This window comes from Peromyscus eremicus, chromosome 5 (assembly GCF_949786415.1).
Source record: "Peromyscus eremicus chromosome 5, PerEre_H2_v1, whole genome shotgun sequence".
Classification (NCBI taxonomy): domain Eukaryota; kingdom Metazoa; phylum Chordata; class Mammalia; order Rodentia; family Cricetidae; genus Peromyscus; species Peromyscus eremicus.
This window is the reverse complement of record NC_081420.1, coordinates 40580850-40651861: the sequence shown is the minus strand read 5'-3', so window position 1 is coordinate 40651861 and position 71012 is coordinate 40580850. Positions and strand designations below refer to the sequence as shown.

Genomic DNA, 71012 nt, shown 5'->3' with positions numbered 1-71012 from the left:
ACTATTTTTAATCTGTTTATTACGGGGAAAAGATAATGGGAATCTTGGTGGTTAATGAAACTAAGACACAATTTCTGCTAACTGCTCAGCTTAATGCACGTCTAGTCTTACCCTGCAGAAACTTAGAGAACCAGCAAGAACCTTCATGGATGGGCAGATACTGTGTACTGAGTTTTCCCCCATTGGTCATCTAGGGAGCATTTAAAATTAACTCTGAAAGGAATCTGATGATACCTGTGGTGGTTTGAGTGAGGATGTTCCCTACAGGCTCATGTATTTGAATGTTTGGTTCCAGTTAGTGGACTCTTTAGGAAGGATTAAGAGGTGTAGCCTTGCTGGGGAAAGTGTGCCACTAGGGGTGGGCTTTGAGGTGGCCAGGCCCAGTCTCTCTTTGTGCTTCCATCTTGCCAATAAGATGTAAGCTTTTAGCTATTTCTCCAGCACTATGCCTGCCTGCCTGCCTGCCTGCCTGACACCATGCTTCCTGCCATGATGATTGTGGAATATGGGCCCTTGGCGGGCTGTCTACTTTTACTAAAAGAAAAAATTCTCACAGGAGAGAAACAGCTACTGAAAGTTGTCTGGCCTCCACCCAAACATCCTGATATGAATACCACAATATATGTAAACAAAATATACACAGTAAAAGTAAAACTCAAAACAGGAATCGAAGAAGGGGACAGGACACTGAGCAGTTATAGATATAGGGATGGAATAGCAAAAGAGATTAGTTGGAGGGAGGAATATTCGTCTTTTCTAGAAGTAGGAACTCCTCTGGCACTTGTCTCACTTCCCTCATGGCTTTGTGTTTCCAGTCATGATGACTACCAGTGAGTGCTGAGGAGTAATCCTAAGCAAGTCTAGGTAAGATAACCTTGTATTATAGTTTTGGACAAAAAAAAATTGCTCAATGATCAGTTTACCAAGGCACAGAATGTTGTAGAATATGACCCAACAGTTAAAGCAGAAAGTGGGAATAGATACAATGAAGACAGAGATATGAAACCTTTTGGATCTGTTCCAATGAACCACCAAACATGGAGGCATCTTATGGTATCACCAGGATCTTATTCTGGATCCTTTTGGGTTCTCCATCCTTGGATTTCCATCAAAATAAAGCAAACGAGCCAGGCAGTGGTGACGTACACCTTTAATCCCAGTACTCAGGAGGCAGAGCCAGGTGGAGCTCTGTGAGTTTGAGGCCAGCCTGGGCTACAAAGTGAGTTCCAGGATAAGCTCCAAAAGTTACGCAGAGAAACCCTGTCTCGAAGAAAAAACAAAACAAAACAAAACCAACAAAAAAGCAAAAACAAAACAAAACAAAACAAAAAAGAAAGAATTCCAACGAGACACAGAGAAGCGCAGCAGACAGACGAGTTTACTGTAGTAGATAGACTAGAGGCTAGCACAGTCTTAAGAGGTGAGAGTGGACAATGCTAAAGAGACCACCATGCACTGTAGGAAGGCTATTCACAAAGATTCTAGAACTGACTCCCCTTTTCTGAGGGGTGCTTTCCCATTCAGGTGATCGACAGGCTCATTTGGATTAAGTTTTATGAAGGGACAATGTCCTATCTTCTTTACCAGAAAGCCTCTGGCTAGTTATCTTGTAAAGTTTACATAGTCTACTAGCAACCTTCCGGGTAGGTCCACCCAGCCTCAGAAATGTGACTTAGGATACTATTCTTTTGACTAGTCCTGCAGTTTCAATTCTTGATTATAAGGGAGGGGTCCATCCCTAATGACATCCAGGCCTGCTAGTATCTAACTAGTGTGAACAGATATTCCCAGGGGGAAAAGTAGCCAGTTTGTGTTATCTACAAGACTGATTGAATGATTAGAACTTAGGTGGTTATGGAGAATTTCAATGTTTCAGAGTTCAGAGACAAATTATCTTGTGCTACATTTAGCTCTCTTTATAACCATTCATTGCCCGCCTCTGTGTCTGACTTAACGTCCTTGGTCTTATTAGGTAAATCCCTTTGAAATGTACTAACATGTCACCTGGTTCCACCAATCCAAGGCTGTTTCAGAGAGCTATAACCTACCTCACATTTCCACCAATTATCTGTTAAAGTTGCCTTGATTTATTTTGTTCTGGTAACCTAAATCCAAGTTCCTGAGCCACGGTCCACACATATTTTGCTTCATAATAAACTCATACCGTCTTTGAGAGCTTACATTTTTTTTGGGGGGGGGTCACCTTTCCCATGTGCTAGTATTAGCTCCCTAAGAATGTAATGAGATTCCCCCCCCCATAACAGAATGTTCTAGTACGTGATAAGACCATTAATCATTATTCTTTTTCAGAGGGTTCTTGATTCTTCTCCATTTTAATTTTAAAATTTTTTGTTTTTGTTTTTGTTTTTCGAGACAGGGTTTCTCTGTGTAGCTTTGCGCCTTTCCTGGAACTCACAGAGATCCGCCTGGCCCTGCCTCCCGAGTGCTGGGATTAAAGGCGTGCGCCACCACCGCCTGGCTAAAATATTTTTTAGTTCTAGAAAAATATGTGTTTATTGAGATATCATATTTAAGGAATATTCAATACTTTGTTGAGTTTTCCTACCCAAGAAAAGCAAATTGCTATTTGTATTCATATTTGGCCTTTTTAAAGAGTGTTTTAAAGTTCCTCCAAAGAAAATGTGGCACATTTCTTGGTCTTGAGTATTTTTTGTTTTTGTAGCTGTGGCTTTTTCATTCACGATCGTATATATGAAGGCCGATTTTAGTGTTGTTTATATCCTAACTTACTAAGTTATCCTTTTAGTATATTTTCCCCACTGGCCATCGTGGCTTTTCAAATTTATGATCATATTACCAGTATAAAAAAGGACACCAGAGAAGAATCATTGAAAAGGCCATCAAAACCCCACAGGTTGGGTTTGAGGAGACCATCCACACTGGGGAAGTATAGCTGAGTCGGGAAGGGTCCGGGAGAACGTCTCACTGAAGTATCACCCATTTCAGAGATAACGAAACACAAATGCGAAAACCGGCAAGGATGGGAATTCTCCTCTTCCCGAACGGTTCAGTAAGCTCAGATAGAAAAATCCCAGCCTTCCCGCGCAGGCGCAGTGGGAGCGCGGGGGGGGGGGGGGGCGACGACCATAGAGTAGAACGCCGCGGCTCGGCAGAGTGGCCCTGGGAGTGCGCACGCCTAGTGCCCCGGCTCCACCATTCCGGCCTTCGTGGCGGTCCGGGATAGCTTCCGCTTCCTGCGCTGTCTGGATTCCCCATCTTTGCGCAGGAGCGCCGTGGTGAGCGAGCCGCTGCTCCCGGCTGGCGGGAGGGCGCGGGTTGCCGCGTGATCCTAAAAAGATGGCTGGAGCTGGGGGGAAGGCCCCCCGGACCGCAGGGTGGCCGCCCGTGGTACGCCTGGGGCGCAGAGCCGGCCGGGACCTAGGAGCGCTGCAGAGCTTAGATTTACAGTCATAGAGCTGGAGGGGCAGAAGGACAGAATCACCTCCGACCTTCAACCTTTATGAATAATCCAGTTCGCGTGACTGATCTGTATATGATTTTATTCCACTAGGCGTGAGGTATTCTAAAAAATTTCAAAAGCCGAAAGTCGTGGTAATTGTCTACTCCTCGACTGGTTCAGTTATTTTTGTGATACTGGTATTGAACCTCGCGCATGGTAGGCAGCACTTGCTCTTCCCCAACACCGTCCACTCGTTCCGAAGTTTTTATTTCAGTTTGTTGTATTTTACTTTAGGAATAAATGGAGATAAGTTTCTTACCAAGCCTTACTCTCACAAGTCCTGAAACAGCTTGACATCGTTTCCACTTTGGTCTATTTTTGTGAAAGTACTTATATTTCCACCGAGAACAGGAAATTAACTGGAGGGCAGGCTTTCAACTATCACACTTAAATTCTTAAAATATGCAGTATTTGCCGGGCGGTGGTGGCGCACGCCTTTAATCCCAGCACTCGGGAGGCAGAGGCAGGCGGATCTCTGTGAGTTCAAGGCCAGCCTGGGCTACCAAGTGAGTTCCAGGAAAGGCGCAAAGCTACACAGAGAAACCCTGTCTCCAAAAAAAAAAAAAATGCAGTATTTACTTATGATAGTTTGTGTTAATAATGATGGCTTATTCCTTAGGTTCACTCCATAAAGGAGTTATTACTTGAGACACTTGTAAATCTTTTGTATAAGCTATGATGGCATCTACTGGTGATACGGAGATCTGTAAGAACCAGGAGGGAGTTTTGAATACGAAGATGGAAGAAGAGTGTAAATATAGCACCAGACAAGATTGGAGCCTACAAAAGAACATTTACAACAGAGAAGTCTTCCGAAAGTGCTTCAGACAGTTTTGCTACCAGGAAACATCTGGACCCCGGGAGGCTCTGGGCCGACTCCGAGAACTTTGCTGTCAGTGGCTGAGACCCGAGACCCACACCAAAGAACAGATCCTGGAGTTGCTGGTGCTGGAGCAGTTCTTGACCATCCTGCCTAGGGAGCTGCAGGCTTGGGTACAGGAGCAGAACCTGGAGAATGGGGAGGAGGTAGTGACTGTGCTGGAGGATTTAGAGAGAGAGCTTGATGAACTAGGATACCGGGTAAGAAAAAAAATATATGGTTTCTGTTTCCTAAAATTAATTGTGGATTTGTAGGCCGTAGAGAATTATACCATTATTTCACAAAGCGTATTGAGACTTAGGTGGATCCAAAAGGGGCTGAATTGAATTTACAGTCCCTTTGAGTTTGTATGTTACAAGCCTTGAGCTTGTAATCTTCACATCTCACCTCCTTACAGGTATGCACCACCACTCCTGTCCGATCTTAGCATATTTATTTATGCCTTTTTGTCAGAGAAATTGTATGGTTCTGTGCTAAGCTACAAAATTCTGTCTGAATATGCTGCTTGGTTCAGAAACACAAGATTTATACTACAGAGAGAAGGTCTTAGAAGATAGTAGAAGGACACAGTATTAGAGAGGTGGTGGTAATAAGGTGGAAAGCAGCCTCTTATAAAGGGTATTGTGTAATATAAAACAAACCATTAAGAAATAAGGTTTTTGCTGGACAGGAGCACATGCTTGTCAACTAGCACTCAGATGGTGTGGAAGCAGGTGAGCTGAGAGTTTGAGACAATCTGGGCTACATAGCAAGACCCTGTCTCAAAAATACCAGGACCTGGAGATGTAACTCAGTGCTAGAGGACTTGCTTAGTGTGTGCAAGGTCCTGTGCCTCAGCCCGGGTCCTGTGCACATGGTGATGGGGCTGTTAATATTCCCTAGTAGAAATACTGGGGAGGATACCACCTGTTAATCCCCCCCAGCTGTAAGTGAGCAGCAGGACTCCAGTGTTGCAAATTTGATGAATTCCTCACCAGTGCTAGGGTGGGACTTTCACCCTGGTGTGTGTAAGAAACCCCTCACCTGGACTGTAAGCAAGCTCAAGAAACTCATTGATTGGCTTAGATAGGCTCTTTATTTGGTCTGTTATCAATGCCCTCTCTAGAGTGAATAGAAACTTACTCACCTCTCCCCAGGAAAAGTCATACAACATAAATCCACTACCCTGATTCTGCATTAAACAGTTAAAAAATGGGAAAATCAAAGTCACTGTCTTGAATGAATGAGATGTGGGCGCAGAGTGGAAAGTTAGATGGGAGGGCCAGGTTGGGCAATGCGTAGTTGAGGCATAGAAAACCCATTTGTGTTGGAAAGGTGAAGTTTGTGTAGAGAAGTTGAGACACAGAGTTCATGACCTTGACCATCAACTTCTCGGTTTAAATTTTCTTCTAGTACAAAGACTTTTTGAAAAATCTTTTCTCCACAGTCTAAGCGAGCTATAACAATCATGTAAAGGAGGCAGAAGAGAGAATCACACCTTTGTTATTTTTGTCTTAACTGTGACAAGACTGGTTTTCACCCAGTGGTGATTTCTAGCCAAAGAGGATATTTGGCAATTTCTTACAAAAATTTTGGCTGTTATAACTGAGGAGGGCAGATATGATTCTACACATCTTATAGCATACAAGCCAGCTTCACATAGCAATAAATGACCTTACTGAGAGTGTGTCAGAGAGCTAAACTTATGAGATCTCAGTATAAAGAGTATGGACCTGTGAAATAAAAGAAATGTTAAGCTGACGTTTGGTTATAAAATAGATGGGAGAGAGAAAAGGAGTTTGTGCCAAAAAGTTTGAAACAGCATCATGAAATCCTGGCTACAAAGTACAGGGTGTGACTGGGATAGGAATTGAGTGGAAATGATGATAGATAGGATCTATAAGGAAGGTTCTGGGGCCAGATATTGTGGCTCATGGCTGTAGTCCCGGGTCAGTCAGTATAGTCTTTGCCTTTTAAGCACAAAGATAAGAGTTGGATCCCCCAAATCCACATAGAAACTGCTGGGCATGGTGGCACACGTCTTCAATCCCAGTGCTGGCAAGGTGGAGAAAGGCCGTTCCCTGGGGTTCGTTGGCCGGTCAACCAACCCATCCTACTTCCATTTCAGGCCAGTGACACACCTTGTCTCAAACAGTAAGGAGACTGTTCCAGAGGGCTCACTGACAAGCCAGTCTAGTCCCCTTGGTGAGTTGTAGGCCAGTGAGAGACACTGTTTTAAAAAAAAGTGGATAACACCTTGAAAGCGACACCTGAGGTTGTCCTCTGAGACAGACAGACAGACAGACACACACACACACACACACACACACACACACACACACACACACACACACACGAAGAAAGGGAAATTAATCTCAGTAGTCAGGTAGAGGAGGCCAGAAGGTCAGCAGATTAAAGGCAGCCTAGGCTACATTCTGACAGGGGAGGTTCTGTGTCAGTGGAGATGTCCTTACTGAGGACTCTGTCGTGGGCTGTGCACTAAGGTTTTGAAGCTTGTAAGAGAACTGTGGTAAAGACACTCCTAGCAGTTAAGACTGTAGGTGGCCATTCTGCAGTTATGGAGTACCAGTTCTGTGTCACACACCATCAGAAGTAGTTGGGATGCAGCAGTGAACATCGTATACAAGTTACTGTTCTTATGTAGATTCTAGTCTTCTGAGAAGAGATAGAGGGAAAAAAGGTTCAGTGTATGTGACAAGGTGTTCGATGTTGATAAATCTACTCAAATGATAGAGAAAAAGAGAAGTGAAGGAATCGAGGGTTGTACCTTCAGTAGACAGGCCACAGAACGTGCAAGCAGAGGAAATGCTACCTGCAGAGACCTTAAGTGTTGCTAGTAGGGCAGAGGCGACTTTTTGAGAAGATGAAAGAATTGAAGAAATTATGTCATATGGAGACTTGCAGACCATTATAAAGAATTTAGGTTTTATGGATGGAAAGTCAGTGCCTAGCTTTGAGAAGAGGAGAAATGTAGAGTAGATTTTAAAATAATGACTCTGGTCGCTGTATTTGGTGATTCTGTAGTGGTGGCAGCAAGGCCCATAGGTCAAAGTAGAACTAGTGGAAATCATCTTAGGAAGCTGAACCTATTAACTAGACAGTTGGAAGTCACGTGATGTAGATCCTTGGACCCCCAAATCCCAGTCCTCTGAAGAGCAGCAGATGTTCTAACATTGAGCATTTCTCCAGCCCCTTCCTCTTAAATCCTTTTCTCCTCCTTTCTGCCTTCTTTTAATCTCTCCTTTCACCTCTTTCCACTTCATTCTGTGAGCATTAGACGAAGATGTAAAAATAGCAGAAAATCAACACAATTTAGCTCTAGTGGGGAAAGGAAGGTCCCCGGAGAGGGTGACGTTTTAAAATGACCTTGACAAATGAGTGGGATAGAGGCAGGCTGATTGCTGTGAAAAAGGTCATTTCAGGTTTGAGCAGGCCAAGTGCCAGCGCTGGGAACACTGTAGTCTTGTTTGCTGTTATTAGAGTACTTCTCTCATTTCCCTCAGGCTTCAACACAAACTGAAGAACAGAAAATATTTTTGCAGGAGCTGAAGCCTTTAGGGGCAGAGCTAGAACCCAGCGCGTCCCTTGGACTTGTGAAAGCCAAGCTGAGGTGTGAACCTGCAGAATGTGAAGCCCGAGAGGAGCAAGGTAAAGGGGAAGGGAGCAGGAGGGAGAGCAGGGCTGAGGCAGGACCTGAGGGCTGGTTTGTGCTTCCCACCATTTTTCTCATTAAAGTCAGGAGGGCCTATCCAGAAACCTGATGCTCGTGTGTGGACGTCCAGGTATCACAGTTTGTCACTTTAGTTAATTTCCTTCCCTTCCTTCCTCCCTCCCTCCCTCCCTCCCTCCCTCCCTCCTTCAAACCCAGAACCTCATGCGTGCCAGACAAGCACTGGGTCTCTCTAAGGTGTATCCACAGCCCCCTTTCTTCTTACAAAATTAGTACTTTTCCAAATTCTGTCTATTTGTTTAGGTTTACTTAATTTCATTCTTCTGATAGTTGTAATTCTTTATTCTGACCTCTGCTATTTGTAGCCTTGGCCTACTAAAAAGTATTTTTGTCTTCTCCCTGGACTGTATCCTCAGTCCTGTCAGTAACTAAGTTTTTGCTGCCTGCTGTCTGCAGCTCCCTAGCGGTCTGAGAGGAAAGAAGTATTTACCTATGAGTAAAGGAACAGTAAAGAGAACATGGCAGAAATGTTAAAGGTGGTGAAGAGATGGACACTTGCTACCTTCCTCATCTCTGCTTCCTCTGATCTTTAGCTTTTTCATAGGTAAACTGTCCAATGGTTTTAAAAGAAGGATTTATAAAAATTATCCAATGAAAAGTTTCTGTGCCATTAATTCATCTCATCTCCTCCCCTAACTCTATCACTGTTTTTGGTTCCTTAGGTGTCTTTCAGAGACTTTTTAGTAAACATTTTCTTCTCCTTAGGCTATAACGGTAGACTCTTGCATTTTCTATTTCTTAACAGCTGCTTAGTATTAAGAACTATAGACAAGCCATGAAGCCAGTTAGCCGGCTGCTACTGATGACATTGTCTTTGGTGTTTTGTTATAACAAATAGTGCTGTAATAAATAACATAGCATTGATTTCTATTTGTAGTACTGTGTGTCAAAAGTTATGTACTGTTATAATTTCAGTAGATATTATGAAATTGCTTTCCATAACAATTTGGATAAATTCACACCAGCAATTTGTATGCCCATTTTGTGAGTACAGTGTACTACCAAACTAATGAGGCAAATCCAGTGAGTGAAAAATCATGCCTTGGGCTGACAGGATGGCTCCGCAGGTAAAAGTGCTGCTGTGCAAGGCTGACCACCTGAGTTTATCCCAGAGTCCACAGTAGGTGAGAACCACCTTCCAAAAGTTGTCCTTTGACCTCCACACATGTGGCATGGCATGTGCACACTCACACATAAAATAAGAAAACGTTTTAAAAACTTGTATCTGTGCTGTTTAACTCATTTTTGCCTGATTATGGAGTAGTGTCTCTCCCTGGGGGAGCTGTCTGTCTCCTCTTTGGGAAACTGTAGTTTCCCTTTGCCTAGTTTCTGGTGAGTTATTATCTCCTTACTCATTTTTGGAGTGCTTTATATACATTTGATTCGTCTTACATCTTGGTTATGTGACTTGTATTTGAATAGTTTCTGTTGCTGATTTCATAAGCTGTCACTTCCTTCGCTGGAGAGTAGATGACATGCAGGCTCCTTTTTGTAGTTTCAGGTGTGGAGACTGGAAATGAGTCCAGGAATGGAACTCTGAAGCAAGACCTTTCGGAAGGAGTGGAAGCAGAACAGAATACTTCAAGCAGATTAGCAAAAGATGCACTCCAGTGTGAGGAATCCCATGACCCTGGAGAAGAGCCTTCTGGAGCTCCTAGTAAGGATAACTGGCTTCTGCGTAATAAAAATGGGGGACATTTGCCTGAGAACTCAGACCGTGCTGAACACCAGAACATCTGTCCAGGGAGGAAATTGCATAGATGTGATGACTGCGGAAAATCTTTCAGTCAGCACTCACGCCTCGTAGAACATAAAAGGGTCCACACTGGAGACCGGCCCTACAAATGTGAGCAGTGTGGCAAAACTTTCCGATGGAGGACTGTGCTTGCCCGACACAAGGTGGTACACACCGGAGAGAAACCGTACAAGTGTAATGAGTGTGGCAGGGCCTTCGGCCAGTGGTCAGCTCTTAACCAACATCAGAGGCTTCACTCAGGAGAGAAGCACTACCACTGTAATGAATGTGGCAAGGCCTTTTGCCAGAAAGCAGGCCTCTTTCACCATCTCAAGAGCCACAAAAGAAACAGACCTTGTTAGTGTCTTCAGTGTAATAAAAGTTTTAATTGCCAAGTTTTAATTGCCATTCCACACTTACTCAGTTCACACTGGTACAAACCCCTGTGAGTGCAGTGAGTGTGGGAAAGCTTTTGTTTATAACTCATCTCTTGTTACCCATCAGGAAATGCACCACAAGGAAAAACCCTTCACTCAAAGTGGTCTTACTCAGCATCAGAGAAACCGCACCAGGGAGAAGCCTTACATGTGTGATATCTGTGGGAAAGCTTTTGTTCAAAACTGAAGTCTTACAGAACATGAGCAAATTCATACTGGAGAGAGAGCCTATAAATGTGCTGAGTGTGGGAAGGCCTTTACTTGGAGGTCAGTCCTCACGAAACATCAGGGAATGCACGCTGGGCAGAAACCCCACAGATGTGATGAGTGCAAGAATGCCTTCCCAGGAAGCACTGGCTTCATTCAGCATCAGGGAATCCACCCTGGGGAGAAACCCTACAAATGAGATGAGTGTGGGAGGACCTTCAGACAGAGGTCAGACCTGAGGAAGCACCAGAGAATTCATAATAGAAATGCTCCCTGTAAGTGTAAGGAGTGTGGGGAATTGTCCAGGCAGAACTCCACTCTTCTCATTGTCGGACTACCCACAAAGGAGCAAAAACTATTTCTGTATGAGGACTGCAGGGAAGCCATCTCAGAGTGCAGGACGATGAGAGATACTATATTTGTAATGCTTTGTGGCAACCCTTCAGCTGTTGGTACTATAAGAAGACCATAAATATTTGATGAGCACCCCCTGTGTACTGTTCATTGTATTGGGGCAATGAAGGAAAGAGTCTATTACCAGACTTCTTAGAGCATTTACAGCCCAGCCTGGGATGTGAAAATCTGCCATAGTTAATTGAAAAGACTAGTAAAAAGGACAGTGGAATTGATGCTCAGGGTGTTTAGAGTTAAAATAGGAGAGAGTAAGTATTAGAAATTCTGAAGAACAGATTATTTGTACACCTGGTCAGGGAAGAGTTCCTGAAAGATTTGATTGAAAATAAGGGTATGATGGATGGATTTGGAAGGCAGAAGGGAGAAACACATGTAGGTAAAACAGGTAAGTAGAAGCAAGAATGTGGGAAGTTTGGAAGCGTCAGTGATGAAACTAGCCATCCTACTAGAGGGTTGATTTAAGTGCTCAACTGATGGGTATTAGTTGGAAATAGCTTGGGGATGGAGCAGGAGAGCTGTAATGCTGGCCATGCTAGCCAACACTCATAGTGCTTTGACCCCGAGCACTCCTCTCACCTGTCTCTAAAACACCTCTAAGTATATTTTAGGAGTAATGTGGTTGTACATGCTTGTCTATCCCAGCACTTGTGATGCTGAGGCAGGAGGATTAGGAGTTCAGTGCTATCTTTGGTTACTTAGGGAGTTCAAGGCCAGACTGAGCTACATGAGACCTCAAGAAAAAGAAAATAGGATTCTAGGGGCTGGAGAGGTGGCTCAGCAGTTAAGAGCACTTGTTGCTCTTGCAGAGGACCCAGGTTTGATTCCCATCACCCACATGGTGACTCAAAACCACCCATAACTCCAGTTCTAGGGTATCTAGTGCCATCTTCTGACCTCTGGGCACAAGGCACACAGGTAGTACACACACACACACACACACACACACACACACACACACACACACACGTAGGCAAAACACTCCTACACAGAGAAACCAAGTTTTTGTGTCTGGCTTCTAAACATGTCTATTAACGCCTGTGATACCGCAACATGGGTGGACATCAACATCACCTGTGGTGCCATTTATTTAAAATGCCTGTGTGCTCTGAATGAGGCCCTGGGTTCAATCCCTAAAGCTTTGAAGGTTTACCTGGGCATGGTAATACAGTCCCAGCCTCTCAGAAGGCTGAGGCAGGATGGCTTGAGCCTAAAGTTTGAGGCCATCCTTGACAACATAGTAAGAACCTGTTTCTAACTAGTAAGTGCTTGTGCTTGAGTCCTACAAAATGCTCATTACGCCTAGGGTGTTACTATGAATCATAATGAACTATAGATTCTCAGAACATTTGTCCCCAGCTCTGGAGTGAACACCATCAGGGCCTAAAACTATGGTTTTGGTGTGGTCCTTCCATCATTTCACATTTAAATGTATTAAGGAGGGGGAGGGCTAGAGAGATGGCTCAGCGGTAGTTAAGAGAACCGGCTGCTTTTCTGGAGGATACAGGCTGGATTTCCAGCACCACTTGGCAGCTCACAGCCACTGTCACTCCAGGTACTGGGGATCTGATGTACCCCTCCAACCTCCACAAGTACCAGGCACACAGAGATGCATAGACATGCATGCAGACAAAATACTGTACACATAATAAAAGTAAAGACATTTAAAGGCTCCCAGGGGTCCCCTGAATATAAGGCCTGTGCCTGTAAAACAACAAAATGTTAAGCCTTTTTGTTTACTAGTCCTGCCATTATCGTGTTGTATTTATATTCTTGAGAACTAGTTTAGCCTTTTGGTTTGCATACCTTACCGAGTGCCTAGAAGATGGTACTGCTGTACCACCAGGAGGCTGCCACTACCCTTGTGTTCTGAGCCTAGATAACTGCTTTGGTTGAGAACTTATGGTGATTATATTAGGGAGCAGTCAAGCCACATGGAGCTTATGGCTCCTGTATCATTTTTAATAACTATTAATGTAGTTGGAAGTTTTCCTGTGTCCTGGCCTGCCGGTGTTGGGACAAATCTCTCCCACTCGTGCCCCCCCCAAGTAAACACACAGAGGCTTATAGTAATAAAAACTGCCTGGCCATTAGCTCAAGCTTCCTACTGACTAGCTCTTACACTTAAACTCAGCCCATTTCTGTTCATCTATATGTCTCCACGTGTTCCATGCTTTACCTGTGTGCCATTACATACTGCTCCCTGGACGGCGGGCTGGTGTCTCCTGACTCAGCCTTCCTCTTCCCAAAATTCTCCTTGTCTGCTTATCCCCCCCTATACTTCCTACCTGGCTACTGGCCAATCACCGTTTTATTAAACCAGTGTACAAAAGCATTATCCCACAGAATATTAAGGTAGCCCATTATTTTCTTCTCTTCTACCTTACTACAGCAAACTTGATATTTCTCTATATCCCAGCACATCTCCAGTCCCTCTTCCCTTCTGTCCAGCTGTCAGTGGATTTCATGCATAGGCATAAAAGCGAAAGGAGAAAGAATAATAATCCCACTCCTTAGTAAGTCTCCCTCCTGATGAAAATAAGACTTCATTCCCCAGTGCCTCTTAGCATCGCCAGGTTGTGAGTTGAGCCCCTAGTCATGGGAACACACTCTCTTGTGCATCAGATTGGCTTTTGGTGTTGGAGCTAGCATAACATTTTTAAAGTTAACATTTGTTTGTTTTGTGTGTTTGGGTGACATGCTATGGCATATGTGTGGAAAGAGAGGACAACTTGGAAGAGTCGGTTCTTCCACCTTGGCATCAAGCTTAGGCTGTCAGGCTTGGCAGCTAATGTCTTTACCAGCTGAGACACCCATCTCGCCAGCTTTTTCATGACTGAAAAGACGTTCTGTTCACAACAGAAAAGCAGATGAGCTGTTGAGAAATAACTCATTCAGCTGGGCCTGATGGGAACTACTGAGGAGGCTGATTCAGGAAGGTGGAAAGTTTAAAGCCAGCCTGGGTGACTTAGACCTTGTCTCAAAAAGGAAAAAGTTGAAAAGAAAGAAAAGGGCTGAGGATAGCTCAGTGTTGGAGCCCTTTCTAAGTGAGTATAAGGCTCCACATTGAATCTCCAGTACTGAAAGCTAAAACTAACTGGTTACTGCACGAGCTTTCCCCATAACCGTTAGAGCTGCAGAGGAAGGCAGAAGCAAGTGAGTTTAGCAAAGCCTGCTTCTTCATCAGCACACACAATCCCAGATTAAGCCAGAGAACTGTGTATCTGTAGTTATTCTCTATTGAGCTTACCCCACCTCCTGCTAATGTCATGGAAACTCTTTTGAGGATACCTCCTTACCAGGTTAATGCTGTTGGTACTTCTCATCTACTCAGAATTCACAGATGTGCTATCCCAATGAAAGTTAACTGCATGGTAACCAGAGCTGCCTTGCTTGCTGGAATGCATCCCGAGTTAACTGCTAACCAGAGCTGCCTTGCTTGCTGGAATGCATCCCGAGTTAACTGCTAACCAGAGCTGCCTTGCTTGCTGGAATGCATCTCAAGTTAACTGCATGGTAACCAGAGCTGCCTTGCTTGCTAGAATGTATCTCGAGTTAACTGCATGGTAACCAGAGCTTCCTTGCTTGCTGGAATGCATCCCGAGTTAACTGCATGGTAACCAGAGCTGCCTTGCTTGCTGGAATGCAGCCTGTGGAACTGCATGGTAACCAGAGCTGCCTTGCTTGCTGGAATGCAGCCTGTGGAACTGCTTTCCATTCCTGAGTCTTCACCATTTCCTGCTTTGCTTACCATGTGCCATCATTACACAAATGTCCTCCCACTTGCTTTTCTGCACACACTATTCAGTATAAATCCTGAATACTTTGTATAAACAGACCATGACCAAAGACCAGAACAATGGGACATGTTGGTTATAGACATATAATTGGTAACTTGTTTAAATGTGGGAGCTTTGTTCTGACTTCTTGTGCTTAAGAATCCACAGTACCACAAAGGAGGGGCATGAAATTTCCACATATTTATCAAAAGAGATCAGACTCAAAAATAGAGTAGAATGTGGCTAGCTAGAGCCAGATTGGCACGCCAGAAACTGAGGGCCAAACAGGACATGGCAGATGTGAAGTGTGTGATGGGGTACAGCAGTACACGACACAGTGGGCAGAAAGTGCCTCGCGATGGCCACAAGGACACTTGGTTGTAGTTCTGTAGCCCAGGGTGGTCTCAGATTTCTGACAGCCCTCCTGCCTCAGCCTTCTAAGTGCTAGGATTACAGCTATGAGCTGTGGACCTGATTCCCTTTGCGTCTTGGTGTAGGTTTTGAAATGCACACTAGGAAGCAGGGAGGAATGGGACAACTAAGTGGGTCCAGGGTTTCAGTAATGCAGTCAGTAATTCAACAGTAATTCCAAGCCCAAGTAACTGCTCAGGTTGTCTGGCTGCTGCTTTTACAATGAATTCACATTAAGAGATTTCATGGTAAAACAGAGCACATGAGTGGATGGGCAGAGCTGAGTCACTGAAGCAGGGGGAAGACTGGATTCTGCTTGCTCAAAGTCACACAGTACACGGTCGGGTCAGGTTGGAACACAAGCAGCCATGTTCCAAAGCATATACTTTGAAGTTCTTACACACGGTGCTTATTTCAGTTGGACAAACCATGCATTGCAGTGGTATGCGGGACCTTGCATAATTTTCTGCAGAAAGTTTTCATCTCCTTTTAGTCTAAGTAGGAAAGCCCAGACCTTGGTCCAAACACCTCAGTATTATAGTATCATTGTCTTTCTATAGTAAGTCTTGTGTGATTTGGCCAGTGTCCCATAACCCAGTGGTAATCTGGACAGTGAAGATTTGCAGAGGACGTTCTGTCTCAAAAGTAAGCTCTCATTTAAGAATCAACCTTCCTCCTAAAACCACAATCCAGACTCTGCCTGTCTATCAAGAAACAATGGATGTCTGACTGTCTTCTCAATACAAACCATGTTTAGAGAGATGTCCCAAATGGTGTTGACTCAGCACATCTGTTGTTAGCAAGGGTCCTTTTTCAAGTTATTTTATATTGTAGCACTCACTGGAAAAGGGACATGGTGGTGGTGCATAACTGTTACCCCAGCACTCAGGAGGCTGAGGTATGAGGATCATTTGACCTCAGCAGTGTGAGACTAGTTTGGGCAGCAAGTTCCATCCCAAAGCAGGAAGGTAGAAAGTGTATGTTCTATAAAATGGCCCTGGGAAGCAGAGATTCTAGAACTGCTTGCTTAATCTTGGCTTTGTTCCTTGGCACTGAAAAGAACATTTTCATTTGCTCCAGTTTTACCTCTCAGAGGTCAGAAGGTGCTCTGTGAATTCTGGAGGCCACAAGTTCTAGAGTAATAAGTGTCTCTCCACCCTGGGAATAATCATTTGCTAACTTTTAGTTAAATCTCTTTCCAGCTTTTATCCCTGGAAAGTTGGAAAGTTCTCATACTACAACCTCTCCAAAAACCCATTTTACTAGTTTTTTTTGTATCTCTTCCAAATTTTTTTGTTCCTCAGAATGATTGGTAAGTCATCCTTGCATATTTTTGTAGATGTATAGTGTTTCTGTATATCTTATATAAACAGTTCATATTTGTGAATGTTCATAGCATTCCATTGTATGTGAGCACTTTGACTCCTCACCTTACTTCTTAAGAGCATCATTGAGAACCTTTAGGTTTCCTTTGATTGCAGAGGGACTCTTCATACGCACTATGACTTTGTGTATCTGAAGCTGTGGAGTCCAGCCTCTCAGAACTGTCATTATGATTCTGTCACTTTAGCCATCCTAAGTAGAGGGTTCCTTAGGAGAGCCTGTTTTTGTTTAAGTCTTTATTACTCCACTCTAAACTTAGTATACATCTGCTGTGGGATGTATGGCAAATGTGTTGCTAATTAATCAATAAAACACTGATTGGCCGTTGGCTAGGCAGGAAGTATAGGCGGGGCAAGGAGGAGAATAAAGCTGGGAAGTGGAAGGCTGAGTCAGAGAGACACTGCCAGCCGCCACGATGAGAAACAGCTTGTGAAGATGCCGGTAAGCCACGAGCCATGTGGCAAGGTATAGATTAAAGGAAATGGATTAATTTAAGCTATAAGAACAGTTAGCAAGACGCCTGCCACGGCCATACAGTTTGTAACCAATATAAGTCTCTGTGTTTACTTGGTCGGGTCTGAGAGGCTGTGGGACTGGCAGGTGAGAGAGATATATCCTGACTGTGGGCCAGGCAGGAAAACTTAAGCTACAAATGGCGTCCAACGTGGTGGCAAGAGTTTCCACCTAAAAACTGAGAAAAAAGATTCTAAAACGGAGCTAAAAACAGTTCCTAATTGTCTCTCTCAAATGAACGGCAGCTGCTGGTTTGAGCTACTGGTGGGTTCCTAGTGTGCGTGCTCAACCTGCCGCCATATGGTGGGAATGAGGCCTCTGCAAGTGGCACATTAAGCTGCATGGTGGATTTAGACTTTGCTAATACAAAACAAAACAAAACAAAACAAAACAAAAAAGAGGTTTTTGGGCTACACGCTGCTTGGCTAAAAGCATAGACCCACGATAGCTCCCAGAGCTGGTGGTAAACGTAGCCATGTTGGGAAGCTGAGGTGGGCGGAGCCAGCAGCCACAGCTGCTAAAGTTTAAGGCAAGAGATTCACAATAAGACAGATTCAGATGTAATAGTTTACAATGTGTGTAAAAGATACGTAGGCTTGAAAGAGACAAAAAAGGTGATATATAGAGTTATAGAAACAAATACATAGTTTTAAAATATAAAGTCATTAAAGAGACAGTAAAGGTAGTATAAAAATAAGCCACGTAAAGATGAATATTACACAGAGAATCTGGATTGTGTTGTCTTTGGGATTCTTAACTGCAGAGAGATATTTGATTGTAAAGGAAGCTGAGTTAAACCAATATGCATATTTTAAAGATATCTTGACTTCAAAATTTCGATGTAAGGATATGTTACTTTGGAAAAGAGTTTCTGCTTTTGTTCCCACAGAAAGCCAGAGGCTATAGATTTGTTCAAGATTAAGATACATCAGGTTTGACCAGCCAAGACCCCCTGAAGGTCTCCGATGACACCATGGCCCAGATGATCCAACATCCAGAATGGTTTGAAGGCATCTGGCTCAGACGATAGATACAGCCTCATGGACTATTCCATAATTCTAAAATTTTCTTTGTTTCCCCATAAGATACAGCGCCCCCCTCCAGCAGGAAGTAGTAAGAGAAGCTACGCCCAAATTCCCAAATTATATGTAATTTTACTTTGTTAAGGTTAAAACCTTCCTTTTTGAAAAAAAAAAAAGGGGGAAGTGCTGTGGGATGTATGGCAAATGTGTTGCTAATTAATCAATAAAACACTGATTGGCCGTTGGCTAGGCAGGAAGTATAGGCGGGGCAAGGAGGAGAATAAAGCTGGGAAGTGGAAGGCTGAGTCAGAGAGACACTGCCAGCCGCCACGATGAGAAACAGCTTGTGAAGATGCCGGTAAGCCACGAGCCATGTGGCAAGGTATAGATTAAAGGAAATGGATTAATTTAAGCTATAAGAACAGTTAGCAAGACGCCTGCCACGGCCATACAGTTTGTAACCAATATAAGTCTCTGTGTTTACTTGGTCGGGTCTGAGAGGCTGTGGGACTGGCAGGTGAGAGAGATATATCCTGACTGTGGGCCAGGCAGGAAAACTTAAGCTACATACATCTCCTTAATTAAAAGGGAAAACTTATTTTAGGGACAATTTCTTTGTGTAGCCCTGGCTGTCCTGAAATTCACTATGTAGACCAGGCTGGCCTTGAATCCAGAGATCAAGCTACTTCTGCCTCCCAAGTGCTGGGATTAAAGGTGTGTACCACCAATGCCCAGCAAGAAAAACTAGTGTATGTGTGTGTGTGTGTGTGTGTGTGTGTGTGTGTGTGTGTGTGTGTGTGTATGTGTGTGTGTATGTGTGTGTGTGTAAGTGTACTTGTGCATTTGGGTACCCATGGAGGCCAGAGGAGTGTGTTAGATCCCTTGGAGCTGGAGTTACAGGTGGTTGTGAGTCTCTCACAGCGGGTGCTGGGAACTGAACTCGGGTCCTCTGTAAGAGCAGCAAGAACACAACTCAGCAAGAACACAGCTGCCACCCCCAGTCTCGGTGTCTGCCCTTCTCAAAAGTCCCAATTGGAGTCTTCTAGTGGAGACTTTTTCCTCTGAAGACTTTTTTCAAATATTTTTAAATACTCCCTGAAACATTTTCATTTTGAATTCTTGAGTCTTTTTGTTTGTCTCTTTAAGAAGATGTAGTTATCTCTAGATTTCACTTTATGCATATGTGTGAGGGTCTGCATGTATGTCTCTAGTGCCCACAGAGGTCAGAAGAGGGCCTTGGGTCCCCGAAAACTGGAGTTGTCAAACCTGAGTCCTCTGCAGGAGCAGCAAGTGCTTTTCATCACCGAGCCTTCTCTCCAGTCTGTTTTGTCTTTTGGGGAAGGATCTTATGTACCGTGGGCTGGCTGCCAGTCTGGTATGTAATTGAGGGTGACCTTAAAACCTGAGCCTCCAGGCAGCAGTCACCACACCCAGCTTCAAGTCGTGGAATACAGGTGGGTTTTGTTGGTTTGTTTTCTCCTTGTTCTTAAAGTATCTAGGACTGACTTAGCTCAGTGGTAAAATACTTGCCTAACACACAATCCCCAGTGCCACAAAGAAGTAAACAAAGTATCCTGAATGTTACAATAGTTTGGATATTATTCACTTTTCTGTTTCCGTAGACTTCCTCTATATATCACTCTCAGTAATCAACAGACCTGCTGGACAGAAAACCAGTAATGATATGGGAGGCAAGAATGCCATCATTCTTTCAGGAAATATACATAAAAGATTAGTAAAGATATACTGTATGTCAGACCATACTACAAACCAAAAAAAAAAAAAAAAAAATCAACAGGAATTAAAAATCACATTTGCCGGGCGGCGGTGGTGCACGCCTTTAATCCCAGCACTCAGGAGGCAGAGCCAGGCAGATCTCTGTGAGTTCGAGGATCCAGGACAGGCACCAAAACTACACAGAGAAAAACCAAGAAAAAAAAAAAATCACAGTTGACCACAGTGAAATGAAACTACAGAAAAAAATGCAAACTCCATAAGCATTTATACACTGAGCAGAATACTTCTCAGTAATGCCCAAGTCAAGGAAAAGGTCACACACCACAAATATTCTTAAAAGAACTTAAAATGCAGTGAATTGCAGTATGTGAGGCAAAGCTGGAGAAAGCTGGAGTGTAGCTCATCGGCAGGATGGCTCAGTGGGTAGAGCACTTGCCGCCAGGCCTGACCGCTGAGTTTGAATCCCAGAACCCACATGGTGGAAGGGAAAACCTGAAGCCCTCAAGTTGCCCTTTGATTTCCACAAAATGTGCTGTAGCACATGTGCACACATATCCACATGCAAAATGCTATCTTACTTATTTGTTTAACGTATTTATTTATTTGTTTGTCTGTTTAGTGTGTGTGTAGGTGTAGGTTATATGTGGGTCAGTGCAGTTGCCCAGGGAGGCAAGAGGAAGGGACGCAAGATCCCCTGGAGCTAGAGTTACAGAGAGCTGTGAGCTGCTAGGAATTGAACTTGGGTCCTCTGAACAGCAGTAGACACTCTTAACCACTAAGCCATATCTCCAGCCCCAAAACTTTTAGAAAGAATGCTGAGATAGACAATAGAACATTGAACATTTACATCAGAAAAGAACAGACTCAATAAGTTCCTACCTCAATAAACAAAATGACCAAGAGCAAAATAAATGCCAGGCAGCACAGAGGTTGAAATGACAAATATTTTTGAACCTGTCTCTGACTGAATGCTTGTATCTAGACTATAAAAGAACTCACCAAATAACTGTTAACAATTCATTTAGGCATGAACAAAAGCTATAAACATACTTCATGGCTGGAGTGTGTGCCCAACCAATCATCGTTTTCTGGATCATTCATACACATTTCCCCTCCATGCACCTTCACAGATTGCTTTAACTTTTTCCTCTTTGCAAGTTTTTCCCCAACCACTTATCAGCTAAGTTCATAGTAGAAGGAAAGAAAGAAAGAAGAAAGGAAAAGAGAAAGGGAGGAAGAAAGAGAGAGAGAGAGATTTGTGCAATCACAGGGTCAAACAGCAACTATCGGGAGAAGATGTGTCCTTGGCGGCAATGTAGGCAGCGCAGGTCAAGAGTCATGTGGAGCTGGTGTCCCTGTAGAGTTGCCCAGAGCATCACAGAGCCCTTTAAAGTGCCTGGGATTGGGTCGGTGGACAGTAAGAGATCCAGGGTCACAGAATCACATCCATATCAACAAGCACAGATGTGCACTAACGTTCAATTTAAATAGGAAGCCAGATGTGTATGCTTGTCATCACAACACTTGGAAGGCTGAGACTGGTGGATTACAAGTTCAAAGGCAGCTTGATCTATACCGCAGACCCTGTCTCAAAAGAAAACAAACTAAGATATCAGACAACTGAAGTCATTCTACCTTCAGTGAGTTAACCTCCAAACAGAAAAATATACTGTTGGATCAAGTCTCTTCATATCCTGGAACCTACCAGTGAAATATAGGCACAACCGAAGGAAAACACTTCTCCCCCTTCCCCACCAGTTAGCCAAGACTGTGTACTACTATACGTATATATATATATATACTATACATATATCCCAGGGAACTGTCACATACCTTTACCTGTATGTCTGCACCTCTTTTTTTCCCAACTACTGTCTCTTGTTTGGCATCAAATTTGTGATTGAAAAGTTGATAGTAAGTTATAAAGGAAACAGACCTGTGGGTTGAAAGTTAACCTAGAGTGAAAACTGAAATCTCCTTGTGTCCCCTTACAGTACATGAAGTTCTCTAGAGGGAGGAGGGAAGGAGGGAGAGAGAGAATTATAAAGACTGGCTTACACAGTAGGGGGCCGGATAATTAATAAATGATTTATACACTGGAGGGGCAGAGAACCAGCTCCCAGTCTGGGAGGCTGGGTGCCTCACTAGTTTCAATCCAACCAGGAATCCACTTAAGAGTCAGTGGCATTGAAGCTACACTGAAGGAATGAAGAGTTGGAGCTTGATGTCAATGACAGATAAAGTCACCGTAGCCATTTGAAAGAGAAATGTCACCCAGAGGCTCAGGTATTTGACCACTTGGTCCCCAGCTGGTGGCTGTCTTAGTTATTTTTCCTATTGATGTTCTAAAACACCATGACCAAGGCAACTTCTAGAAGGGAGCACTTGTTTTGGATTTACAGATCAGAGGGATAAGAGTCTATTACCATCGTGGTGGAGAACGATGGTGGCGAGCACCAGGCATGGTGGAGAACAGCTGAGAGGTCCTACCAGGAACCACAAGCAGGAAACTGTTATGCCCAGATCGCGTGCGCGCGGTGGGGGTGGGGGTGGGCAAAAGACCACTGCGGAGACCGAATCCCACATGTAAAAGCAAAGAGCCTTTATTCTCTTCAAGCTCTGAGCTTGGTCCGTCTGTCAGACACAGGGGTGAAGAGCAGAGAGCACGGAGCTCAGGTGGGGCAGAGTTTTAATCATAGCAGAGGTTGGGGTGAGGGGATTCCCAGGGTCCAGGACCCTGATTGGCTGACAATTGTCTAGGGGTATCTGTAAAACAAAAACAGGTGTGTGCTAGACTCAGGGACTTATCTAATGGTTGGAATGTTTGGGATGTCAGTTACTTCCTCACCCCTGGGTGGATCCCTAGGTGGTATCAGCTTAAGGCTTTTCCTGGATCTGGGTGTTGCCTGCCAGTAAGCCTGTCATAGAAGCTGTGTCTGGGCCCCTAAGCCTGTCATGGTGGCTGTGTGGTCAAGCTGTTTGGGGGCCCCTCCACAGAAACAAGTGAACAAAATGGCCCAAGTCTTTGAACTCTACCCCCACCCCCACAACATACAGTGACAGACTTCTTTCAGCAAAGCCATATATCCCAAGCCTCCTCAGCTACCAACTGAGCAACAAGGATTAACTGTACGACCAAGGGGGACATCTTATTCAAACGACCGCAATGAACCGCTGGGAAGGTTGTGGGACCTCTAGGAGGGGGAGTTTTGCTGGGGGAAATACATCACTGGAGCTGGATTTTGAGAGTGGGTAGCCCTGCCCTGTTGAGATATTTTGTTTGTGTTCTAACAAAGCTTGCCTGAGGATCAGAGGATGGAGCTAGCCACTAGTTTACCATTGAGGTCTGGAGGTCTGTACAGACAGGAGACAGGAAGTGATATGGCGGGGCGGAGAGAGGAAGTGATAAGGCCGGATGGAGTCATGAGCTCGACCCCTTTTCCGTCTGAGGAGTCGGAGGTAAGAGGTGACTGTGGCTGCTCCTTTGCTTCTCTGATCTTTCAGCTTTTAGCTTGTTTTTTTTTTTTTTTTTTTTTTTTTTGGTTTTCAAGACAGGGTTTCTCTGTAGCTTTAGTGCCTTTCCTGGATCTCGCTCTGTAGCCCAGGCTGGCCTTGAACTCACAAAGATCCGCCTGGCTCTGCCTCCCGAGTGCTGAGATTAAAGGCGTGCACCACCAACGCCTGGCTTACCTTGATATCTGACTACAGGTTTTTATTATTAAGACCAACTAGGATTGCACTACACTGCCTCACTTAGAGTTCACTCTGCTTCATTCATGTGTTTGAAGACGTGATCTCTCAGCTTCCTGGTCCAGCTGACTGCTCTTATGCCTTTCCCAACATTATGGACTTTCCCTTTGGAACTGTAAGCCATGTAAACTCTCTTTCATTTATGCAAAGGAATATTACTCAGCCATTAAAAAATGAAATGAAATTCTCATTGGAAGGAACTAGAAAATAATCCTGAGTGAGGTAATTCAGACCCCGAAAGATAAATATGGTATGTCGCCACTGATCTGTGGATATTAGCTGTTAAGTCATTGTTAAGCAAACTTCAATCCACATAACCATAGAGGTTAGGTAGAGAGTGAGAAGCTGCGGGTAGATCTCCCTAGGAAGAGGAAATAGAATAGATATGGATAGACAAGGTTGGGGGGGACTGGAAAGGGAGGACCAAACAGGGGAAGGGAAAAGAGAAGGGGTCCAGGGAGGGAATATAAGGCAGGACAGCTAAGGACCATTTGAAGGGTCCCATGGAAACCTAATACAATTGAAGCTTCCAAATAACGGGAGACAGAGCCCCAACTGGACATCTGTCACCAAATGGAGCTTCTACTACCAGGAATGGGTTACATCTAATTGAGTTGTTGGCCAAAGGGGCCCCATAAGAACCCCCAAACAACCCAGGCTATTTCCAAGGCTATTGATTATTCTCCACGAACTTACAGTAAGGCCTTATTGCTGGACGACACCTACAAGACTCATTGAACATGGAGAAGTCGAGCTGGTGCCTACCTAGAGCCTTCACCCATATGGACTAGTATTCATGGTACTGGAAAGTACTCTGCACCCTACCAAGGGACAAAGGTAAATATCAACCCAGCTACAAACCCTTTGATATACAGTGGTGACCTGCCTGCAGAATACACCGGTGCAGGGGTGGCACAAAGCTTGAGGGAGTGACCAATCAATAATCCGCTTTAAGGCCCCCTTTGTGAGATGGAACCCATACCAGTGCTTCTTGGGTGACCAAGAACCCAAAACTAGATAGCCCAGGGACTGAGGGTATAACTAAATGCTACCGTTCTACTAAAAGAACATAGCAATAAAATGACTCCTAATGACAGTCTGCTGTACTCATAGAGGTGTGCTTGCTCATCATCATTGGAGAAGTTCCCTCCTGCAGCAGGTGGGAACAAATACAGAGAGCCAGAGCCAAACAATATACAGAGAGAGAACACTCAGCCCTAAATGGGATGTCTCCATGGGTTGTTTGGGGGTTCTTATGGGGCCCCTTTGGCCAACAACTCAATTAGATGTAACCCATTCCTGGTAGTGGAAGCTCCATTTGGTGACAGGAGATGTCCATTTGGGGCTCTGTCTCCCGTTATTTGGAAGCTTCAATTCAGGGAATCCCATGGACAAGGAAGCAGTGTAAGAGCCAGAGGGGATGGAGGACACCAAGAAAACAAAGCCTTCTAGACACCACAGGGCTAGTGTACATATGACCTCACAGAGACTATGGCAGCCCACACAGGGGCTGCACCGGTCTGCACCACATGGGTTCCTAGAGCTGAAAGGAGAAGTGGACACATGCTCCTATCCATAACCCAGAAGCTAGCTCCGACTGATGGCCATTTGCAAATGAAAAATTCGTTTTCTCCAAGAGGGTTTCACTAGGGAAACAAACCACTCCTAAGGGCAGCCCCCATGTCCAGCAGTAGATGGCCGACACAAAACTGAGTCAACAGCATCTTTTGAGGTTCTTTGTCACATAATGTTAAGTCAGGGAGGGTATTGTTTTGTTTTGTTTTTCTTACCTTGTAGGCCTTTTTCATATATGTTATGTGCTTCCAATTCTGGGTTTTTATGGGATTCCTGAGTGTGAGCACGTGTGCCTCTGCATCTATATGTGTTTCTTAGGCCTTTTCTTCTTCTTTTTAAATATATTTTTATTTTGTGTGCATTGGTGTTTTGCTTATGGGACTGGAACTGGAGTCAGACAGCTGTGAGCTGCCATGTGGTTGCTGGGAATTGAACTCAGGTCCTCTGGAAGAGCAGTCAGTGCTCTTAACCGCTGAGCCATCTCTCCAGCCCCCGGCTCTTTTTCTTGTTTGGTCATATTCCAATTTGTTTGGTTTTTTATTTATCTTATTTTATTGTTTTTTTTTGTTTGTTTGTTTTTTTGTTTTGGTTTTGGTTTTTCGAGACAGGGTTTCTCTGTGTAGCTTTGCGCCTTTCCTGGGACTCACTTGGTAGCCCAGGCTGGCCTCGAACTCACAGAGATCCGCCTGGCTCTGCCTCCCGAGTGCTGGGATTGAAGGCGTGCGCCGCCACCACCACCCGGCTGTTTTGTTTTTTTGAGATAGGGTTTCTCTGTGTAACCCTAGCTGTCCTGGAACTCACTCTGTAGACCATGCTGGCCTTGAACTCACAGAGATCTGCCTGCTTCTGCCTCCAGAGTGCTGGGATTAAAGGCATGTGCCACCACCACCACTGGCTAGATGCTTGTTTTTTAAGGAGACAGAAAGGGAGTGGTCCGGATGGGAGGGAAGGTGGGGAAGAACTGGAAGGAATAGGGGAGGGGAGACCATAATCAGAATATATTGTATGAAAAAAAAAACTATTTTCAATGAAAGGAAAAAATAAAACTCTCTTCCTTAAGTTGCCTTTGGTCATGGTATTTTATCACAGCAATGAAAGTAATGTAATTATTCAGATCTGGAAACACCCTCATAGATACACAGATAGAAACACTTTTCACAAGTACAGGCATCTCTCTCTTTGAATTTTTATTTTATTTTGTGTATGTGTATGTACTCATTCCCAGGAGGACATGGCAGTGGTGGCGGCAGTGACTTTAGCCTTGGTGTTAGAGGCATCTCTTAGTACAGTCAGCATCCAAGGCCAACCATCACATGCAGGGTGGCACCAAAAGACATTATACATTATATAATGGTGCGTGCCATTCTGTAGCCAAGAAGCTCTTGTCACGCTCCACATAAGTAGTTTTCCTAACTTTGGAATTACACCTTTAATGAGGTACAGAGCCTCAGTCCTCAATATGGGAAAGCATCTATCTCATGAAAGCCTCCTGGTGGGAAAGAAGCCAAATGGGAAGTGGCCTGTTGCTCAGAATATCAACTTCTGTTCCTGGTAGGTTACTACAGGGCTTAAGCCATCTTGTGTGAAATGCCAGTCTGTGTGGCACATCAGGCAATGCTGGTTGCCAGGCAGCTATGATACATGTAGTCAGTTCTCCGTTAGGTGGACAAGAAAATGAAAACATAAATGAATCGGTTAGAGGGAAGAAAATTTACTTCTCACGCTCTCGTCCATCTTTGATTCCTTTTAACCTGTCCCAACACAGTCAGGTCACAGGATGGTTTTAAAGATACAATTTGTTTGGAAATAGAGAACTTTCATTTCTGAAAACAGGATAGAAACACTTTAGTCTTAAGCATTAAGTGCCTGGGTATTTTATATCAAAAGAAAAATAGAAGCAGTCAATTTTGTGAGTTAAACAGGAACTCTTCTAGAATCTGAGTCTACTTTGGGTGCTTGTAGAACAGTCATTTATCTCGGCCTCCAACTGCTCCTCTTCTGTTCTGATCTAGAGAGACTACAGCCAACCTTGCTCAGCTCCACTATCAACAGAAAGAGTTACAGAGAGAAGAGTGGAGAGCCAGCCAGCTGTGCTAATACACACCTGTGATCCCAGCACCTGGGAAGTGGAGGCAAGAGGAGCCGGAGTTTAAGACCATCCTTGGCTCAAAGAGAAGTTGAGGTCAGTCTGGGATACGAAATACATACCAAACATGTGGCACTGTGATGCAAAATTCGAATGCTCTAATACTCACCTGCAGCATCAGGAGGGTTAATTTCATGTGTCCTCTGGGCCACAGATTTTGGTCAGACATCATTCTGAGTGTGCTTGTGAAGGTGGTTTTGGAGATTAACATTTAAATGGATAATTCAGTAAATACACTGCCCGATCCCCACCCGGGCTCTCATCCAATCAGTTAAGGGCCTGGGAGAACAAAAAGCTGACTCTCCCTAGAAAAGTGATACCATTCTTGCCAATGTCTTGAGCCTGACACTGGCTGTCTTAGACCTTGGATGCTAACTGGACATTGTTGTTCTTGAGTCTGGAGCCATGGGGCTTTTGAACTGAAACCTACACCTTTGGTCTCCCTCCAGATTACAGAAAGCAGGTCCATAATCACACAACCCAATTCCTTAAAGATATGCCCCCTCCAACACACACATACATTGTATTGGTTTTCTGCAGGAAAAATACATGTTCAGAGAGTTTAGAAACTATGCCATGTATTTTTACATTTAAGAACTCACACTATAAAAATGTGGTTTATTATTATTTATCATTTATTATTTTTAAATATTATCAAATTTAATAAATTAATTAAAATAAAACTAACCATTATTATGTTTAAATATTATTTATTATTGAAACACAAACCACGTACATTAGGATTTGTCAATCATGTGTCTGTAGGTTTCTGAAAACCTTGGTGTACCAAACCGTGGAAACTCATAAACACAGATCTAGATAAGTCTCTGAGGGAGTTAGATAATAACTCGATTCCTAGTTTTAAAAAAATGCATTTGGTGAGAGAGAATATATCACATAAGCAAAATCATCATGAAATCAAACTAGAAACGTTTGCTATATCCAAACTTCAGAATCTCAACATTGCTGCTCTAACTATGGAAGCCTGCTGATGTCAGAAATCAATTGAAAAATATAACTAGATATAGTAATGAGAGTATTTTTATCCTAAGAAGTGATAGACTTATGGTTCTCAACCTGTGGGTCACAGCCCCCTTGGGGAATTACATGTCAGATATCTTGCATATCAGATATTTACATTACAATTCATAACAGTAGCAAAATTACAGTTAAGTATCAACGAAATAATTTTATGGTTGGGGGTTCACAACATGAGGAACTGTATTAAAGGGTCACAGCATTAGGAAGGTTGAGAACCACTGCGATAGACTAACAAAAGTTTGCAAGAAAGCAGGCATCCTAAGACCTTTATAGAAGCAGCTCCATTTGAAATATATGTTATAAACACTTTCACAGTACTGACTTCAATTGACAAGCCTGAAATTTCCACCATGATTAAAAACAAAACAAACAAACAAATGAACGATCCAACCAACCAAATGCTGATCTGCAGTGTCCAGGGGGAGTTACTGAGAGTGAGCATAAAGGGTAAGTACTCACCTGGGTAATTAAGTGGCATTGGTTACAGGTGATTTGGAATCAACATGTAAGAAAGCAAAGACTTGCACTCACACTGGAGTTCTGGATTCCAAAGCAAACAATTTTTTTTTTATTTTATTTTATTTTTTTTGGTTTTTCGAGACAGGGTTTCTCTGTGTAGCTTTGCGCCTTTCCTGGAACTCACTTGGTAGCCCAGGCTGGCCTCGAACTCACAGAGATCTGCCTGGCTCTGCCTCCCGAGTGCTGCAATTAAAGGCGTGCGCCACCACCACCGGCCCAATTCTTATTTTAAATATTTGGTGTGAATTTACTGGGCTGATGAAGTATGGATTTAGCAGGGGTAGGTTTTGTGAAGTTTACTATCAATATGTTGTAGGTGAATGCTCTTTGAGAAAAGTAGAACATCAAACACCATGTTCCTGAAACTCTTTTAAAAGATGTTTAGATTTATTTATGAGTGTTTTGCTCATATGTATGTCTGCGTACCGCGTGCTTAGTAGTGCCCTCAGTGGTCAGAAGAGGGTGTTGGATTCCCTGGAACTGGGTTATGGATAGCTTCAAAACACCGTGTGGGTACTGAGTACTGAACTTGGATCCTCCGCAAAAACAAGTGCTCTATTGTAATATGTTCTTATTTTTTGTTTTGTTTGTTTGTTTGTTTTTATTTTTATTTATTTATTTATTTTTGAGACAGGGTTTCTCTGTAGCCCTGTCTTTCCTGGAACTTGCTCTGTAGATCAGAACTCAGAAATCTACCTGCCTCTGCCTCCCAAGTGCTGGGATTAAGCCTGGCTACTGAAATATTCTTAAGTAAAAGACAGAGCCAAGCTAGAGAATGTTCACATAGTTAATTCCCCGGCAGTACTGTAGGATAGGCAGATGTCTGATTCTAGTTCTTCCTTGGGAAGCTGGTCATACAAGAACACAGCAGACGACCAATGTCACTGCTCATGTAGTGTGGTTTGTGGAATCCCTCTCCCTGTAGGAAGCAGTGTGGAACAGCGCTGAGGAGAACAAATGCTGTTCATCCAGCAGTGACGCTCCTGCGAACTCTCGCTCCACACATACTGGATCTTGTGAGTAGCCTTGCTACACCACATGCACTTTTGAACTTTCTCCAGCCCTGAGGGGCTTTGCTTGCCTTTGTCTCTTGGTAACATAACCCACTGCCTTAGCACAGTTGAGCCTGTGGGTATGACATAAGGAGAGGAGGCCGGAGCTCTGGGTTAGGTCTCACCAAAGTGAGAATCAAGAGGCTAAGCCTTAGACATTGATCACTTTATTCTGAAACTGCTTTTCACACTACATGAGTAGGAAAGGGTTTTTGTTTGTTTGGTTTTTTCTCCCAGTAGTAACAAAATTAACAGAAAAAAAATATTAGTGGAATTCCATGGGTGGCACATTCACAATGACTTAATGCTAAGGAAGCTGTTTAAGGCACTCTCACAGAATTCCAAAATAGGTAAAGAATTAAGGGATTCTAGCACAATAACCTCACCTCAACCCCTCCCCTGCCAAGTCAGGGTACTTGGCAAAAATCAAAAACAAAAACAAAAACAAAGCAGTACTACATTGACTCAATCTAAAACATCTTTTTTTTTTTTTTCTTAAAGATATACAAATGGCCTTGGTGAAAATTTCCAGATAATAATGGGTTTTCAGAGCTATGTAGGAAATCTCACCAGTATATTTAATAAATGTTTATTAATTAGCACCTGTATACAAGGCACAAAGCAGGACGTAAGATTTCCAAGTCTGACCACTTATGAAGGGCTCATTAGCCTAACAAAGGGTCAGAGTAACGCCCCCAAAGCATAAGCATCCCCCAGGAGACCTGAGATGCAGGCCAAGGGAAGGCAATTTGCCAGTCAGGAAGCCCATTTGATTCCATGGGTGAGAACTCTTGCAGACAACTCTTTCTCATAACCTCCTATGAAATAAGATTTTTTGTTTTTCTCTAGTTACCTTCTAGCATGTAGAAGATAATGAGTCTCAGCCAGATCCCTAATATCTGAGGATGGGCATTATTAATAGAGCCCTAGCCTGTGACTTATGCAGTCAATAGGGGCTCATGGGGGCTTCAGTTCAATGAGAGTTGAACACCAACTTCGGAATGTACAGCAGGGGTCACTGTGACGGAAGTTTTCTTCCCTGTGTGTCTTCTCTGATGCTGAATAAGGTAGGAAGGTCGGGTGAAGCCTTTTCCACATGTTTTGCACTCAAAGGGTTTCTCACCAGTGTGCACTTTCTGGTGTTCAATAAGGCTTGTAATCCTACTGAAACTTCTCTCACAATCATTGCATTGATAAGACACAGGAGTTTCAATATTTTCCCAATGGCTTTCCACCCTACTCTGACTTTCCCAGTAAGGTTCTGGAACAAAAAAGTCTTTATCCCCAGTATGGGTCCTCTGATGTCTCAGGAGATGGGAGCTACGCCTAAAGGCTTTGGGACACATATTGCACTGGTATGGCTTCTCTCCAGTGTGGATTCTGTGATGTTCAAGGAGGCTGCAGCTCTGGGTGAAGGTTTTCCCACAGTCATCACACTCGTAGGGCTTTTCCCCAGTGTGGGTTCTCTGGTGCTTGATGAGATCTGAGCTGTGACTGAAGGCCTTGCCACATTCTTCACACTCATATGGCTTCTCGCCAGTGTGAACTCTCTGATGAATGATGAGAGCTGAGCTTCCAATGAAGGCTTTGCCACACTCCTCACATTCATAGGGCTTCAATCCAGTGTGGATTCTTTTGTGTTTACTTAGGCCTGAACTCTGAGCAAAACTCTTTCCACATTCACGGCAATAGAACCGCCTGTTTCCAGTGGCACTTTTCTGTGTTGTCTGTGACTTGCCTTCCTGCTCACTGGCTTCTGCACCTGCAGGAATCTGAACAGTCTCTTCACCCAAGTAGCACAGTGTCTGCTCAGGCTTTTGTTCTGTGTAGTCCTCAGCTGGAGGTAAGTCCCTAATCTTAGTCTGCATCTCCTGATCTGAAACACAAATGCCAACAACCGTTAATTATGTGCTGTTGCATAGGAGCATGGTGATGAATGGAGACATGAACTACAAAGGTCTATATAGACACCAAGGTCAAGCATTTAAATGCAGAAATTAGGATGGGACAAAAAGGAGGGTAACAGAAAAGCTAGGGAAACATGAAGACAGGAATGGGGCTGTTGGAAGAAGGGTATAACCAAGAATGGAGGGAGCAGAGGAAAAATAATGAGAACTAAAGACTTCGGTGGATACATAGTGGAGGTAGATGGGAACCTCTAAGTTGTAATAATAGAAAGGCAACACAGACATAAACCTAAATACTGCATTTTCTCTATTGGAGAGAAGTGGAGCTGACCAAGCCTTTGGAGGCCAAAAAGTCATTAGTGAGTCATAGATCTTGGATACTGAGCTACAAGATTTGAAGCTACACTGCTGGATTTGGCTTTGCTTAAGTGATTGTTCTTATGCCCCCGTCCTTCCATTTTGGAGTAAAGAATCATTTAACATGTTCTTAATTTTATAGGAACCAACAGAGACTGGATATTTTTTTAAAGACTCTGAATTTTAAAGTGTTGAGATTTTTAAAAAGACTATGAGATTTTTAAAAATTATACTGTTTTATATTGGGATATTAACGTAAGATCTTGGGGATAAACAAGGAAGGGAAGGTTATGATTTAATAGTGATGTATTTGTATGTCAAGTTGACAAGGGTCAACTAATTTGTGGTTACTTTTTGTCAACTTGACACAAACTAGAGTCACATCTGAAAGGTTATCTCAATTGAGGAACCACCTCCATCAGACTGGTGTGTGGGCAAGGCTGTAGACACTTTCTTGTTTAATCACTGATGTGGGAGGGCCCAGCACACTGTGGAGGGTACCATTCCCTGGGCGGGTAGTTCTTATTGTAAAGACAGCAAGGGAGTAAGCCAGTTTGTGGCACTTCTCAGTGGTCCCTGCATCTGTCCCTGCCCTGAGCTTCCTGCTCTCGTTTCTCTCAACCGTGTCATGAGAATAAACCCTTGATTCCTTCAAAGAGCCATAGTAGTTGGGTCACAGTGTATTTATGATAGCATATTGTGTTTATTATCGAGAGAAAACAAACTAGAATAGATGCAAGAAGGACTGGGCACAGGAAGTCACAGAAACAGGGCAAGTGAAAAGATTTCTGCAGTGTTCACATTTGTCTGTGATAAAGACAAAGGGAGTTAGGGTGAACTGTGCCCTGGCAGTGGCAGGCACACCAGAATAGAGCATCAGCTCTCTGAGACAAAACTGGAGCCACTAACATGCCACCAATGTGTTGTGTGACCTTTGACAAGTCGGATAACCTTCTGTGTCCTTGCCTCTAGGGCTAGGACCTATTATAGCTGGTCTCTAATGTTGCTTCTAATTCTCACACTGTGACCCCATGACCCATTTCTTGTGGAGAGACTCCTCAGCTTTTTCACTAGTCATGGATGGGAATAGGAAGGGGAAGGGAAGGTTTTCTTTCCAGTTAATTGAAGCTATGGTCTCATACATGCTAGGCAAGTGTTCTACCTCTGAGATACACAGCCCCAGTACTCAATCTTTATACAGCATCTCCTCTGAGCCAGAACAACACTAGGATGGGATCTACTTTATCCCACTCATCTTGACTACAGCACTCAGGGGGTGTGCTACTTGGTTTTTGTTAACTTGACACAAACCTGGGCATATCTGGAAAGAAGGGATCTTAATTGAGATGACCCCTCTAGAAGACTGGTCTGTAAGTGAGTCTGTGGGGCATTTTCTTGATGAATTAGAAATGTGGGAAGGCCTAGCTCATGGCAGTGCCTCTCCTGAGCAGGTTGTCCTAGAGTATACAAGAAAACAGGCTGAATAAGCCATGAAAAGCAAACCAGTAAGCAGCACCCTGCTTTGGCTTCTGTTTCTACCTCCAGGTTTCTGCTTTGAGTTAATGTCCTGACTCTGATGTTGGACTCTGATGTGGAACTGTAAGCTGAAATAAACCCTTTCTTCCCCAAGCTGCTTTTAGTCACAGTGTTTTGTCACAGAAATAGAAATCCTAACTGTGACAGAAGACAAAGAATCAAGATTATAAGCATTAAGGAGCTAGTCAACAATAGGCTTTCAAAGTGTGTCTATAATTTCAAACATAATGGGCTCAACAGCTTCTAACAGCCTAACAGGGGAAGTAGGTTCTATTATAGAAAAGACAGCAAGAAGCCTGAGAAGAAATTAGTACCCATCAGTCTTACCCAGGGAAACCAGGCTGCCGGAGTTCTCCTGCATTTCGTCTTTGTAGAGGTTCATCTGACATGAATCCTGCTCTGTCCATCTGGGGGAAAGGGCTGGGGCTACATCTTCCATTTTCAGCAACCCCTAAAAGAATAAAAGTCCACCAAAGAGATGGAACAGGGAATGTCTGGGTTGCATGCTCACAGGCTCACTCATTCCACCCCCAAATGGCAAAGCCTCAAACATGCTATGGGAAGTTTAACAGTAAACAGATCTTGGGATGAATAAGGAAAGTCACATCCCCACCGGGAACTGGGTGGAGAGTGGAGGACAGGGACAGGGATGGAGTGGGAAGAGAGAACACTAGGAGTAAAGGATGTTGAGGAGGGGGACAGCTCTAGCTCACCTGCAACTCTGAAGGGAGCCTGGGAGCTGTCACTCCATCTTCTCCGCAGTGGCCCCCCTGGGTGACTACAACAAAGAGCTCTGGGTGAGACTCACACTAGCAGCCAGCCTCCTCACATTGTAGAACCCAGGTTTAAAAGCTTGACTAATAAATTTATGCAAATACAAGTTTATAAAATATTTTCCTTTCCAAAATACCTGACTGCCACCGGATCCAAAGCTGTTCTCTGAAAGTACACAAAGGCTCTCGGAACCCTGACTATGGCTCATTGAGAAAGCAACTTGATTAGCATGTGTGAGGTCCTGGATTTCATCACATGCACCATCACAAAAAGGAAAAAGACATAAAGCTTAGTAATACTGACCTCTGAGTTCTGAGGACAGGCATCCCAAAGACTCTTGCTTAAGCAGAGGCTCCATGGGCTCCATGTGGCTACTTTCTGAGCCCTGAGCTGATGTCAACAGCACCGCCTTGGAACAAAGGAGCTCTTGCCCATCGTCATCATCTGGAACCTAGAAGTCATTCATTTATTTGTATTTTCCATCTATTTATTAGACATTTTCAAAGTACTTTCAGCTTGACAGTGTCTCAATTCTCAAATTGGTTCTCATTTAACACAAACAACTTCATGAGGGTACAGCTTATCCAGAATCATTCAGCTAACATACAAAACTAAGATGGCAGATCAGGCAGATGTTTCCACAGTCCATTCAACGCTTCCTGTCACACGCATGTGGACTTATGACCCATTTAGGAAAATGGTGATAGAAATGCATTACATGCTAACGTCCTATCAGAACACTGAGGGTGCTGTTTCTAGTTTAGTCTACACAGTGTGGGAAACCACCCAGTACTGTGTGGCATGTACTGTCCTATGCAGGTTTGCTTCTGGATCATCAAGTTAGTTTCTAAGTTCCGTTCTCTTCCACTGCTCAGCATTCCCACCACTTTTACACAGAATGAAGGTCAGAGACTGGTGACTTTTCACTGTTACAAAACTTGGGCAGTAATTCCAAGTCCAGAACTTTGGCTTTGATCACTGGTTAGAAAGCCATGTGTCCCCTGAATATGAAAACACTAAGGGATGCAGAGAGGAAACTGTCTCCTAAAATAGGCCAGAAGGTGGAGGTTAAAACCAGCCCATTTTCTACCAGGAGTTCAAGAGTTTGGATAGGAAAAACCTTTCTAGACGCTAAGAAAACTGGACTTTCCCTCCACTGTCAACGAGAACAACAAAGCAAGGCGGCAGAAGCTCCGCCGCACTGAAGATGCTGTCACGTTGACAAACCAAGAAAACTACAAGTCGTCTGTGCCTAGCATCACTTGCTCCGCCCTGTCCTTGGGTCTCACTCAGCCCACGAGCTAAGAAGTGCATAGCTAACCTGTCACCACTCTGCTCAACACATTCTACCCGAGCTTCACTGGGACTGCGTTCTTCCCAATCCTCGTACTTTCCTTTGTGCTCTTAACTATTCTGAGGGGTCCAGGTCACTTCGCTGGTTGCCTCAGGTTCCCAGTTCAGACCGAGACTTCTCGGGCTCTAAGCAATGCCTCCCTCGGATCTTGCTTGAGGTTTCTGGAAGGCACAGAGCACGGGGCTCAGACCCTAAACCTGTTCCTTCTACCTGTGGAGGTGTCTCGTCCAGCTGCCTCTCCAAGTACTCCAGCAGCGCCACCACCTCCTCCCCGCTGTCGGGGTGCTGCTCGCGCACCCAGGCCTGCAGCTCCCCTGGCAGGATGGTCAGGAACTGCTCCAGCACCAGCAGCTCCAGGATCTGCTCCTTGCTGTGCATATCTGGCCGCAGCCACTGTCTGCAGAGCTCCCGGAGCCGGCTCAGCGCCTGCCGGGGCCCAGCGGCCTCGGGGTAGCGGAAAGCGCGGAAGCGCTGGCGGGAGCGGTCGGGCCCAGGGCTGCCCAGCCAACTGGCCTCCTCTGCCAAGGGGGAGGCCTCTTCCTGTTCCACCTTTATGACCAGTAACTCCATCTGGTCCTCTGCAGAGTGCGAGTCCAGGGTTGTGCTTTCCCTTGATTCTCTAGCCATCCCGCGCCAAGTCGTTCTTCCGTTTCACTGTAGCTCTGAGTTGTATTTCTGCAAAAGACTACTGAGAGGTGGAGATGACTATGAGCCACTTGTAGTTGCAAATGCTCCCCTCCTCCTATGCCCAGGACCCCGGGGAAGCTGCCATGGAACAACTGAGGAGATCCTCTTGTTCAAACGCCTCTGTAGCTTTTCATTCTGTACCATCTCGGGGGACTTAGATATCAACTACGAATATCTGTGAGGGTGTTCTGGAGAGGCTAAACTTAAGTCAGAAGACCCACCGTGACTGTGGGTGGCCTCATTCCACGGGCTCCGGTCCCACACATAAAGGAGAGCGTCCGTGGAACAGCAGCATTCATCTCTGCTGCCTGACTACAGACAGAACGCGAGTCGCTGCCGCCATGTTGAACTGCACGGTCAAACTGCCAACCAAGAGAAGCCCTTGCTAGGCTTGCTCCTGTTGAGGGCTTTGTCATGGCAGCGACAAAGTACCCGACATGACTAGACCCGAGAAGAGAGGCCGCTGCTGTGACACACTTGACCGTGTGTTTCTTATCTATGGACTGGTTTATGGAGAGGAAGGCCAGAGTTTGGAGCTGTAGACTAATGCCCTAGATGGATGTAAGTAAAGTTTAACAGGCCATTCTGGTGAGAGTTGGCAATTCCAGAATGCCAGAAACATGTAAGCAGTGGAAGCCTAGCTGATGGGGTTTCAGAGTGGAATACAGACCTTTTCAGGAATGGGAATAGAATCTGTTTACATTTACATCCTGGCAAGAATCTGGCTGCATTCAGTCCATGCCATGAGAACTTAAGACTGCATTAAAAATATATCAGACTAATTTATTTGGCAGAAAAAATTTACAAACAGGATAGCATTTAGGCCATAGCATGACTAGTATTCACTGCTCTTATTCAAATCAATAAGCAGAGAAACCAAACATATTTGAAAAATGTGGTTTCTTCTGGAAAGGAGTGTGTTCTAGTGTAATGAAATAATGAGGGTGTAGACAGGCAGAGCTTCTGTAATTGTCACACTAGCATTATGAGAGATAAATCCTGTTTTCTACATCTGGAAAATAGGGAAAGCTCTCTGAGAGCAAGAACCCATCCATCCACTCCATTCCAAATCCTAACTTGTGAAATTCATTTAAGGGCTGGAGAGATGGCTCAGAGGTTAAGAGTACTGCCTGCTCTTCCAGAGGTCCTGAGTTCAATCCCCAGCAACCACATGGTGGCTCACAACCATCTGTAATGAGATCTGGTGCCCTCTTCTGGCCTGCAGTCACATATGCTGTATACATAACGAATAAATAAATCTTTAAAAAAAAAAAAAGCTAAGAAAAAAATTAAAAAAAAAAAAAAAGAAATTGATTTAAAAGGGAGAACCTAAACTGAGAACATCACAAGAGTTTACTGATTCAAAATGGCTGCCTTGTGGACGTATGCTGCCCTCCTCCCCCATTAGCCTTAGAGGCACAGGGAGACCACTACAACAATGGTATAAAGGAATCAAGCTACATTTCAAGCAAGAAATACTTGAAAGAATCATCTATGTAGTACTGGTTTTGCAAGCATGAGAGATATGAAAGTAAGGGGATCACGGAGGCTTGCACGATTCCAGAAAGACCCTCCGACTAGGCTGTGTGGTGGTCAGACTTCCTGTAAGACCATTGCATGAAGCTGGGGATTTAGAGCCTAAACTGCAATGGAGATTCCAAAATACAGGAGATGCCAGGATCATGGGTCATCTGCTGAGAAAAGCCAAGGCACAGAATAGAGGTGGAACAGAGCGGTCACTTGTGCTGTAGACATTAGAGTGGAGAGCTAGAGCTGCCCATAGTTGTTAAGCCCATGATCCCATCAGGAGCCCCAGACGTGTAGGACTTGGTGTTTTCCTCCTGAGTTTCAGTCCTGCTTTAGTCCAATCTCTCCCTGCCATGCTCCCATTCCTCATGTTTGGAATAGGAATGTTTACTGTGTACCAGTGTACATTAGAAGCATACTACTTGTATTATTTTACAGGAGCTCAGTTAAGAGATTGCCTGAGTTGCAGAGAAGACTCTGCACTTACATAGTGTTGGGACTGCTAAATACTATATGAACATTTGGAGACAGACAAAAACACATTTTACATTATGAGATGAATGTGACTATAGGGGCCAGGGTTAATATGTTATGATCTAAGTGATGTCTTAATGATCACAAGTTAATCTTGATAACGTGACAGGGTTTAGAATCACTTAGACTCTGTGAGGGCATTTTTAGAGAGCTTTAACTAAGGTAAGAAAACTCACTGTGTATATAGGTAGTACCATTCCATGGGCTAAGTAAGGTCCTAGACCTAATAAAAAGTACAAAGTAGAGCTTCCTGATTACAGACATAATGTGACCAGCCACCCCAGCCTTCTGTCTCTGACTCCCCCCCTATGGTAGACAGTATCTTCAAATAACCCTTCTTTAAGTTGTATTGTTAGGTACTTTGCCAGAGTATTTAGGAAATCTGAACCCTACAATAAGCTCTCCAAAAGATGTTCTGTAAATGGATCTGAACACTTCATACCTCTGAAGAGAAAAATTGAGAGCGGACCTGTAATTCTCACAGTGGGGAGCTAGAGACTCCAGGATCCCTAGATTTGATGGCTAACTCTTGCCTAATTGGTGAGCTCTAGGTTCAGTGAGAGACCTGTCTCAGAAACATAGATAAATAAAAATAAAGGTGGAGAGCAATAGAGGAAGACATTCAATACTGATCTCTGGCTTCCATGTGTAACACATGTGTACCAGTATATACAAGCGCACACACATTTGAACATAAACATACAACACACACACACACACACACACACACACACACACATACTGTAAACTTCAAAACTAAAACATGCTGACTCATCTCCGTGTTCTAAACTTACAGGAAACTTAGAAACCAGAGGAGGTAGTCGACTGGTTAAGAAGGTAAGGACAAAGGCTGCCTCCACAGCACACAGGCAGGCATGCTTGTTTCCCATGGTTGGACAACAGACAGCAGATGGATAAGCGGATGTGCTGGAGATATCTGACCCACGCAGAATGAGTAAAACAAGGTACCCCTCCTTTTCCTTCACTGTGGAATCTCAGAAGCTGTGTTAAATGAGCATTCAGTGGCTGTCCAATGTGCCTCACAAGGGAGCTGAAGTGGGCATAACCCATGCCAAAGAAGGTTGCCTGAGTATCCCACCTGGGTTAGAACATGGGCAGTGAAATAAGACACTTATGGAAGTCCTTCCTCCACCACTATCTGCTGTATGACTTGGAAATGCCACATATTAACCAGTCTCAGTTTTTCACAGCTTCTCAGAACTGAGACCTGGGCTTCCTAAAAGGGATGGAAGACCTGATTCCTTGGAATCAGAAGGATTGAGATTTTAAGCTAGACCTGCCTGCAAAGTTCTCTGAGTACACTGAGATGTCAGTGCACTCCTCTTTACCCATTGGAAGAAGGAGATCAGAATGAGTAAGGCTGGGAGAGTTACTAAGGGAAAAGATATTTCCAAGTCTGTGCCCATTTGAATTTCTCTCTCATTCCAACTTCCTACAGTTCAAGGGACAGCACAGATGACAGATGGAAGTTAAGTAACCTTGACTTAATTGTACTTTTTTCTTTTGGTTTTATAAGGCAGAGTCTCACCCCAGTCCAGGATGGCCTTGAGTTTACCACATAGCCCAAGCTGTCTTGAACTCATGGCAATCTTTCTGACTCCACTTACCAAGAGCTGAGATTACTGGTGTGAACCATCACACCTGGATGAATATTACATAAACTGTTAGAAAATACTTCCTCCTTATTAGCTGTCACAAGAGATCTGGGATACTCCTAATTTTTTTCTCAAGTAAGCAGACCTAAATTTAATCACAACTCTAGATCCAAGAACTCAAGTACAGGTAAAAACACAAGAGCAGACTAAAAGAAAAGCTACGCTACACAAGAGAATCACTGGGAAGCTTTTAAAGCCTCCTGACAGTTGGGCAGCCAAGGTCAACTGGACAAGCTGCTGGGGTGGGCCACAGGCCTCCGTATTTGACAACCTACATGGTGTGATCCAAAGTGCAGCCAAGTGCGAGAACTAAGAAGCTAAAGATAAAGGGTTGTTTTTAAGTATCAGTAGAATAAAGCAATTGATGTGAGAATAATGAAAATGCACATTCTCCCATAAATAAATGGAGTTTTAAACAGGAAGCAAAGGGAAGGCAAGACTATCGTAGATCACAAGAGACAGCAATTCAATACACACCATGCAGTTTAAACAACATCCCAGACTGTAACAAGACATCTGTGGGTCAATCAGGAAAACATGAACACAGGATTAAAGAGCTGCTGTCAATTCTGTTTATTGTGACAGTGCGGCTAGATTAAAGTTCCTATCTCAGCACTGACATGCTTGCAGATAAATGTTGGGATGTCTTGGCCTCCAGTTTGCTGTAAAATGAACCAAAGGAAGAAAAGAAGGGAGGAAGAGGAGGGGAAGGGAGGTAGGGAAGGACAGACGGGGAGAGAGGAAAGTGAAGAGGAGGGAGAGGCAGGAAAACCATTCGTGAAAATGACTCAAAATGACTGCTGCTGATGGGCTGACTACTGCAGTCGAGTTGAAGTTTTTCTCTGACCTGCATTTAAACCTTTCCCAAAATAATCTTAAATATTACACAAAATCCTGTCTTCTCTTTCCTAAATACAGTCCAAAGCATTTCGGTGGGGTCAAGGGAGGTAAGGGTAAACCCGAGATTAAAGGGGGTGGGTGTAGGGAGGAAAATGAACATTGGTACATTCTTAAAAGTCATTTTCAACCACTCATGTTTCATCACTTGTCCTACCTGGAGTCTCAGCCCAACTGGGCAGCGTACAAGGGTAAAGAATCAGGACTGCGTTTGTCAAATAAGCAAACCAAAGACATGGTTTTTAGTCTTTTGTTAAGTTACAAATAGAAAAAAGAATGCTACAGGGATCCCTGTAGGTCCTGAGAATGTTAAAAACTCCAAATTCTCCAAGAAAAAGGAGGCAGATGAAAGGATTATCAAAGATTGCAAGAGATGTCAATTCAAGGACAATGGTAAACTATATATGGTTAATATTAGCCTTGAAAACCTGTAAAAACAACGAAGGATGTTAGTGTGACTCAGTGTCAGATCTACATATCTCTAAATCTACCACCAATTTACCTATCTACCTATCAATCATATCTATCATCCATCCATGCGATCCTTATGCAGGTGAGGATTCTTGCTGAGGGTCAGAAAGCTGGCAGGTCGAAGCACCAAGCAAAACAGCAATGTCAGCTCACACCAGGGTCCTTATGCTTCTTCACTGTTAAGATACCTCTTGCTGCTCCTCCTGTTTCTTAAGCTCCTCCTCCCCCTAAAAAAAGGCATCCCCAAGATTTTAAAACTCTGTGAGTCCGAGCACCACAACACACTACACAAACCACTTTTAATTTTTCCTTTAGGACAGGCTCTTCTCCAGAACGTTTTATTTTCCCTCCTAAAATACAGAAATTATCCATTACAAAGAGAACTGGTAAACAGCACTAAAATTCAAAAGACAACAGCCAGTAGCAAGGCTAGTCACTGAAGAGAAAGTGCTGTCCTAGTTAGAAACAGCAACAGTAATAATAAAAGCATCTTTACACTGTGCAGATTACCCCGTGCCTGGTACTATTTTAAGCACCGTGCACAAATGAAGCCATTTACTCCTCACGACAATCCAGTAAGTTAGGCGATATCGTTATCCCCTAAAATAGCAAAACACAGAAAGGTTAAGGGATTGGGAGAAAGTCACAAAGTAGCAGAGGCCAGAATCCACTAGGCAACCCGACTCCAAAGTTCTGGCTCTTTTCCAGTACCCCAGAATAAAGACCTTGGAACTGACCTTGTCTCCAGGAAAAGCAAAACTGTGCCGTCTCCCATTTTCAAAGCTTAAGTATATGACCCAAGAATCCCATCTCCAAAGGCCCTGAGACTGACCAGACACCCGGAACCGGCCCGAGGCGAGGCGCCGGAGGCCCAGTCGGGCGCTCGGCCCAGGTGGCCACCGAGTTTGTTTTCCCGGCGCCGCTAGGCCGCGGAGGAAGGTGTTCTGTCCCACCCTCACCACCCACAAGCAGCCGGGCCCGCGGTAGGACCGTAGCGAGACGAGACCCAAACCCACCCGCGATCGCAGCACCGCGCAGCACCCCGCAGTCACAAAAGTGTCCGAAAGTCCGACCCTGGGGGGCGGGGCACGGGGCACTTCCGGCCTCTCTAGGCAACAGCGACACTCTATGGTTCGCTTTCCCCCTCTTCTCCCTCCTGTTCGTGGTTGCTTCCGGAAAAAAAAAAAAAAAAAAAAAAATTAAAAAAATATTTTTTTTAACTGAAGTAGAATTACATCACTTTCTCTCCTCCCTTTCCTCCCTCCAGTTCTTTCCAAGTAACCCTCCCATCCCCTCCCACTCTCAAGTTGATAGCCTTTTATTATTGTTACTCATAAATGTGTATAGGTATGTGCATGCACACATATGTAATACATTATATTATTATATAGTAATTATATAATATTATACACACACATTATATATATAAACTCAACCTGCTAAGTCGGTTTTTTTGTTGTGTGTGTATGTATGATTTCAAGGCTGACCATTCTGTATTGGACAACCAATAAGGGGGCTCATCTCTGGGATAGACTAATTCTCCACTTCCCAGCAGTCAACAATTGCCTGTGGTTCTTCGGTTAGGGGTGGCACCCTGTGAAATTTTACCCCCCTTGAAAGTTAACGTGTCTGTTGTTCCTGTCGTGTGTATGCAGCCATTTCTAGGAGGAACCGTTTCACAGCGGACTTCGGGTATTCTGGCTCTTAACCGTCTTTTTTTGGCTTCTCTTCCTCCACGTCCTCTGAGCCATAGATGCAGGAGCTGCGATGTAGATGTATCTGTCGATCTCTGCCTTGTGTCCAGTTGCGTTTTCCTGTGATGATCTCTGTTGTAAAGAGAGGCGTCTGATGAGGGGCGGTAGCTACATTTATCTAGGAAAGATGGCTCTAGCACCAAGAGACTTTCAAAACAGGATTTTCCCAAGGACAACTACGGGAAGATAGGAAAATAATGACTCCTTGTACAGCCTGACATCTCTGTAAATAGAAAAAAGCAAAAAGAAAATGATATTTGCTTGTATCATCACAAAGAAGTCCTTAAGGAATTGCATCAGAAAATTATGCAAATGTTTAGAAACTGGAGGAAAAGGGGACATAAAGATGAGGGGAATGTGTTTTTTTTTTTTAAATTTTACAACTAGTTGCATTTTCTGATTAAAATATTAATTATAAATACATAACTTTTTTTTTTTTTTTTTTTGGTTTTTCGAGACAGGGTTTCTCTGTGTAGCTTTGCGCCTTTTCCTGGAACTCACTTGGTAGCCCAGGCTGGCCTCGAACTCACAGAGATCCGCCTGGCTCTGCCTCCCGAGTGCTGGGATTAAAGGCGTGCACCACCACCGCCCGGCATAATACATAACATTTTTAAGGACCATTCTGAATGACTTTTATATTAAATCCAAGATAATATAATCTTCAAATTGTCATAATTAGCAAATTTAGGTTTAAGATACTAAATTTAAAAAATTGATAATTACATTTTTCATAACCAACCCAAATAAGAAAACATCACCTTAAAAAGGCAACCATTACAGTAGCAAGAAAATATAAATGGAAATGTAAGGCTTTATTTATTAAGGATAGATAGTTAAGAGCCAGCTATGTGGGCTCATATCCCAGCACATGAGAAGCTGAGGAAGGAGAATCACTTCAAGTAACAGGTTCAAGTTCCAGGCCAGCTCGCTCCACATTGTGAGTCCTGGATTAGTATGAGATCCATCCTCATAAAACAAAACAACCCCACTGATGATCATGCAAGCAACCATAATTAAACTCAGCGGGTCACACACACAAAGACATCAAGGTAGAGAGGCCTTGGGAAAAAGGATTTCAGTGGGAGATGATTTCATTGAGGAAGGGGGAGGGTGATGAGAGGTGAAGATGATCAAAACTCACTATATGTGCATGAAATTGTCCTATAATAATAGAATTTTAAACCATAAAAGTATATACCTAATGAAAGATACTCCTACCAAATAATGAAAGATAATATACCATATCTGTGTATTTGAGAATTCAACATCACTAGGGTGTTATTATTTCCTAAGTTAATACAGAAATTCTATGCAGAGTGCTTGCTTCAGTACCATATCCTAAAATTAGACAGATACACAGATTATTATGGCCACTGTACAAGGATGACATGCAAATTCATAAAATATTCCATATTCTTAAAAAAAAATCAATCCAGAGTCAATAGAAATCCCAATCCTGTGTATCCAATTGGTCTACTTTAAATTCTTATGGAATGAGAGTCATGAATATGCAATTAAATTCTTGAGCAAATGGAAGTAATGCAAAACTTGCTTTGCCTGAAATAAAGATTGGTTTAAAATGCAAAGGAGTTCCAACACTGTAATACAGACACCACTAAAGACAAGGAGATCTGTGGAGCAGCACTGAGCATGGGGGAACAAACACGTATGTGCAGATGTTCAACACACGGCAAAAGTGGCATTCTAACTCACTGGAGAAGAAGGAGCCACTTGGCAAATAGATGACATTTCGGTAGCTAAGGGAAGGAAAAAAATATAATTGGGTTTTACTTAACATGTCACACAAAGATCAATTCCACAGTAAAGTTAAAAAAAAACTTTCATTTTTTTTAAAACATATAGGATTGCTTCTTTATGAACTCTAAGCAGGGTTTCTCTTAAACTAAATGTAGTGGTGTGAAGGAGATGACCTCCACAAGTGCCTGCATTTGAATACCTGGTGGATGTTGAGGGAGGATTAGGAGGTTTGACCTTCCAGGGAAGAGTATGTCACTGGGGCTGGGCTTTGAGGGTCAAAAGATTCCTGTCCTTTTGAGTTAGCTCTCTCTGCTTCCTGTGAATGGAGATGTGGATGCAGATGTGAGTATTCACCTGAGGCTCTGGCACCTATTGCCATGTTCGCCATGATGGTGATGGACTGTTATCTTTCTAGAACTGTAAGCTCCAAATAAACTTTTTCTCCTGTAAGTTGCCTTGGTCATGGTGTCTATCATAGCAATAGAGAAGTAACTGAGACACTGGACAAAATACAAATTAAAGAAAAAAAAAGTCTTACCTCATTAGAAATTAGAACTACGTATATAGAAATAGAAATGCCAGAAGCTAGTAGGAAAAACAGTTGAAAGACTGGGAGAATCTATTTGGGACACACAGTATCAAGAAAAGAGCATTACATTGAATATATAATGAATATATGCACATAAATATAAAAATCATAGCCAAATGGGGAAAATGGATAAGATAAGAAAAATGGGTATGTTCAGGCTATTCACAGAGTAGAAAATTTTGAATGGCTATATTGCTGCATCTAGAACCTGAATAAGCAAACCAGGCCTGGTACTTCCTACTTAGAGATTAATGTACATGATACAGTGATTGCTTTGCTTTGGAAGAGATGGTCTGGTATGTCCCAGATGACATATCTCAGGTCTTAACTTAGGTGGGTGGCACCTGTGTCTTCACTGGAAATATCTCTGCCCTATAGCAAATATATTTTTATCAGGACCTTCAGTATATCACATTTTGCTCACATTTTCTGAGAGATTTATCATCAATAGTAAGAACAAACACAACACATTTAAATTGTCCTGTAGGCTGTCTCTGACTCTGTTAGCTGCTTTTATGACCCTTTCCTCCAAGTGGGTTGCCTCATCCAGCCTTAATAGGAGAGGAGGTGCCTAGTCTTACTACAACTTGATATGCCATGGCTGGCTGATATACATGGGAGGCTTGCCATTTTCTGAAGAGGAAGGAGGAGGAGTGAGGGAGGGTGGTGCTGGGAGAGGAATGGGAGGAGAGGAGGGAGGGAGGGATGGAAAGAGGGAGGGTGGAAGGGCCGGAGGGTGGGAGGGGAAAATATGATAGGGCCTGGAAAAAAATTAATTATTAATAAAAACATTGTCCTGTTACTCCAGGTCCTTCTCACTATAATATGAGGCATAGAAGAGGAACTGTCTTAGTCACTGTTCTATTGCTGTACAGAGAGAGACACCATGTCCACAGCAACTGTTATAAAAGAAAAAAATTCATTGGGGCTTCCTTACAGTTTCAGAGGTTTAGTCCATTATTATCATGGCAGGAAGCATGGCACCATGCAGGCAGACATGGTGCTGGAGAAGTAGCTGAGAGTTCCACATCCAGATCAGCAGGAAGCAGGAAGAGGAAGACACTGGGACTGTCTTGGGCCTTTGAAACCTTACAGCCCATGCCCAGTGACATACTTCCTCCAACAAAGCCCCTCCTACTCCAGCAAGGCCACACCTCCTAATCCCTGTCAAGTAGTGCTTGATGAAGTCCCTGATGAAGAAGCATTCAAATCTATGAGCCTATGTTGGCCATTCTTATTCAAACCACCACAGGAACTCTGGGAAACAGAAACTAAAATTTTGCCCATCTTTTGCAAATATGAATTTCTTATTCACCTTTCCAAAAGAGATAGGAGAATGCAATTGCAAATTCAACAACTGCATATTATATACGTGAGGTCCTACTAGTCTGTTTTTTAGAAAACATACCCCATCTGGCATTACAGCTTTGACTGGGGCAACTGCTTTGTTTGGTTTGCAGTTCTTAACTATCATCCCCTAGGATCTGTCTGGTTTTGAGAGGATAGGTAGCTGAGAAAAAGGGGGGGAGGGGATGATGAGGACAACTTTGCATCCCCAATTAACATTTCCATTGGTGAATATTCATTACACAGGACATTGGATTGTATAAAGACATTTCTCATACAACTATATATTGTACTTTGAGTATAGCCCTCCACAAGTCCCTTTCCCCCCTCCCTGCATCTGCATTTAATATTGTTCCTCTAGACCAATGGTTCTCAACCTTCCAAATGCTGTGGTGACCCTTTAATACAGTTCCTCATGTTGTGGTGATCCCCTAATCATAAAATTATTTTCATTGCTACTTCCTAACTGTAATTTTGCTACTGTTATGAATCATAATGTAAATATCTGTGTTTTCCGATGGTCTTAGGCGACCCCTGTGAAAGGGTCATTCAACCCCTAAAGGGGTTGCAATCCACACGTTGAGAACCGCTGCTATAGAATTTTGCTTCTACTTTTGTGTCATAAGCACATACATGATTTTGTGTGTTTATATGAAATCTAGGAATTACAAATGAAAGCATGCAATATTTGTCTTTCTGAAACTGAATTAATTTGCTTAGTATGATTATCACCAATTGTATCTATTTTTCTGTAAATGATAAACTTTGTTCTTTATGATTGAAAAAAATTCTATTGTGCATATATATTACATTTTTAACATACTTCTCTGTTGAATAGATGCCCAGGTTGGTTCTAGAACTTGGCTATTGTGAATAGTGATGTAATAAACATTGATATGCAATTATCTCTGTGTTATATTGAGCTGGAGTCATTTGGATAATAGAATGGTATAACTGGGTCATATGGTACATCTGTGTATAACTTTCTGGAGAACCTCCATACTGGTTTCCATAGTGGCTGGACTGGTTTTCATTTCCACCAGCAGTGATTAAGGTCTGTTTTTTTCAGCATCCTCACCAGTATTTGTTGTTGTTGTTTTTTCTTAATGTCATTCTGACTGGAGTAAAATGGAATCTCATTCTAGTTTTAATTTGTATTTTCTGATGTCTAGCAAGATTGAGTTTTCATTTGTTTACTGGACATTTCTATTTCAATTTTTAAGAACTATTGATTTCACTAGCTTATTTATTGATTGGGTTGTTAGATGTAGTTTCTCAAATTCTTTGCATATTCTCGATATTAATCTTGTCAATGATATAGCTAATGAAAATTTTTCTCCCATTCTATATGCTGTCTTTTTACTCACTTAAATTCCTTTGCTGTAAAGACACATTTTAATTTCTTTAGACACCATTTGTGAATTGTTGGCATTTATACCTAGAAGACTGGAATCACCTTCAGAAATTCCTTGCCTATGAAGCATTTCTCTTACTTTTCCCTCTAAGAGTTTCAGAGTTTCAGGCCTTCCAACAAGGTCTTTGGTTCATTCAGGGTTGGTTTTTGTACAAGATCATCAATAAGGATCTGTTTTTATTCTCTTACATATGGATATTCAGTGTTGAGATTACATAAACATCAGGCTGAAGCAAAATGTTGAAAACAGTCTTTAGGGAGAAATAATGAGCACCTGAAGGATAAAACCCAGTGTAAATGACTTCTTCCTTTTTATTTTCGCTTTTTTTTTTTTTTTTATGTGTATGAGTATTTTGCCTGCATGTATGTCTGTTCATCATGTGAATGCCTGGCACTGGAGAAAGCCAGAAGAGGGTGCTGGAGCTCCTGCAACTGGAGTTACGGGTGGCTGAGAGCTGCCATGTAGGTGCTGAGAACCAAACCTAGGGCTTTGGCAAGAGGAGTAAATGATAACTATTGAGCCATCTCTCCATCACCTATTTCTGGAAATTTCTAAAAAAAAAAATAGTTAATATACAGAGGCTGAAGACATAGTTCAGTAGGTGGAGTTCATCCTTAACATGTGCAGAGCCCTGGATTCAGTCCCCAACACCACCTAAACAGCATGGTGGCACATGTCAGTAATCCCAGCACTTGGGAGACAGAGGCAGGAATTCAAGGTCATCTTTGTCTACATATTGAGTCTGAGGCCAGCCTAGGATATCAAAAGGAATTTCATATATAAAGAAGAGGTCCAAGGGCATAAAGTCAAAGAAATACTGAAAAAATATTGTAGATGTGTGTCATGATTTTCATAATAAAACTATTGATTTCCTGATTTTGCTTGTGATGTCTGCAAAGTTTAAAACATATGACATGGTTTTTCCACTCTGCATTTGGTACTGATGTTTATAATTTTGATTTATTTTCCATACATATGATCTTCCAAATAGTATTTTATTTATTTATTTTATTTTGTATTATAACATACATGAGAATGAGGGACTTGTGTTCGTGATTATTATATACAGCCCAAGAACAAATCTTTAGCATAATACTATATTGAACAGACTTTGAATAACTAATAAAACTTAAAAATAAATTAATGGCATAAACTTGTAATTCCCACATTTGGGAGGCAGAAGCAGGAGGATCGGGAGTTCAAGGCCATCCTAGGCTGAACAGTGGGTTTGAGGTCAGACTGAACTATATGAGACTCTGTTTCAAAAATGAAAATACATCAGTTTAAGCTTTTGCCATATTATCTGTTCCCTCTTTCTGTCGTTACTACCCTGATCCCACTTGCATTATTTTCATTGAGGATTCTATTGCAGTCTCTTTACTGATCTCCCTGCTCATATTCTTACTTCCTTAGAGTCTGTCTCCTACAAAACTGCTGCAATGACATTTCTAGGGGCAAATTTAATCATATTGCCCAGATTCCTCTGTTAGGGATACAGGGAAAATAAGTGTTGGTGCTCTTTGCCACAGATTCTACCTTCTAGTCATGCAGACTGCTCAACTCTTTGGATGCATCAAGTATCTCAACACACTGTGGTAGATAAAAATGACTTAACTTCCCCAAACAATGCTTAAGAGTTTGAAGTATTGTTAAATCACTACCAATACTGCAAAAGCACCATTAAAATTCAACAACAGGGCTTTATTATTACCACTTCTTTTAATAATTTTTTCTTTAAGTAAGCGGAGATTTTCAAAGTTGGGTGCTATTTGACTCACTAATTATATATAAAAAAGTGTTTTCACAATTTAAAGTAATTTTCACTAATTAAAGCTGTTTTCTCGTTCCCTTTGGTCCTAGCTGCCCTGAGCAAGGACTATTAGCCACAGCCAGCAGAACTGATCTAACACCAAATCCACCTGCTTTACGCTCTGCAAAGGTGCCTTAAGGAAACTACATGCCAACTTTAGCTGCTTGCTGTGAAAACGTAATTCCAGTTCAGAAGGCACTATTCAGCTGTGACTGTTTAGTTGATGCAGCAGATTTTTAAGCATCACACGCCTTGGTGAACTCTGGTAGCCATTTTCACCCAGGCAGAGGGCAAGCGCTTTCTCTGGTGACCCAACAAAAGGACCATCCTGTTATTGGTGCAAACAGTTCTTGCATCAAAACACCATTACATCGTTCTGGCTATAAAGCAGGCCGTTCAGCTTCCTGTTTCTGTCAGCCAGGAAATACCCCCTCATACACTTTCATGGGATTATCTGTTTGTAGGGCCCTGCTTGCCCTGTTGTCCACGTGACTGCAGACTTAGGACCATGATTGAAGACTTTCAGGTGCCATTTCAGGATCCGCGATAAGAAATGGCAAAGGCTGGCCATAAGTATTTCTATTACTCTCACACGTGTGGCTTCAACCTTGATGGGGGATGAGTATCATCAAGTTTTAGACGGAACCTACTTAAATGATTATCATACCTATTTGCAGAGTTGAGCAGGGACTGATGTAGAGACATACGAAATGAAGGCAGAGATGGCAGGCTTTTACCGTGGGTTAAGGGACCTCGTGAGTCCAGTGAAGACTACTTTTCAGCAAGGCAGTTTCTACGCTACCTGCTAGGCACACAGGGAATTTACTCCTCTGATCGACTTACAAATATTTATTCTAATTCATTTAATTCTCGAATGCAAGTCAGTCCTTCACAGTTACTTGCCTACACACTCTTCTTCTAGAGTTTGAGATTCCAGAAGAGAAATACAGAAGGATTTAGGAGAAAAAAAAACCCCAAACAAACAAACAAACAAACAACAACAAAAACCCAAAGAGGAAAAAGTTTGTTTTCGTTCGCCGCCTCTCTTCACACTGTCAACTGGAGTCCAGGCTGGGGACAGATTCGCCTCCGGAACTAAAGGGTAAGAGATACAGGTGGGGAACCAGCAGTCCCTTCCGGTCCTCTTTTTGTTTCCGTGCCCACAGCAGCGCCCCTTCGACATCAGCCTCCGACAGTGGGGCTGCGATCTGAGGCCCAAGCCTGGTAGCTGCGGGTCACCGCGGGGTGAAAGTCTTGTAATTCCCAGAGAAAGGCCGCTTTTAGAAAGAGGGAAGGAAGGCTTCCTCGGCGCCTGGCCTCAGGACCAATGACGCACTTCCCGTCTTTGTGGCGGTCAGCTGCTCCGGAGCTGGGACGTTGAGTCTGGGCTGCTTTGCCGAATCTCAGGCTTCCAGGAGATTTAAAGCCCTTATTTGGAAAGGGATGAAGGAACAGTTTCTCCTGCGCCTTTCGACCCTGATTCGGGGCTCAGAGACTGGGGTAAATCCGGAGTAGCATGGATCTTCCCGGCTCAAACCCAGTCCCGAGGTCCCTGAGACAGTTAGAGGGCGTTGATTAATTGATTGTGCTGGGAGTGGAACCCAGGGCATCCTCTTATCATAGGCAAGCACCCTGCCGCTGAGCTCCAGCTCTCTTATTTTTGTTTTATGATGTTGGGTATTGAAGCCAGGGACACGCTAAGCACCATTCTAGCGGTGAGACAATTCTACCGGTGAGCTAGACCTCTAGCCATACATACCATCACTCTTATTTCATAAATGTTAACACAAGGTAGCGTTTGTTTCTTATACTTTTCTTTGTTGTACAATAAACTACAAGTATCACGACATGTCATCCCCCAGTATTTTTTAAAAAAGATTTATTCATTTTTATGTATGTGTTTGAATGTTTCATCTGAACATGTGCATGGGCAGTGTGTGCTGCCTGATGCCCACGGAGGCCAGAAGAAGGTGTAAGGTACCCTGAGTACCGCATTAGAGTTAGGGACATTTTGTAAGCTGCCACATGGATACTGAGAACAGGGTTCTCTGCAAGAACCATTGAGCCATAGTGGATTCCGAAGGACATTTTCCCACATCACCATATTATTAGCGGATGCAATTAAGAGCAGGAGCGTCCCCTAATACTATTTAACACCCAGTTTACACGCAAATTCCCTCTGCCCCCAGCAGTCGTCCCACAGATTTCTTTTGCAATTGATTTGTTCCAACTAGAATGCAATTGTAGGCCACTTGGTGTATGTAGTTTTAAAATCTCTTTTAGTTATAACCCTACCCCTCCCCTCCATTCTTCCCAATCCATCGTCTTGTTGAAGAGACTCCACTGGCTCTCCTGTAAATTATCCGCTTACAGATTTGCTTGAGTCTTTGTGGTATTTGAACTATTCCTCTCTTTCCAAGTAACTGTGACCCAGGATCCTTTGGGAATTATGTTGCAGTTACTGTTTTTCTGTTATTGCTAAGCATACCAAAGTTAATGAATAAAAAGTTCTTATACTTTCTCTCATGTTTTTAGTTCACTGGAGGAGGAAAATGTGAACACATCAAACTGCAATTGTTTCACTGCCTGACACACATTAGGTACTTAGTAAATACTTATGAAATGATTTCTTTGTGGATTACAAGTAATCTGTAGAAACTGAATATTAATTTTAGGAAGGACACTTGTAGTTCTTACAGGAATATACCTTGAATACACCTAAATTCCAGCCCTTCTTTCAGTGTATTATAACTGTATCCAGGAACTATAAGCTAGTCCCCGATCCACTGACATCTGTTGGAGGAGGCAACTGCACTTTCAATGTTACACTGTTTCTCCGTTCAGCTGTATCTGCTTTTCAAAATTCCTTTACTGCACATGGCCACGTCTCCCTTAAGTGGAAGTCTTTCTAGATTAAGTGCAATAGCCTCCATTCTTACCTTCACCCAACCATCCTTCAGGCTTCTGTTCTTGCTTTTGTTCTCATTTTTTCCACTCAGTACAGAACTTCTCAAGACACAATCCAGTCTTGTCATTTTCCTTCTGGAAAGCCTTTAGATCAATGGTTCTCAACCTGTTGGCCTAGACCCCTTTGGCAAACCTATCTATCTATCTATCTATCTATCGCCGAGAATATATACATTATGATTCATAACAGTAGCAAAATTACAGTTATGAAATAGCAACGAAAATAATTTTATGGTTGGGGGTCACCACAGTACGAGGAACTGAATTAAAGGGTCGCAGCATTAGGAAGGCTGAGAACCACTGCTTTAGAGTTTCCTGATCATTTATAAAGTTTAAGCTCCTGTGTTCTTAGTGTGTCTTGCCAGCCTAATGCTTTGCCATTTTCTTCTGACTTGGCTGTAGACATTCCAGCCTCCTGTCATTCCTTTGGCCTGCGGCAAGGCCTTTGAACAGTCTCCAGTGCTCTTCGTATCTTCAGCCCAAATGTGTAGTTCACTCCTTTTGCACTTAAGGATTCCACTTAAACGATACCCAGCTCCCCACCCCCTGCAGTTTTCCATAAGGGTCTAAAATGGTTAGCTTTTTATTTCAGTATACTGAATCTGGTATGCATGTGTTTGTGTGCACACACTCTGGTGCTCCAGTGAATCAGAGGACCACTTTTAGGAGCTGGCTATTTCTCAGTATCTAATTCAGTTGTGAGGCATGCTGGCAGGCACTTCTGTTAGTGACATCTGCTGGCCCTCTAACGAATCTTTTGACCTCCTATATCACCCACTTTTTCACCCCATTTTATAGCTAAGTCACCAGAACCCCTGCCTGTCCTTAGAGATGTGATGTGTACCCTGAAATGCTTCTGTTCATGTCAGTTGTCTGGTCCATGACAGTGGCTCCACCTCTTTTGCCTTTTCTGGCCAGGCAATTCTGATTATTGGAAACTAATCCTAATGTACTTGCTTCTAATCCATATTTTTTTCAACATTTCCTGTCTGGTAAGAATTTTTTAGCTCCTTTTTTTGTCCTTCATTACTTCTACCTGAAGCGACCATATATTACCAGATACTTCAATCACTACACTTTGAGCCCCTCCCCTCTCTCCTTGGAATACATATTTTATTCCAAATCTTAACAACAATCAAGAAAAAGTATAAAGATATACAAACTGTGCAGTGATAAGTATACCCATTTTCCTCTTTTGTTCCACAGTTACACTGCATCCTCACTTCTGTATTTCTGTTACCTGTTGCTATGACAGTGTGGTGGAATAAATGGCACTGGGTCTTGGGGCGCAAGGGTGGGTAGGACATATTTGTATGTCTGCTGTCAGTTGCAGAGTGGACACGTAATTCTACAGGTCTTAAGTTAGGCCTACCCAGTGTTTATCAGCCTCTCCATTTTTAGCTCGTCTAGAGTGCTGTCATTTCTGGTGGGGTGACTTAACTCTTCTTATGTCTTATATCATCTGAAGACTTGCCTAGGCATAACCTTAGGACGATTTGAGAGGGGAAACAGCAAACCAAGCCCCAGTCACAAAAGTGACTTTCAAGTCCCTGGCTTGCCAATACCACATGAGCCGATAGCCACATGGCTGAGCTCAGAGTCACGATTCAGGCTTGGAGGGTGTTACAAATGCAGGGCTAGAGGGGAGAATGGAGACTTGAGACCATCAATATGCATTTTATCATATGCTCTCCCCAAACATATATAAGTAACGGTTATATATACTTTAAAAGTGGCCAGACATGGTGGCACAAGCCTTTAATCCCAGCATTTGAGAGGCAGAGGCAGCCAGGACTCGATATGTAGATGAGGTTGGCCTTCAAATCTCAAAGATCTGGCTGCCTCTGCCTCTCAAATGCTGGGATTAAAGGCTTGCGCCACCATGTCTGGCCACTTTTTACTAATATAAATTCTATTCATTGTTTTTATTTATTGTATGTTTCTCATAACTTTTATTTACCATTGATATATAATATTCGGCTGTCAAGTTAAAGTTCCTTAAGAAGATTGAATCAAAGAGTCTTCAATCATAGTTTTTCTTTCAACTCACAGTGCTATGAGCCCTCTAAATGAATCCCAGAATAGTTTCAACATCAGGACAGGATGTATTTAAGATTGTGAAGGTAGAGGAAGGTCCTCTCTGGGACCAAGAAAGCTATCTTCCAGAGAACAGCTTTTCTGGCCAAGAGACTCCTGGGCCTCGGAGAGCTCTGAGCTGGCTACATGAGCTCTGCAGACAGTGGCTGCAGCCTGAGGCCCACACCAAAGAACAGATCCTGGAGCTGCTGGTGCTGGAGCCACTCCTGGCCATCCTGCCTGAGGAGCTGCAAGGCCTTGGTGCAACAGCAGTGTCCAAACAGCGGGGAGGAGACAGTGGCTATGCTTGAAGATCTGGAGCAAGAGCTTAGTGAGCTTGGAAACTCACTAAGGTGGGATGAGGAGGACTGGGGTTCTAGACACTGAATACTGAACAAAGAGTGAAGCTCCGTTGCCTATGGCTACAAGTCTGAGTTCTCGGCTTCTGTGTAAACAATCACCCCCTAAATATTTTCCTTTCCTTTCCTTTTTATCTCTTCTTTTCTTTTCCTCTCCTTTCCTTTTTCCTTTCCCTTCCTCCCCTCGCCTCCCCATTCCTCTTTCCAAGACAGGGTTTCTCTGTGTAGCCCTGGCTGTCCTGGAACTCACTCTATAGTCCAGGCTGGCCTCCAACTCACAGATTCTCTTGTCTCTACCTCCAAAATGCTGGAATTAAAGGTGTGTGCCTCCACTGCTCCGTGACCCCTAAATCTTAATAGCTTATAAAAAAAAAACAGTGTTGTTTGTGAATTGGGAATCTGGCTGCTGCTTAAGAGGATCTCCTTAGTTTTTCAATGAAGATGTCAGTCGGGACTAGTATAGCCATCTGATAGCATAACTAAGGCTGACAGACCCCTTTTGGAACAACCCAGTTGTGGTTGTTAGTAACTTCAGTTGCTCTCTGTCTGCCGACAGGAAGTTTTAGGTCTTTGCCACGTTTACTCATCCCAGGTGTTCCACATAGAGAATGACCCACAATAGCCTTTCAGTTTTGAATGAGAGAGTTTATTAAATACAGAGCAAGCAAAAGTAAAAGAACAAAGTGACAAGCAGCAGATAAACAGTAGAATGTCAAGTCAGACACACCATCCAGCAGAAATGGCCCGGGAAGCATCAGTCAGGGGCTCTAGCCTTTATTTTTTTAAAAAATACTTACTACTGTGCATGTGTACACAGTGTGGTGTGGAAGTCAGAGGACAGTGTTTTAGGAGTTGGTTCTTTCTTTGGTCTTGTTAAGGTGTGGTCTCTCTTGCTGCTTCTGCTCTTCTGTGTACTCCACGCTAGCTGGCCTGCAACCTTCCGGACAATCCTATGTCCAGTTTCCATAGACAGCGTTAGGAGTGCAGGTGAGCCACTGTATCTAACTCCGTGGATTCTGTGGATCAAACCCAGGCTATCAGGCTTGCTTCCCAAGTGCCTTTACCCACTGAGACCCCTTGAGGCTCACAATCCGTTCTTTTGAAGAATCTGCCATAGTTCTCAGGAGGTCACTCCATGTATTTTGTCCAGGGCTCTCCCTGCTCACCAGGGGTGTGAAGGGAGTGGCTTGAGTCACCTTCACATGCATCAGTTGCCCAGCTCCCCCAGTTATATATTTTTTAATCACTTGGTTGATTGGATTTCTTGTCTTATTCACTATGAGAGTCATAGTAACTTGTTTATTGACAAGAGCAGCAGCTTTAATAATCCTGATCCACATCCTTGCCGTGAAGTTACCAGCCACACCAGTGAACACTTCGTGCTTCATAGGTTCCTTAACATTTTGCACACAGTCTTTAAGGAGTACCATAGGAGATTAGATGAGAGCCAAGAGTTATCAGTCAGGTCTTTGGCCCTGGTACCTGTAGAAGTAACTGTCTTATTAAATAAGAAACACAGAGTCAATGCAAAGATGAAAGCCCAAGAGGTCAGAGCTAAGAGCCTTACCCTTCACTGTTGCAGCTATCCTCTTCAGCCAACAGAGCTACTTCCTGTCTGTTTGTCTTTATATAGACTTTCTGTTCTGCCTTCTCATTGGTTGTAAACCCAACCACATGACCGCCTCGTCACTGCCTGTGTGTATAGACCTCCAGGTCTTCTATTGTTGGTATTGAGATTAAAGGCATGTGTCTCCAATGCTGGCTGTATCCTTGACCACCAGCTCTGCCTACCAAGTGCTGGGATTAAAGGCATGCACATAGCTTTTGCTATGGCTCTAATAGCTCTGACCCCTGGACAACTTTATTTATTAACATACAAATCACATTTTAGTACAAATAAAATATCACCATAGGTACCCCCTCACAGAGCCAATTTCAAAATGAACTTTTCTTGCAGTGATGATGTTCCCTTCCTTTCCTCTGCTTATGACTCAGGTTTCTTGGCAACACTACCAGACAGCTCTACAAGTCGACCATCTCCTTTTCTGATCGAACTTTTTACTGTCTTATTCAATCTTGCTCCTCAATAGCTTCCCCATCTGGCTAAAAAGATCGTATTATTTCTCCCAGTAGCCATTGGCAAAGCCTCGGCCACATGGTATAGCTTCAAACCTTCCCATTTGTTGGACCACTACTGCTCACTAAGATTAGTCTGCTTGGCTCATTCCTGAGCCAACAAACACCAGGAGAGATATTCCTATCTGAGGATTTCCTCAGCAACATTGGACCATTTACTCCTTAGAAACAGTAATGGCATTTTGCAGATTCTTACAACTTTCCCAATTATATTCCTCATGGAGAATGATCCAGCGTGGTTTCCAAATGAGTGAGCTTATTAAACATAAGCAAGCAAAAGAGCACAAAACGGCAAGCAGCAGATATAGAACATCAGGAAAAGACTAGAAAGGACTTGGAGGCCCAGTCATACACAGTCAGTTGGAGCCTCTGATCAACAAAGAAGGTCCTAGGCAGAATTTCTTCCTGTGGTGAGACTTCCCACCACTGGCATAAAAAAAAAAAAATCACATGCATTTATTTGTTTTTTAAAATTTTATTTTAGATTTATTTCATTTTATTGAGTGTTTTGCCTACATGTCTATACCTATCATCCACAGAGGTGAGAAGAGAGTGTAACATCCCCTGGAACTGGGGTGATTGTGAGTTAGGAAGCAAAGCAGGCTCTCAAGGACAGGGTAGTTTTACTCTGGGCTGTTTTACTGTTCTCTTTCCCTCCTGCCTCAGGGCCAGGGGTGGGCAGTCTGTCTGTCTCCAGACAAGCGGTCTCGAAGGATACTTCTAGACCAACATGCTTGGGCCTGAAGTGGAGGAGCCAAGCCCTCCTCCAAAACCAGCTTTTTAGTGAGCTCAAACAGCATGTGGCAATTTACTAACATAAAATATATTTAATAAGGTATATTACAATAGAATTGCTTGTTCTCACGACATTTCAGCTAGTTTTCTCCAGTGGAGAGAAAGGGAAAAACCACAAAGCTTTTAAAAAACTATTATTATATAGACGTTAGATACCATCACTTCTGCCATATTTCAGTAGAAAGGAGCCATCAAATACAGCACGCACTCAAGGAGAGAGAAATCAGATTCCCGCACACCCCGACCCCCTTCCTGTTCCTTCTGGGACTGAGGATTGAACCCATAGCCTTGCACAAGCTAAGCAAGCGCATTTCAACTGAGCTCTATCCTCACCCCCTTTTAAATTACATATTGTAAGATAAAGTCTCACCAAGTTCTCCAGGTTGCTTTGAACTTGTAATCCTCCTCAGCCCTCTGTGTAATTTGGATTTCAGGCCTGTGCCACCAAGCCCAGCTGGATTTCCCTGTTTAAAGGACAATCAATCAATCAATCAGTCAAATAACTTGACCTGTTTAAAATGATCACATCTTATTGGTTCACTTTTTTCTTTCTTTTCTGCTCTTGTGGGATATAGAATTTGGTCCTTCCATTGAACCATCCTTCTACAGAATGTTTCATATGGTTCCACATAATCTCTTGCATGAATCATTAGCTTGGGCTCTCAGAGCTCTCTTATAAACCCACTATTTGCTAGGTCAGAAGCAAGAACGTTCTGAAGTGCCCTCAGAAGATGTAGTGCTTTTGAAGGTCAAGCAGGAATCAACAGTCAACCACTCCACGGTGACACAGCTCAAATGTGAACCCTTCTGGCCTCTACCAGTTTCCAGAACAAGGCACATGTCCTCCATTCAAAGGGAGCTCTGGTGGCTCCGAAAAGGGTTAAGATTGTGATTCTAGGGCCAAATTACAGGGGTTGGAATTAAGCCTTCGCAACTAAGTAGCTTTTGACAGTAGACAAGTTAGGTGAACTTCCTGTGCCTTCAGTTTATGTGTGTCTGACATGGAAACATCAAAGTACCTCAAGGAAAGGGTTAACTGAAGATTTAACAAGGTAACATGTGTGGAACACCTAGAACAGTGCCTTTCCTGTGGTGAATATTCTGTAGCGTCTGCCTTTGCATAGTCTCTCTGTGAGTCTTGTTTTTCCTCCAGCCTGAATTTCAGCTGTGGAGATGTGGTCACTCCGATAGCCCTGTTTAAGTCATCCTTACATTATGTAAACTTATCCATACTCTAGGAATGTATTTATTTTTGTTCTGGTTATTGTTCCAGGTAGTGAACCTATACTTGTAAACCAGGGGTTGACAGCAAAGCAAGAAGTCTTAAAAGAATCAGGACATTTTGGGGACAGCAGACTCCAAAGAGATGCTCTTCTGGATTCTAAGTACAGAGAAATGTGTAAATACAAGAGGATGGAAAGGCTGCATCAACACCCTGCTGAAGAAAGACAATACAGGTGCAATGAGTGTGGGAAAAGCTTCACTCAGAGCTCAAGCCTCATTCAACACCAGAGAATCCATACCAGGGAGAAGCCAGATGAATGTAAAGAGCGTGGGAAGGCCTTCAACCAGAAATCAGGCCTGAATGAACATCAGCGGAGCCGCACTGGAGAGAAACCTTATCAATGTAAGGAGTATGGAAAAGCCTTCAGTACCTGCAGTGATCTCATTAGACGTGGAAGAATCCACACAGGTGAAAAGCCCAGTGAATGTGAAGCAGGCGTTATCTGCCTTATCTCACGCCTTGTCCAACAGCAGCAGATACACACTGGAGGGAAGCGCTATCAGTGTAAGAGTGTGGCAAAACCTTCCTTCCTTCAGAATGCGGGACTTTTTAGCATCTTTGTATCCACACTGGTGAGAAACCTTATCAGTGTAGTCAGTGCAATAAAAGCTTTAGTAGCCGGACACGCCTTATGAATCCCAGAGAAGCCACACTGGAGAGAGCCTTTACAAATGTCAGAAGTGTGGGCAAGGCTCCAGTCATTACTGGAGCCTCATTAGGCATTTTAGAACACGTACAGTTGCTGAATTGGACTCATCCTGTGGACTTGCAGTCCTTTTATGTGAGGGGGTTCAGTAAAGAAACCACCAACATGACTGCTCCATGATATGGTTAAGATTTTTATTGTAGAAATGTGAGAGAGAGCAGCCAGAGGCACCTGGAAAGAGTCCCGAGCAGAGAGAGAAAGAAGTAGACTGAACACAGCCAGCAGACTGGACTGGCCAGGGCTGTCTGTGAGAGAGGAGAGAATGGCAGGAGACAGAGACTAGAGAGAGCATGGTGAGAACAGCTGGGTTATAAGAATATGGGGAAGAGCTAGGGGAAGGAAAGCCTGTGAGCTGAAGGGGGTTCAGGGTAGAGGAGGTGAGAAGGGCTAGGATGCTAGCCTGGACTTTGAAGTGTATAACCGTGACTTGTGATACTGAGGGAGTCAGGCGGCAGCATGGGCTTTGATATGTTGATAGGCACCACAGGCAGCCGCATGCCCCTTCTGCCAGAGGTAAGGGAAATGACTCCTGTGGCAGGTGGGAACTGGTTTCACAAGTTCCTGAGGAATGCTGGTTTTTATCTAACCACTTGAACTCCGGTAGCTCATTTCTGGATATTGTAGACTACCTCTAGGACCTAACAGTCGTCTAAATGGGGCCATCTTGGAAAATAAGATGTTCATCTGGTCTATTCTGTTCTTAGCAAAATGAATAGCTGTCTAAGAACCAGCTACTGGTGTCTTCTGGATCCTCCAGTCAGCTTTCTTATCTATTTTTTTGGTTAATCCCTAGTGATTTCTCTTAAAGCAAGCAAATATGGAAATACATTTGAATAGAGAAGCTGTTCTTGAATAATATTGAATATTGAACAACTCTGTAGGTATTTGTGTGCACTTTGTAAAGATTGGGTGAGTTAAAAAATAGTATAAAGTTGGGTATTTTTCTGTAAGATATAAACGGACTCAATGCTTTGGGGAGTAAGAGTTACCCACATTTACACAGGAAGTCATTACTCTGGTCTCCCTTAACAGTGTGATGGGTGCAGTTTGAGGGTGGACAGTTGGAGACTGGAGGGAGTGCAGGGATTCTGGAGCTAGCTGAAGCAAAAATGGAATGAAGATCTGGGAAATGGAGATGTGGAGAACCAATCCAGGTATGGCTTTTTCAGGGAACTTTCATTTCACACCCACAAACCCATAGACTTACATTTTAAGCACCCACATATTTTCCCCCTGTTTTTTTTGTTTGTTTGTTTTTTGTTTTTTTTTAATGACAGGGTTTCTTTATGTAACTGCCGTGGCTGTCCTGGAACTCTCTGTGTAGACCAGGCTGGCCTCGAACTCACATAGATCCGCCCGCCTCTGCCTCCCGAGTGCTGGGATTAAAGGCGTGAGCCACCACCACCTGGCACATCCACATAACTTTTCAGGACTCAAAAGTAATTTTATTTATTTATTTATTTTTTATAGTTTTTTTTTTTTTTTTTTTTTGGTTTTTCGAGACAGGGTTTCTCTGTGTAGCTTTGCGCCTTTTCCTGGAACTCACTTGGTAGCCCAGGCTGGCCTCGAACTCACAGAGATCCACCTGGCTCTGCCTCCTGAGTGCTGGGATTAAAGGCGTGCGCCACCACCGCCCGGCCGTCATTTTATTTTTAACTCTGGAGCTTTAGACAGAGAAGGTCAGGATCCAGAGTGGGTCCCCATGCTGTGCATGGTGGTGGCTGCCTATAGTCCCTGCACTCAGGAGGCTGAGCCGAGAGGATGGCTTAGTCCATGAGCACAAGACCAGCGTGGGCAACACTGCCACCCCATCTCAAAAACCATGAAAGACTGAAACAGTGCTTTCATGTAGATAAGATTCTTATTAAAATGAGCAGGGTGGGGTCAGTGAGGTAGCTCAGTCAGTAAAAGGCTCTTGCCACCACACCTGGTGATCTGAGTTCAACCCCGGAGAGCGACAAGGTTAATGAAGAGACCTGACCCCACAAAGCTGTCCTCTGACCTCCACATATATGCCATAGTGCACATGCCCATACACCCACATTATGTATGTACACACTAATCATTTTAATATTTTTTCAATGGAAAAAAAAACAAAGGAAATTTGTGAAGTGACGTGTTTGCTTACTTTTATGTAAAGAATTAAACCTTGGCTGAATGTTTGATGCTGTAGGACACAATATGTTCAACGTTTTCTAAAGTTGTAATTATTTATGTGCATACGTGTGTGCCTTAGTGTATATGCGCCCTGTCCCTGCAAGTGGCCTCTGAGGTCGGAAGAGGGAATCAGATCCCCTGGAGCTGGAGTTACAGGTGGTTGTGAGCCACCTGACTTGGGTTCTGGGAACTGAGCCCAGGTGCTCTGCAGTAAGTAGTATCAAGTGTTCTGAACTGCTGAGCCATTTTTCCAGCACCATTTCAACAGTTTTTTAGAGTTGATTGATAGTTTGAATTTTTATTTATTTAACATGTATATGTGTATGAGAATGTGTGTGTACATGTGGAGATCAGAGGACAAATTTCATGTGTGGCAATAGATTATTATGAAAATATCTCTTATGTCTAAAGAGACTGGAACTTTTGGTGGACCTCATAGCTGAGTTAATAATACATGTTGAGGTCACTTAGACTGATTTCCTGCTGTATATTCAATCTGTTTAACTTGCATTTAAGAGAACAATCTTACTTGCCACGAATTTTCCATGTTATCACCTTCTACAACCTAAGCGCATAGCTGTAATCTCAAGACATGTACTCTTCCATGGCCCTGACTCAGAAAATTTCCTCTCTCTCTCTCTCTCTCTCTCTCTCTCTCTCTCTCTCTCTCTCTCTCTCTCCCCCCCCCCCTCTCTCTCTCTCTCTGTGTATGCATATATATGTATATATGTCTTTGTGTTATAATAATCATGTTTTGAAAACAGCAAGATGGAAGCAACTTTATAAAATAAATACCTTCTATAAATGCTGAAAAAACATGTGGGTATTCCTTGATGATGACAGTTATATTTGCCTTTCTGAGTGCTTCTGGGTTAGTTGAAGTGAGTCAAGTATAATCCCTCATAAAACTTCACTAAAGATTTCTGTAAAGTATCCTTCATTCCTTCCCATGTGATGCTCTATGATCTCTTCAATAAATACAGAGCAAAAGCCCTTGGTTAGGGAGAGATCTATAAGGAAGACAACATTCAGGCAGGGACAGATTCAGACACAGACTAGACAGCCAGTCATCAAGCGGGCATGGGGACACAGATTCAGACCCAAACAACAGAGCCCAGATAGGCCAGTACATACAGACAAGTTCAGAATATACAGATAAGTTATAGAGAGGTGGGAGACATAGGGTGAGAAGTAGCAAATTCAAATTTGGGCTCATTCTTGGACAAATTACTTCAGAAGGAGGTTTCAGGTTTCTCTAGTGTGACATGGGCATATGCCGATGGTTCTGACCTCATCACTAATGTGTTTAACGGTCATGTTTGGATGCCTCTTGTGAGAATCTCTAGTTCATTTAATCTATGCATTCAGAAGTTGTTCTCTCCTTCTGCCTTGTAGAGTCTAGGGATTGAACTCATGTTTTCAGGCTAATTTGACAAGTGCCTTTACCCACTAAACCATTGATTTTTTTTTTTTCCTTCGAGACAAGGTTCCTCTGTGTAGTTTTGGTGCCTGTCCTGGATTTCACTCTGTAGACTAAAGTCTCCATCAAAAACCAAACGGGTGGGATTTGTGGAGCTTCCAGACAGTTGGAGGTTGACCCCTCCACAGAGGGCATGGAAGCATCACACCCCTTAATCATATCCTAGGCAACACAGGGCACTTCTTGCTTCATCTGTATCCTTTGCAATATACTTTATAACACATCAGTAAGAACGGTTCCTGAGTTCTGTGAGAGCTCTGGGAGGGGTAGTAAAAACCCTGGTTTCCAGCCAGTGGGTCAGAAGCATAGGTAAAATAAACTGGAGCTTACAACTGAGGTTGAAAATGGGAACCAGTATTATGTCTTGTATACCTGAGCTTCTACACATAGGATCCATCTGTCTGCATTGAATTAGGGGACATCAATTGCTTGTTTGCTGGTGGGGACAAATCTCTAGGACCTTTTGAGGTCAGAGGAGTGTTTCATACTGTTGTAGTGTGAGAGAGGAGTGGAAAATTGTTTCTTCCTGCAGATGGCCATTAAACAAGGAGGTGGGATGGGGTGGGTAGGAGAGAGAGACTCCGCCTCCACCACCACTACCACCACCACCAGCACCACCACCACCACCACCACCAGCACCACCACCACCACCGAGTTTCAAACACTTTTCCTTGAACTAACTTCAAACTCCCAGAATCTGATTTTACCTGCGTCCTACTTTTAGTTTACCACCAATTATATTAAGCTCCTAATTATTTTCCACTTGTAAAGTTAATCCTGGAATAAAAGAAGTTAGTTCCCACCTACAAGAAAACCATGGTCTTCCCAGTTTCTCATTCACCACACCCTGACCTTTTCCCTCCCCGCTTTGAAGTGGGCCATCCTTCCAATGTGAATTCCCACTGGCATCCGACCTATTCTGTACGTGCATCATCTTTCGAGGTCACCCTCAAACCTAATGTAGGGATGGGGAAAACTAGCCACACGGGTAGCGCACCGGTAGGTGTATGCACTCTGTTCTCCAGCTTCTTTACAGATCACTGCATAGCCATCCCTGGCCCTCGCAGTCCTCTGCAGAGACTCTTCAAACGCAGCACGTACCTGGTACCCAACAAAGACTGATGGGCTTCTTGACGAATGTAATAGATGTGCCTGAGATACATTAGCCAGGGCACTAGCGTGCCCAATCTACGCCAAGACATATAAGCCAGCGCCTAGCGCCCCGCCGTTAAGTGTGTCTATTTGCTGCTCAAAGGTTTAGGGAAGGTGTGCAACGAGGATGTGCCGAGCTCATGAAAGGCTGCTCCGGGAGCCAGGAGGCCAGAGCGCCACAGCCTGGCGGTGCCTGCTGTTAGTGGGAGGCGGCGACGGTGCAGCTCAGCGGGTAGGGGTTCCACGGGATGAGGGACAGGGGGCACTTCCTGCAGATGGAGCGGGGCACCGAGGGGGCGCTTCCTGTAGACGGAGCTGGAGACCCAGAGGCAACTTCCGGCTGCCGCTGTGCGCCTCTGGAGCGCGGTCCCAGTCTCTGGTGCTCCGGTGGAGCCAGCCTCTCCTGGTGGTTCCAAATCGCCCAATGACGCGTACATTTACATAAATCTTTTCAACCCAAACCCTGTGGGATGTGCCCGTGGAGAGCTCTTGCTTGACGTACTTACTGGGTTCAGTCCCCAGCACCCAAGAGAAAAAGAGTTTCTTCCCCAGACTGGCATCCATAGACAGCCGCCAGTCGGCCTCTACCAGGCCCTGTGGGGGAGCCGGATGAGTAAACAGGCACAATGCCGCAAGGCGAGTAAACACACAGTTTATATGGGTGACAAAAACCCAGGTAACATTAATCCAAGAATTATCCATATTTACATTTATTTCCTGCGTGGGTGTTCGAATTGGGGGTCGTGTGGAGGTCAGAGGACAACCTGGAGTCGGTTCTTCTTTTGTTATGTGGGTCCTAGGGATTGAACTCGGGTTGTCAGATATTCGCGGACCCATTTCCACAGCCTCCCTATGTTTTATAAATTTTCAGGACACCCCTTGAAACGTGTTGTTCACAGTATATTAGCGTTTGAAGCGCTTATGGAAATCACAATATAATTTTGCACTTTAGTTTTTTTTTTCTAGGACTGTGGAATTTTTCCATAGCAGCCTCTTAAAAAATACTGGGTTTTTTTTGTTTTTTTTTTGTATGCCTTCTCATGAGCGTGCACACGTGGGTGTGGAGGCCAGATGCCCTGTTACTCCTCACCTTACTTTTCAGACAAGGTCCCTCACTGAATCTGGAGCTCCCTGATGCAGCTTCACAGGCTGGCCAGCAAGCTCCAGAAATCTCCACACCCCAGAGGGATTATAGCTGTGCACTACCATCTCTACTTTTCTACATGGGTTCTGGGAATCTGAACTCAGGTTCAAATGCTTGTGTGGCAGATATTTTACCAACTGAGCCTCTTCCAGCCCCATAAGCTTAGTTTATAGACATCACAACAACGGTATTCCATTGTATCAGCTACAATATATACTTACTGTATCCTCATTAATGTAGGCTTAGGTTATATTCTTTATAAGTAATGCTGTAGGAAACACCATTCAAGAATCTTCACATTCTTTTTAAAGCTTGAATTTTATTAAAAATGACTTTGAAACTTTAAACTCTTTATAGACTCTTCACAGTACTGCCAGTATTCCCATTTCCATAAGAAAGTATTCTTTATACTATCAATAAAATTATGTTTTCACAATGTTTTAAATATATTTGTTATGTAAATACGACACACAAACTGACAAAAAGTAATATACATTTAAAATTTTGATAGTTCTCTAAGTTTTAAGGGCCATGCTGTTTAGGAGTAAAAGATGTTAATAGAAAAGCCAGAAAAAGACTGTCACTTTCGCACAACCAGTGATAAATGATTAATCAGCATGTAAACGGATGTTCAACAATAGACACAGAAAGCATGTTCTAAAATAGGCTCTATTTACTGAAGGATAGCTAGCTTTCTTCTGAGGTTGAGGAATTACAAGTGTTATAAATACCTACATGCAGGTTTTTGTATGGATGTAAGAGTTAAACATCAAGGAGATTCATCATATGCTAAGACTTAACTTGGTGGTGCTAGGGACCTAAGCCAGGCCCATACACAAGCTACACAAATGCCCTACCACTGAGATACATCCTTAGCGTTTGTTTTCAGACAGGGTCTTAACATGTAGCTCAGGCTATATTTGAACTTGTGATCCCCCTGCTTCAGTCTCCTATGCAACAGAATGTCAGCTTCCAGGCTGTGTTTTGATTGTATTATATTACTATATTGTTAAAGGGCTGGAGAGATGACTTAGCAGAACATACTGCTCTTCCAGGGGACCAGAGTTCAATTCCCAACACCCACAATGGGTAGCTCATTGCCTGTAAATCTAGCTCCCAGGGAGATCTAACTCTGGCCTACTTGGATACCCACCCCCCACCACATTATTTTAAAAAGATATATATCTTTAAAAATTACTAAAAAAATACAATACAAACTTCTATCACAAATCTATCTTCTATCACAAGTTCTGGGCATGATGGTGAACACCTTTAATCCCAGCGTTGGATGGGGGTGGGGGCTGAGGCAAAGTAAAGATAAGCTAATTAAGAATTTATGAAGATATGATGTAGACAACCAGTTATTTCCTTTTTTTTTTTTTTTTTCCTCTGTGTAGCTTTGGCGCCTTTCCTGGAACTCGCTCTGTAGACCAAGCTAGCCTCGAACTCACAGAGATCGGCCTGGCTCTACCTCCTGGGATTAAAGGCGTGTACCACCACCACCTGGCATATTTCTATTTGCTCATATTCTTTCTGTAGTGGTAAGCCATATAACTGCATTTATCTTCTATAAATGGGAGAACTGAGTGGGAGGAGACAACCAGTCTTCTATTTCACTCTGTGTTTGGATATTAAAGGGACAGATACTACCCAAAGAGAAATGCCTGACCAAATATGTCATCATGGAGAAAGCCTAGACCAAATATCCAAGTAATTCAGAGTATACAGGGCTTCAGATTTTAAATTTTTCCATAACAAGACATCCTATATGCTTCCTCATTAAACTGAAAAGAATCCTTTTTTAAATTTTAACACGGAGCTAAGTGTTTATGCACTGGTCTCAGTATAGCCCTCAAATTACTTGGGAAAAGTACCCATGACCTCAACTTAATTTTCTTGTAAAGGCAGAAGATAAAAAATAGGTTTCTTAGCTTATAAGCAGCAGGACTGACTTTGCATGAAGGTTTTTAGTGTTTCAAAGAGCTGCATCTACTGCTCTTACACATCTGGTCTCCCCACAGAAAACGGTGTTGCGCTTCTGGTCAGCTTGCTGCCAGTCAGATAGATCTAAGTGGAGGGAACAGGCCAGGGACTGGCAGGTGCGGTTCTGACATCTACCTTCCTTTTTATCCCTTCAGCCACTGTTTTAGCTCTGCACAAACAAGGCTTTCGCCTGCTTCCTTTGTCAAAGTTTTGGCCTAAGATACACACGCTAAGCAAATTTGGGGAAAGCTGCTCAGCGTGGCCGACTTAACGGGAACCTCTTTTTAACCTTCTTCTGTCCACACTTTGCATGACAGTTGCAACTTCAGCCATCACATGGCCTTAAAAATGATGCATGGACTATGAGGACGGGGCTAAAAGGCCAGAGACTCAGACAGTAGTGACACCATGGATCAGTCTTTGACTGACTCCAGCTTTCTCTGTTGGACAAGAAGTGTATGAACCCAAGCTGGAATCACTACAGGGGTCTACTTTTCTTCCCAGAGTGGCATAACTTAAGAAGCCTTTTTCTTGGAGAACTATACCCTATGCTATTCCCAACCCAGAAGCAATTCTACCATTCTGGTGATGTGCCTGGGAAGACTCCTCCAAGCTCACTTTTCATCATTAGCAAGACAGTCAATGACACAATGACCATGATCATCTCTCCAAGATGATCTTAATGGTCAAAATTATTCCAAAATAAATATCATTTAAAATTTCATCATTGGTATCGAAGGGAAAAAGTCATTTTCCCCCATGGGACATTCATTAAAAAGTGTTTTTCAAATAGTCACTGTAATGGAACTAGAACTGCTAAGCAAGAATGTTGCTGTTTAGATTAATTCAACACAGGTCACTCAAATGACTCAGTCTCCTGCATAGTTCACGTAAAACTTCGATTTATAACTTTAACAGTGTGACACTGTGGTTAAAATAGGTAGGAAATGTAAAATGATAGGAGCCAACCCAGGAGGGGCAGGCTCCATAGTTAAACAGCAAAAAAACCTTATCTTTGCTTTCTGAAGGGCACTCACTGATGGTTCATGGGTAAAGTGGATATAAGGTCGGTGTGTGGGTGAAACCAGTAGGAAAATATTTAGTGAACCTATGTTAGACTTTTGAGAACGTGTATTTCCAAGCATTATTAGATTTATTTTGGGCTTAATTTTTTTAACCATTTTTTATTTGTGTATGTGTGCATCTGTGTGAGTTTATGTGGACCGTTTGTGTACAGGAGCCCAAGGAGGCCAGGAGAGGGCATCAGATCCCCTGGAACTGGAGTTACAGATGGTTGTGAACAGCTATGTAGGTGCTGGGAACTGCAAATGGATGGATCCTCTGCAAGAGCAGGGAGTGTTAACTGCTGAGTCATCACTCCAGCCCCTTGGGATTTTGTTTTTTCGTGTGTGTGTGTGTGTGTGTGTGTGTGTGTGTGTGTGTGTGTGTGTGATGTTTGCATGTGTGGGTGCATGTGCAACTGGATTAATATCAGGAGTCTTCCTTGATCATTCCACCAACTGCTCTCCAAATTCTCCCATGTGAATCCATGTTTGTTGATAAAGCTAGTCTGGCTAATCCACTTGCTCTAAAGATTCCATTCTGCCTCCTGAGGGGTAGGACCACATTCAGGCCACTATACCCATTTGACTTCTACTTGGGGGCTGGGGATCCAAAATATTGTCCTTATACTTGCATAGCAATTGGTTTGACCACTGAACCATCCCCCCAACCCTTATTAGTTTTATTTTACAGGAGCCTGCTGCTATAGTACTTGCAAAAATAATCAGCTTGCTCTCATTCTATATAAATCTGTAGGCACTTGACTTGCTGATTTCAAAGATTTCATTCACACATGAGGCTATTACTTAGAAATAAATAATCATGTACTTATCACATTAAAAGCTCTGAGAAGTCTTCTAGTGAAGAATTGTTTAACTCTGATCCCACCACCTAAAGTGAAATTATGATAGTCTCATTATGGCTTTAAAACAAAGGAGAGAAAAACAATGGAGGCAAATGGCTTCCAATTTGGCCTCCAAGAACTCTGATGCCAAGGTGACTTTTGAAAAAGCACTGTTGCTTGTCAATGCGACATTCCGGTATCTCAGACAGAGAACCTCGTCAGGCCAGTTTGTTCTTGTGGTGGTGTCTCTGATGCTGAAAGAGACCTGACTTCTGTCTGAAGGCTTCTTTGCACTCACTACACTGGTAGGGTTTTTCTTCATTGTGGATTCTGACATGCTGGTCTAGGTGTGAGTTTAGACGGAAGGCTTTCTGACACACTTTACATTTGAAAGGCTTTTCTCCAGTGTGAATCCTGTGATGTCGAATAAGGTCGGAAGTCAAACTGAAGCCTTTCCCACACTCGTTACAATAATGTCTTTTGGCACGGCCGTGGATTCTCTGATGGTGGGTGAGGAGCAGGGCCTTACTAAAGGTTTTCCCACACTCCTTGCACTGACGGGGCTCCTCCTGACTGTGGATTTTTTGGTGTCGATTAAGATGAGAGCTTCTTCTGAAGTTCTTTCCACAATGGATACACAGATAGGGTCTTTCTCCAGTGTGGA

The 71012-nt window shown here is 43.3% G+C and overlaps 4 protein-coding genes, 2 long non-coding RNA genes and 1 other non-coding gene across 11 annotated transcripts in view; 4 read left to right on the top strand and 3 right to left on the bottom strand.

Annotated features, from left to right (window-relative positions):
- The first annotated feature begins 3146 nt into the window (after positions 1–3146).
- Positions 3147–10958, top strand: Zscan12 (zinc finger and SCAN domain containing 12). Its single transcript, XM_059263357.1, is given in 5 exon segments — positions 3147–3257; positions 4101–4561; positions 7865–8009; positions 9587–10236; positions 10238–10958. Coding segments are annotated over 4 exon segments (1632 nt in total). The 5' UTR covers positions 3147–3257; positions 4101–4156; the 3' UTR covers positions 10670–10958.
- Positions 10959–21193: 10235 nt separating this feature from the next.
- On the bottom strand, positions 21194–22256 carry LOC131910453 (uncharacterized). Its single transcript, XR_009379132.1, has 3 exons — positions 22153–22256; positions 21560–21662; positions 21194–21310 (listed from the first exon to the last, which is right to left on the bottom strand). It is a non-coding gene; the product is annotated as an uncharacterized LOC131910453 (long non-coding RNA).
- A 7704-nt stretch (positions 22257–29960) lies between these two features.
- Positions 29961–42641, bottom strand: LOC131911371 (zinc finger protein with KRAB and SCAN domains 3). Of its 4 annotated transcripts, none has more exons than XM_059263349.1 (6): positions 42546–42641; positions 35948–36425; positions 34687–34834; positions 34323–34387; positions 33937–34060; positions 29961–31685 (listed from the first exon to the last, which is right to left on the bottom strand). In XM_059263349.1, the coding sequence occupies exons 2-6, from the start codon at positions 36362–36364 to the stop codon at positions 30778–30780; spliced, it is 1662 nt and encodes a 553-aa protein (XP_059119332.1). In that variant the 5' UTR covers positions 36365–36425; positions 42546–42641; the 3' UTR covers positions 29961–30777. The 4 variants fall into 4 exon arrangements, with proteins under 4 accessions (XP_059119332.1, XP_059119335.1, XP_059119333.1 ...); XM_059263352.1 differs by having other exon boundaries at positions 35948–36422; positions 42546–42615; XM_059263350.1 differs by lacking the exon at positions 42546–42641 and adding an exon at positions 42267–42498.
- Positions 36069–51204, top strand: LOC131911375 (uncharacterized). The gene is made up of 3 exons (XR_009379347.1): positions 36069–36985; positions 39282–39322; positions 50253–51204. It is a non-coding gene; the product is annotated as an uncharacterized LOC131911375 (long non-coding RNA).
- LOC131912111 (U6 spliceosomal RNA) lies at positions 44599–44701 on the top strand. The gene has a single exon (XR_009379523.1). It is a non-coding gene; the product is annotated as a U6 spliceosomal RNA (small nuclear RNA).
- Positions 51205–58256: 7052 nt separating the features above from the next.
- Positions 58257–61591, top strand: Zscan31 (zinc finger and SCAN domain containing 31). The gene is given in 3 exon segments (XM_059263008.1): positions 58257–58281; positions 59809–60369; positions 60372–61591. Coding segments are annotated over 3 exon segments (861 nt in total). The 3' UTR covers positions 60647–61591.
- Positions 61592–70566: 8975 nt separating this feature from the next.
- Zscan26 (zinc finger and SCAN domain containing 26) overlaps positions 70567–71012 on the bottom strand; it is a 10034-nt gene continuing 9588 nt past the window's right edge. For both annotated transcript variants that reach the window (XM_059263354.1, XM_059263353.1), the window contains exon 6: positions 70567–71012. This exon is cut by the window's right edge and continues 456 nt beyond it. In XM_059263354.1, the coding sequence (XP_059119337.1) occupies positions 70567–71012 (446 nt within the window).

What these genes read in the sequence shown, in the direction of transcription:
- LOC131911371 (XM_059263349.1), bottom strand. Translation starts at nt 36,364, where the DNA reads ATGGCTAGAGAATCAAGGGAAAGCACAACCCTGGACTCGCACTCTGCA. An exon ending in TGGACGAGACACCTCCACAG is followed by an intron (nt 34,835 to 35,947) that starts GTAGAAGGAACA and finishes AATGACTTCTAG; the next exon opens with GTTCCAGATGATGACGATGG. An exon ending in GGCTCCCTTCAGAGTTGCAG is followed by an intron (nt 34,061 to 34,322) that starts GTGAGCTAGAGC and finishes TTATTCTTTTAG; the next exon opens with GGGTTGCTGAAAATGGAAGA.